This window comes from Petromyzon marinus, unplaced genomic scaffold (genome assembly GCF_048934315.1).
Source record: "Petromyzon marinus isolate PM22_M1 ecotype Great Lakes invasive population unplaced genomic scaffold, UKy_Petmar_22M1.pri1.0 PM_G_Scaffold_74, whole genome shotgun sequence".
NCBI classification, from domain to species: domain Eukaryota; kingdom Metazoa; phylum Chordata; class Hyperoartia; order Petromyzontiformes; family Petromyzontidae; genus Petromyzon; species Petromyzon marinus.
Window position 1 is genome coordinate 437547 of NW_027423029.1, and position 72089 is coordinate 509635.

General features: G+C 47.2%; 1 protein-coding gene across 1 annotated transcript; it reads right to left on the minus strand.

Annotated features, from left to right (window-relative positions):
* Positions 1–8825: 8825 nt before the first annotated feature.
* LOC142920757 (uncharacterized) lies at positions 8826–55400 on the minus strand. The gene is made up of 5 exons (XM_076062829.1): positions 55386–55400; positions 49991–51007; positions 42679–43599; positions 29439–30798; positions 8826–8851 (listed from the first exon to the last, which is right to left on the minus strand). Exons 1-5 carry the CDS (start codon positions 55398–55400, stop codon positions 8826–8828), a joined length of 3339 nt encoding a protein of 1112 aa, XP_075918944.1.
* Between the last annotated feature and the right edge of the window lie 16689 nt (positions 55401–72089).

The following is a 72089-nucleotide window of genomic DNA, read 5'->3' on the forward strand; positions in this document are numbered from 1 at the left end:
CACACGCATGTTCCTATTGAGTTGTTTTGTTCACATTAACATTGAGTCAGGATAATAATTTCTTACTGGTCAAGCTCGTAAGTGAGCAAGCTTTGGTTTCCCGCGCTTTAAAAACGATGCCTGTTATGAATAAAAAGCCTTTATTACCCTCTCCGGCAGTAATACTGGAGGTGTTGAGATATTCACACACCCAACAGACACACACCTCGTGCAGGGCATCATGGAGCGTCCACGTTATAACTACGTGTGTCACGCTTGCGGCAAAAAAACGTGGAAACAAAGATGCTTTGAAAACAATGTGCGGCGTTGTCCTTAGACAGCTGATTATCCGACACCCAGACACGGCAATCCTTCATTGCCCTGTCTCTGCACCGGTGTTAGGAGACCAGAAAACAACACCTTTACAAGGGCGAGCAGTCCAAGGGCAATGCAAATATCAGATCGTTAACATGGCTCGGGCTGAGCAGTCATATAATGTAATAATAGGGTTTTTCCCCTTTTTTTCTGGCAACAAAACTGAAACCTTTTTGCAAGGATTCATGTCTGCATTAACCACAATACCTGCAGTCAAAATGCAAACAAAAAACATACTATGATAATATATGCATTGTCCTTGAAACTGATTGGTCCACACCAAGGGACGGCTTTCTTTTGAGCCTTTTGATGTCATCTGGTCGAGCACCAATTGGGTCGAGGCTCAAAAGAAAGCCGTCCCTTGGTGTGGACCAATCAGTTTCAAGGACAATGCATCATATTATCATAGTATGTGTTTTGTTTGCATTTTGACTGCAAGTATTGTGGTTAATGCAGACATGAATCCTTGCAAAAACGTTTCAGTTTTGTTGCCAGAAAATAAGGGGAAAAACCCTATTATTACATTTTGGTACTGGCAAAGGAGGTCTAATGATACAGTCATATAATGTTGAACACGTAGGCTTTCGCGACCGATACCCATGAGGCTTTTTTGGGTTCGATCGCGTAAATATAAATGGGTCGTTAAACCCACCAATAATAGGTGGTGCATTTTCTGAGATTAACCAAATCTCATTGAAGCGTTAATGCCTACATCAACCCCCCTCTGGTCTTCGCATCGGATAGGCCCACAATAACACCATCACTCACCCAGGTTTAAAACCTCCTCAGTGTGCCGGGAAAGGTCCTAGCAAGGATTATTCAACATCGCCTTGCCAGGCACGCTGAGGAGAGGTTTGCGGAGCCCCAATGTAGTTTCAGGAAAGGGCGGTCCTGCACAGATGCCATATTTTCTATCCGTCTGCTACAGCAGAGGTGTAGGGAATTCAAAGAAGATCTACATCTCTGCTTTATTGACCTGGTCAAGGCCTATGATACCATCAGTAGGCCTGGGCTCTGGGTTGTTCTTTGTGCTTTCGAATTCCCTGGCCCTCTGCTCACGATCATTAAGGACCTTCATGATGGTGAGCGTGCCTGTTCAGTGTTGTATATGGGGGTGTTATGAAAATTGATGAAAATAATGAAAATTTAATGAAATTTGCGTAATTTATCCGAAATTATGTTAATTCGTGTAATTATGTGCATCAATTATGCTGATTCGAGAGATAATCGTATTACTTTATGCGAGTGGGTGTGGTTATAATGCAGGTCGTTATGATAATTAGGTCCAGCCTCCGTGACGAGGATTGTGTTATGAATTGGAATAACGCAATTAATCGCATGCAGTTCCGTAGGTGTTGTGAGCATGAATGAGAGAGTCGGTTCGACTCTACTATTTAATTCCGTATTATCGATAAGGATACGATTACTCTCGATTGAACATTATGAATTATGTGTTATGGATTATGTGCAGTGATAGGTCCCCTCAAGGTTCATAATCTCATTCGCAGAACAATTTTATGCAGAATTTCAGGAAGAATCACACACAACTTTTATGCTTTAATCAATTATATTTTCTAGCTAAACTTTAATTTTTTAATAATATGAGAACTCTCAAATATCGGGATTTCAACACAGCATTAACATGGTACACATCACGATTGCGTTGTTTCACTTCGATAACGGCACCTGTGGTTAATTCCCGACGCGTAACACAATCAATCGGTTGTTGAGAGAGAGATTAAAACATGCAAACTATTCTATCAAAACCTTAACCGTATAATATGTAAATTCGTGTTTAAACATTGCCCACACAGTACCACATCCATTCATCGACCTTCAAGTCAATTCTTATCACATTGTTAACAGTAGGACGATTGGTTATTAAGCAACTCAATGACAGCAGTATTTTTCGTTATGAATTGATTTTTAATGCACCACCTTGGAGTGGCAATCCTTCTTGATTATCCCGATATGCGTATCGTATGTCTTCTTTATCACTGGTTCAAATCTTTGCGTAAATGCCGAGGTTAGCATCTCTTGTGTCCAAAATGTGTTTCCTGTGTGTTGCGGCGCGGGAGTGAGGGGGAGAGTGTGGGGGAGGGGGGGGCATACGAACGGCTTTGTCACAGTTTCTGTCCACCGCTGGCTGGATGAGTCAGCACGACGCTCGCCGTCGTCGCACGATGATGGGTGTCGAGTGCGGGCCCGCTGCCATCTCAGCGCTGGTGCTGATGGCGCGCGCTCTCTCTCCTTGAAGATGCGCGAACGCGCCCGTGCTGGTTCGCTGACAGCCGTTCTCTCCACTGCTGGATGAGCTGCACCGGCGCGCGCTCTTTCTGTGGAGCTGCTGACACTTTGTTGGCGGCTGGCCAAGCTTTTTCTTCTGTTGAGTGAGTTGAGTCGCACTGCGTGTTTTTCAGCAACGCGCGCGACGTTTCGCCCCCAGGTGCTGAGGTCTTCTTCAGGAAATGTACGTGAAACATTTTCAGCACAAACTCAACGATACAGCGAAAACCTACACAGCGGTGTCAATTCCGAGGTCTTTTAAACAGCCTCCTGCCCTTTGGGAAATATGATCTATCTACTTTGCTGGCTACATCCGACGATTTGACAAATGAAGGGACAACCTTAATTGTCGCTTTTTTGCCTATTTTACAAGCAAAACATCGAATACGGCAAATGACACTGGCGTGCACAATGGCCCGCCCTTGTAAATTTATGTTACAAAGACTTTAATGCCAGTTGCAAATTTCCTAAAGAAATTACTGGGTGGTTTGTAAAATTGATCGGTCAACTCCACGCAAAACTGTTCCGGTGGTGAGCAAACTGACTGTTCAACCTGACCACAGAGCTATGTTAACCTGAGGAGGCTGCCCTTACTCGGTGCTTAATTTAGGCCTAGTTTTACCGAGTTTTTTTTATTCCAGTGGGTGCAGAACATTGATGCGGCTGGCTCCTACTCCGTGGATCCCGCCATACAACTCCTCCATTGCTTGAATGTTTTGGGTTTAGCAGAAATGCCTTTTGCCCAGCCATGCGAAGGCACGGTAATGAGAATTAATGAGGATTGAGACAGGGCCTGCGTTCATGTGTGCTGGGACTGCTAACCTGTGCAATATCCTGGGGGAATCCCAGTGTTATGACAGCCCGTGAATTATGGCGTGTCCTATAATGCGACCTGACGTTTGTATGGCCAGGACATATTAAATGCCTTGAAAACAGCTGATTCACAGATGCATTCTGCAGCGGTGCGCCAGTGATCGTGATTCTTATCTAAAAGTAAAAAAAAACGTAATCAAACCTCAACATATTTGTCATTAACATTGCTTTTGAAATAAAAAGTATATAATTGGTGATGTTTTTGGGCAATGTCCATTCTTTATAATACGTAAACAGAGAGGCCACACAGAGAGAGAGTGAATCAGGGTTGGAGACTACACTTGACACCATCGGGCCGAATGAGAATCAAATTTTAAAAAATCGTAAAACAATGTGGGAAGACTGTCATCCAACAGTCGATTGACAAAGGGGTGTACATTATTTTTTCATTAATAATGTATCGGCTTCACCGTGTCTCTTATTGATGACTGGTTTATTGTTTGTGGCCTCTGATTATATGACACAGTCCATACCAACCATTACGCTTAATTGTAAATCGTGTTTGCGTAGAAAGGAGGTTGCCTTTAGCAGAAAATCAGTCTCTTTCTCGAAGTAGATGTGGCATTTTCTTGTTATAACACTTAGATAAAAACTAAAATCTCCATCTCAATAAGATGAAAATTAAGATTATAGTCATTTACATTCAAAATGTGAACAAGGTGTCCACTATTGATATATAACGATGGAGAACCATTAATGATGTGAAATGCGAAAAAAAATGCTTGAATATTTTTTACAACACTGACCTTTCACCGTGCGATGATAAAGTCAATCCGTGATTAACAGAAAAAGTGGTGGTGGTGGCAGCAGGTTGTTTCATTGGGACATTGCTTTGCATTTGCCCAAGCACCGGATCGGCTACTAACTTGACATCTTGGGTTTGACTCTGACTGGCCAGATGAGATTAAAGTAAGTTGCCAAGGCTCGCGAGTTTGTTATTTCAGTTCTGTTACCAATGACTACAAAATCTAATTATGAAAAAAAATATCTTATCCATTTTAGTCTAAATGCAACCCATCGAGCTGCCCATTTCTGCCCATGATTAGAAGATCAAGGACTTAACAAACTGTGAATGTAGTGAGGTGCAAACAATATCACTGATGACTGCCCCAATACAACAATTGTATTCTGGTGGAACAAGCAGACTCCACACAGCTACCACCTCGGATGGAATGCCATGGCTTACAACGCTAAACATACATTTGTTGTCCTGTTGCTTTATTCTAACGCGAAATGAAAGAAGAATCCTGTGTATATGAACAGAGTCCATGTGAACCACTTGCTCATCTGCAAAGTGTCAAATTGCTGTCAGACAGATCCCTCAAATGTGTCAACGGATGTTTGTGTCACTTATGGACAATATTATGACATGAAATTTGATTTTAATGATGCAAGGCTGCAATAAACAAATACTGATTTGATACTTTTATGAAAATTAGGAAATTTATATTTTTTTACAAATGGCAAAAATTTAAAGGACAATGTACCAATTTACATTAAAAAAAAACTACAATTAATAAAAAGTCTGCCAGGGTAGCATTAACCCCCCCTCCCTCTCGTCATTGCACCTGATTGGCTCACAAGTGATGACATCACATCTATCCCCACCTCTATTTAAGACCGAAACAGGAGGAGGATTCCACCAACAACTCTCTGTTGTCACGTAAACAAAACGTGCCAATTAGTTACTGGTTCAGCACACCCAGTGTGTTGGAGAGTAAATCCGCAACGACGTTTACAAATTTGAGTACCGTGACGTTTCATCGGTAATTATATCAGCATCATAAGGCAACGGTCAGAGTTGTGGAGAAATCCTCCCGCCTCGGTCTTAAATAAAGGGGATAAATCTGATGGAGTCACTTGCGAGCCAATCACGTGCGAAGGTCATAAGGGGGGCGTGGTGGAGGGTTAATGCGTGCATATAAATTACAATGGGTATCCATTACCGATTGAGTTATTCATAGGGTAATCAACACACATTATCTACAATACAGGTTTTTTAACTTAGATAAAATTGGCACGTTCTGTTTACGTGACAAACCTTATAATTGGCCGTATCGGGTGGCGGCCGGTTTAACGACACCACATTTATATTTACGCGAACTAACCCAAACAACAAAAACACCTGTGCTATGGATGATATTGGTCATGAAAGCCTCCAACGCGTTAAACTAACGCACATCATGCCACGCACACCACGCCTGTATGACTAAACGAGCCCCTTCGTGCCGGGAGACGGCGGATGACCACCGCACCGGTACGGACCGTGTGCGCGCAAGATGATGTGTGTGTGCGTGGGTCGATGTGGACCGCGACAGGGGAGGAGGCCACGGAGGAGGGTGAGATTGCCAGGGTGGCGAGGGATTACTATGCTGGGCTTTTTAGCGAGGGCGTGGTAGATAACGAGGCTGTGCGGGATCTACTGGAAGGAGGCCCCGCTCTGGAGGTCTCGGATAGCGAGCGTCTAGACAGCCCCGTCGCTCTGACCGAGCTCACCAACGCAGAGAATGGCCTTGCGACTGGCAGGGCCCCGGGGTTGGATGGTTTGCCGGTAGAGTTTTATAAAGTCTTCTGGAATGAGATTGCCCCCCACCTGCTCGAGATGCTGGAAGAGAGCCTGCGAGAGGGAGAATTCCCGCTGAGCTGTAGGAGGGCCGTGATCACGCTGCTGCCCAAGAAGGGGGACTTGAGGCGCATTGAGAACTGGCGGCCCATCTCCCTTTTGTGCGTAGACTACAAGATCTTCGCCAAGGTCGCGGCGAATTGGCTCAAAGCGGTTGTGGGGAAACTGGTTGGCCCTGAACAGACGTATTGCATCCCTGGCCGGTGCATTTACGACAACATCAGCACGGTCAGGGATGTAATATCTCTCGCTGATTTTCATGGCAAGGAATCAGGCCTCCTCTTTATGGACTTAGAAAAGGCCTTTGATAGAGTTGACCGCACGTACCTGGGGAAGCTGCTCACCTCTCTGGGTTTCGGACAATTTTTTTGCGCATATGTGAAGCTCCTGTATGAGGGCACGTATAGTCTGGTAAAGACAAATCAGTGGCTCGGTCCCCCCTTCCCTGTGACGAGAGGGATCAGGCAGGGGTGCCCGCTCTCAGGGCTCCTCTACGCCCTGAGCGTTGAGCCGCTGGTGCGCAGGCTGAAGGAAGTTTTGCCTGGGCTCGAGGTTCCAGGCCCGGGGAACGTCGCTATAAAGGTGTCGGCCTATGCAGATGACGTGTGCGTGGTGGTCAGCGACGCACGAGACCTCTCAACGCTCTGCAGGGCTGTGGCGACATTCGAACGAGCGTCCGGCGCCAAAGTCAACTGGGAGAAAAGCGAGGCCCTCTGCCTGGGAGCGCGGGGCGTCGTGCGCTCTGTGCTCCTCCCAGGGGGAGTCACGTGGCAGGACGAGGGTGTGCGGTACCTGGGGGTTCACCTGGGCAGACCGCGGGCAGTTGAACGAAACTGGACTGAGTTGAAAGAAGCATTTGAGGCCAAGCTGTCGGCATGGACGAAGCTGACCCCACTACTGTCCTTCAGGGGGCGGGTGCTGGTGGGAAACAACCTGGCGGCGTCTGTTTTATGGCACCGGGCTAAAGTCCTTCAGCCCCCTGACTGGTTGCTCCGGGGGACGGGCCGCTCGCTCGTCCACTTCATCTGGTGCGGTAAGCACTGGATGAAGCCGGGCGTGCTGCCCGAGTACCATCGGAGCTTACTGGACGCGTGCCGGAGTCTTGCGTGGGACAGGGCGAAGCCGCGGGATGGCCTCGCATAGTTCCTGCGGGAGCCTCTGTTCTTTAATCGACTTTTTGCAGGGATTAGGGAGGAGAAGACGCTCGCCCTCTGCTTCACCGGGGCGGGGGTGCGGAGGGTGGGCGACCTCGTGAAGTGCCGCGACCGCCGCCCGGCGTGGAAAACCGCGGCGGAGGTGAGCGGTGCCGCGGGACTCCGCACCGTGCTCGCGGGGGAGAAGTTGCTGCGGGAGGCGCTCAAAGTAATGCGGGGGCTGTGCTTAGCGCTGGATGCGCCGGAAGACCGTGGCACCGAGGGACCCCCCACCCCGACCCCCCCCACCCACCCCCCCCACCCACCTCTACCCCCCCCACCCTCCCCCCCCCGCCCTTCCCGGGGCTCCTCCTCTCCTGCGCGCAGCCCCCCAGGCGCTGCGATGCCGGAAAGCTGCTGCGGCTCGATCAATGCAAGGACGTGGCCCTCGAGAGCGCTCGAAGAAGGTGCTCTATGAATGCTGTGTGAAAGCGCTCCACTGCACGGAGCTGGCGGATGCGCCGGACATCAAATGGAGGGCTCATTTTCCCTCCCATGACCGAGGCCCACCCCCAGTGGGAGTGTTTTTACAAGTCCCCCGTAACGAAGCGCTGCGGAGACCTCCAATGGAGGCTCGCGCACTGGACGCTGCCCTCTGCCACGTGGCTCAGCAAGGTCACCCCCGGGGCGTCGGACCTGTGTGAGTTCTGCGGCGCGGTCGAGGACCTGGCTCACCAATATCTGAAATGCCCACGGCTCGGCCCGCTGTTTCAGCTCCTGGGAACGTTTTTTGTGAAACTGGGGGTCCCCTTCTACAGGAGCCGTTTTGTCTGCGGGGTGCCTTACCTGACAAGCAGGCGGCACCACTTGGCGAGCTTTGCCATCGCGCAGGCGAAAATGGCTATCTACAAGACACGCAAAAAGAAATTGCAGGGTGTCGCCGACGGCAGCTGCTCCGCGGTGGCGGTGCTGCGTGGACTTCTTAAAGCGCGCATTCGGTTGGAGTATGAATATCACGACGCCTCCGCCGAGGGCGCGCTGGCCGGCTTCCTCGAGCGGTGGGGGGCTGGCCAGGCCCTGTGTACCGTCACGGACGGCACGCTGACTTTTACTTTTTGAACGCTCCTGGTGCCCGCCCGCACGTCGTGCGAGCCGAGGCTCCTTCTAGCGGCGTGGGGCGAGCGTGGACTTGCGAGGCGTTTTTTTTGAGGATTTTGTTTTTTTTATTTTCTGTTGCGTACGCGGGGATGAGCGGAGGTTCCGGTGCAACTCTCGCCTCATCCGCGCTATGAAGCCTGTGCTTGTGTGCACCAGTTGTGCCATCGGTCGTGCGCGCGTTGACGCGCTTGACCGGTGTCGTTGTCATTTTTGCTGTTTTTAGCTGGGATTACCCCCCCCCCCCCCCCCCCATAAGCCTGGCGCGGATGACGCCCGGTCGCGCGCGTCGTTTGAGAAGGGGTTTTTTTCCCGTGTACGGGATGCTGTAGGTGACGGCGTGTGTGCCGCCGCCCAGTGTCGTTTTTTTGTTTTTTTTCCCATCACCGTTGCTGCCTGGACTATGGTCCGATGCACTGTGGCTCCACTGCAATAGCAGGTGGAAGCCTGAATAAAGGCAGTCAAAAGTCAAGTCTCTCTCCACTCTCTCTCTCCACTCTCTCTCTCCACTCTCTCTCTCTCCACTCTCTCTCTCCACTCTCTCTCCACTCTCTCTCTCTCCACTCTCTCTCCACTCTCTCTCCACTCTCTCTCCACTCTCTCTCTCCACTCTCTCTCCACTCTCTCTCTCTCCACTCTCTCTCCACTCTCTCTCTCCACTCTCTCTCCACTCTCTCTCTCCACACTCTCTCTCCACTCTCTCTCTCCACTCTCTCTCCACTCTCTCTCTCCACTCTCTCTCCACTCTCTCTCTCCACACTCTCTCTCCACTCTCTCTCCACTCTCTCTCTCTCCACTCTCTCGGCCGAGTCTGTGCCACTTGTGGTTCTGAGTGTCACACGCTTGGGATCCTTCTTGCCCTCCTCTGCGGTTCTGTGTGTGACCGACGACGTGTGTGGAGAGCTGAAGGGTAGCGGTTAGCGCTACGCTGCACCACGATCCTGGCGACCCAAGTTCGATTCCCACTCACGTCCAACACCGGTGACGATTATCTGAACCGGTCCAGGGCCTCCCCTAGGTCCACTCCGCCTCAAATGAGTACCTGGTGCGGTGTGTAAACATCGCCACTAGGGAGACAAAGGCGGCTGGGCGTGGTGTTGGCCACCCACCCCCTTCGTGTACCGTGCCGGCCTTATAGGAGCTCGCTAACAGCACTTGCCCCTACAGTCTGTTAAGGCTACACTGAGGGATCTTTGTCTGTGCGCGGCACGGTGAGTGTGTGCAGCGAGTGTCTCTGCTGGGCGTATCAGAAGGCAACGAAAATAAGGACAACTTGGCAGTCACACAGACACAGTGACACACATGCAGAGACACAGACACACACGCAGAGACACAGACACACACGCAGAGACATAGACACACACGCAGAGACAGACACACAGACACACACGCAGAGACACATAGACACACACAGAGACACATAGACACAGAGACACATAGACACACACGTAGAGACATAGACACACACGCAACCACAGACACACATGCAGAGACAGACACACACAGAGACACATAGACACACACGCAGAGACAGACACACGCAGAGACATACACACACGCAGAGACAGACACACATGCAGAGACACAGACACACCGATACAGACACACACACACACACACGCCGAGACAGACAACAACAACCGCCATTGGCCACTAAGTGGCTTTGACGTCACCACGACGCTTGTGCCAGGCAATGTGCACCCTGAGGCCACGTGAAGTGTCGAACGCCCGCTGGCAGGAGGTCACGGGGCAGACCCAGGTGCCACAGGTCGACTGACTGAGATGACTGAGATGATTGGCTGATGCACCACCTGTGCCCCCTACTGTGGCAACCTGCTGTGCTTTAGCCACCCGGCGCTCCGCTCGTTGTTGTGAGCGTCGCTCCTCCGCCCTCCGTTGTTGAGTAGTGGTCTAGACACACAGACATCACACACAGACATCACACACACACACACAAGACACACACACAGACATCACACACACATTACACACACAGACATCGCACACACACACACAAGACACACACACAGACAACACACACACACAAGACACACACAAGACACACACAGATATCACACACAGACATCACACACAGACATCACACACACACAAGACACACAGACATCACACACAGACATCACACACAAGACACACACAGACATCACACACACACACACAAGACACACGCAGACATCACACACACACACAAGATACACACAGACATCACACACACACACAAGACACACAGACATCACACACAGACATCACACAAGACACACACAGACATCACACACAGACATCACACACACACAGACATCACAAACACACAAGACACACACAGACATCACACAGACATCACACACACACACAAGACACCACACACAAGACACACAGACATCACACACACACAGACATCACACACACACAAGACACACACACAGACATCACACACACACACAGACATCACACACACACACACAGACATCACACACACACAAGACACGACACACAAGACACACACACAGACATCACACACACACAGACATCACACACACACAAGACACCACACACAAGACACACACACACATCACACACACACAGACATCACACACACACACATCACACACACAAGACACACACACAGACATCACACACACACACAGACATCACACACACACACAAGACACACACACAGACATCACACACACAAGACACACTTGACACACACACAGACATCACACACAGACATCACACAGACACACAAGACACACACAGACATCACACACACACACAGACATCACACACATCACACACACAAGACACACACACAGACATCACACACACACACATGACACACACACAGACATCACACACACATGACACACACACAGACATCACACACACACAAGACACACACAGACATCACACACACACAAGACACACACAGACATCACACACACACAACGACCCCCCATACAGACTGTAGGGGGAGACCGCCTTTGTCTCCCCCAGTGGTGATGTTTACTACACACCACTACACCAGGTACTCATTTGAGGCTGAGTCGACCTAGGGGAGGCCCAGGACCGGTTCAGAGAATCGTCACCGGCGGTGGCTGTGGGAGGGAATAGAACTCAGACCGCCCGGTTCGTAGCACGGCGTAGCGCTAACCACTACACTACCGCTCCCCACATACACACACAGACACACACACATCACACACAGAGACACACATCACACACAGACACACACAGAGACACACACACAAAGACACAACACACATCACACACAGAGACACACACATCACACACAGAGAGACACACAGAGACACACACACATCACACATACAGACACAACAACAACCGCCATTCGCCACTAAGTGGCGGTGACGTCACCACGACGCTTGTGCCAGGCTATGTGCACCGTGAGGCCACGTGAAGTGTCGAACGCCCGCTGGCAGGAGGTCACTGGGCAGACCCAGGTGCCACGGGTCGACTGACTGAGATGACTGGCTGATGCACCACCTGTGCCCCCTACTGTGCCAACCTGCTGTGCTTTAGCCACCCGGCGCTCCGCTCGTTGTTGTGAGCGTCACTCCTCCGCCCTCCGTTGTTGTTGGAGGGCGCCTGCCTCCAACTGCCCAGTAGCATCCTTCACGAGCCTCCTCCACAGAGGCCGATCTTGACACCGCTGGTACCAGTCATCGGCAAGTCCACTCAGCTCCACGTCCTCCTGTACCACATCACTCCATCTCTTCTCTAGCCCGTGCCGCGCCCGCTTAGCCCCCTCAATCCGGCCAAACAAAAGCTGTTTCGGCATGCGGTGGCTGGGCATGCGGGCTACATGACCCAGCCATCGCAGCCTTGCCTGCCGGAGGAGCTCACCGATGGGACCCTGCCCAGATCTTTCAAGGATTTGTGAGCTCCTCACACAATCCAGTCTGGTTAAACCCAGGATGGATCGTAGGCAGGCCAGCCTAAATGTTTCTAACCGGCGAAGATGTTCCATTAGGGGGGTCCACGTTTCGCAAGCGTAGAGAAGGGAGGGAATGACCATGGCCGAGAAGACCTGAAGCTTAGTGCGGAGCGACAGACCAGGTAGCTTCCACACAGCGTTACGCAACCGATGAAAAGATATTGCCGCTCGACTGATTCGGAGTGAGACCTCTGCTGTTAAACTGGAGCCAGTCATAAGCACACTGCCCAGGTATGGGAAACTCTCCATCTCTCCACAACTGCCCCATCACCGATCGGGAGTTGTGGGGGTGGAGTGTCCGATGGTACAAAATACCCAGGCAGGTGCTTAGTTTTGGTGGGGCTGATGGTAAGGCCCCACCTCTTAGTGGCACGCTACAGTCTCAGCAGCAGCGTCTCCAACTCCTCCTCTGACTGAGCAGCTATTACCAAATCATCAGCATACATAACGTGGTTGAGCAATAGGGAGCCATCCCTTGACCGCACCCGGGCATCGATCAGCCTCCCATTATATCTGTACCATATGGAGATTCCCCCGGTACAGCTATTGAAGGCTTCACGAACTACGTGGTCAAAATAGATGTTAAATAATGTGGGAGCCAGAGGACATCCCTGTCGCACCCCAAGGTGTACAGGGAATGGTTCTGACTCCCGGCCACGTAGTTTTACCCGGGCCCGCTCACCATCATGAAGGTCCTTAATGATCGTGAGCAGAGGGTAAGGTACTCCAAAAGCACGAAGAACGACCCAGAGCCCAGGCCTACTGATGGTATCATAGGCCTTGACCAGGTCAATAAAGCAGAGATGTAGGTCTTGTTGGAATTCCCTACATCTCTGCTGTAGCAGACGGGCAGAAAATATGGCATCTGTGCAGGACCGCCCTATCCTGAAACCGCATTGGGGCTCCGCAAGCCTCTCCTCAGCGTGCCTGGCAAGGCGATGCTGAATAATCCTTGCCAGGACCTTTCCCGGCACACTGAGGAGTGAGATGCCCCTGTAGTTGTTACAGTCTGTGCAGTCCCCCTTCTTAAAAAGGGGGACCACCAGGGCATCCTTCCAATCCTGCGGAACCCGTCCAGTGGTCCAGACTGTTTTTATGATGTCATATAGGGCAGTCTGTGCACAAACGCCACCCTCCCTCAGCATTTCGCTTGGGAGATAATCTCTGCCCGCTGCCTTTCCTGGTCTCAGACTCCGGATCGCCTTCAGTACTTCCTCAACAGATGGCACCTCAGCCAGCCACTCACAGGGGGTGACTTCTTCCAATATTTGAGGCACTGCAGCCTCAGCAGGGTCATCCTCACTTTGTGCCACGGTGTTTTCCTGGCTGTGGGATTTTCCCTCCCCCAGGACCTCACAGAAATGCTCAGCAAATCTGCAAAGCTGTTCCTGGGGTCGGAGATTGGATCACCGTTTTTTCCCCTAATGATGGTAATAGGTGTGGCGCTGCAGGTTACTTTTTTGATGGAGTTAAATAGAGATTTGTGATCACGGGCCACTGAGGCAGACTCCATCTCCTCAGCAACCCGCGACCACCACCCATCCTTGCAGCGCCTCACGGCTCTCCGAACCTCCGAGCGAAGGCTGCGGTAAGCCTCCTCATTCTCTGACGTGGGATTCTGTAGCCGATGGCAGTGGGCCTGCCGCGTACCCAAAGCAGCCATTGCAGCTGCATGAGTCACAGTCCTAAACCTCGCCCATTTACCCTCGACATCAGGAGGAGTCGGGGATGATGCCAATCCCAGCCGCAAGCGATGATGAAATTCTCGCTTGCAACTTTCATCAGATAACTGAGACCAGGCCACTTTAGGTCGGAATGGGGTCCTGGGCATACACCCACCATCGGAGTGGAAGAATGGCAGGCGCATCTTACAGATGACTAGTCGATGGTCAGAGGGCAGATCAGCTCCACGGTAGGTCCTGGTGTCAAGGACATGGGCTCGCATCCGCTGGTTCGTCACTATGTAGTCCAGCAGATGTTCTTGCTTGGACCCGGCATGCATCCATGATGTTGTGTGGATGCGCCGATGCCGGAACAGCGTGTTGGTAATTACAAGCCCATGGGCTGCACAAAAATCTAGCAGCCTCCTACCGTTGTTATTGAGCTGATCTGGCCCATGCCCTCCAATCACTCCAGACCAGGTGCCAGTATCATGACCAACTCGGGCATTGAAGTCACCCAACATGATGACTCTATCCCGAGGGGCCACTTCAGCCAGCACCTGTGACAGGCGGTCATAGAAGGCATCTGACTCATCGGCTTTGCCTGCATCCCTCCACGGATGTTCATCTTCGGTGGGGGCATAAGTAACCACGACCACCATTCCTCGCCTCCGGTTGATGGGAAGGCGAGCCCAAAGTAGCCTGGGGCTTACAGCTTCCCACACCTCACCGCCACGCTCCCACGCCCCCTTCATTCTTTTGTTCAAAAGAAGAGCCACTCCCTGTTGTTTGGCAGTCTGCTGCCCCGAGTAGAGGACTGTCCACCCCTCATGGTGGCAGGAGCCAGAGCCGGTCCACCGGACCTCCTGAATGCCGCATAGATCCAGGCTGTACCGGTCCAGGTCCCGACAGAGGAGTGGCAGCCTCTCCTCCGCAGTGAGCGTTCGAACATTCCACGTGGCCACTCGTAGTGGCTTTTCGTTGTTTCTGGAGTTGCCCCGAGGGTAGGTATTCAATCTCCTGGCTCCGCCAATTGGGGTTTGGCCAGGAGACGTCATAGACGCCTGGCCCCCCGGGGCCTCCGGTACAAGCTTATTAGTTACATATTTCAGTTTAACTCGTGGTTTCGTGGTAATTAATTGAAGGTGGAGGGGTTACCAGCCCCTCGCACCCGTCCAGAGCCCCGTTTAGCCCCTGTGGTGGACACATATGCCATGAGGGGAGGAGCCAATCAAAATTGGATCTCCCCCCACAGCACTGTCCACGACAGAGTTGCCCGTCCGGCACCGCGAGGAGGTAGGGGGTTGTTTTGCCGGACACTGACACACACACACTCAGACAGACACTGACACACACACACACTGACAAAGCAAAAAACAAAGATCCCCCGTATAGCCTTAGCAGACTGTAGCGGCAAGTGCTGTTAGCGAGCACCTACACACACTGACACACACACTGACACACACCATGATACATACACTTACTGGAGGAGGTGGAGCGTGGTCAACACATCTACGCCTGAAACATTTTAGAAAGAAGCGGAGAATACGGAACAACCCACCTGTTGTCCATTTCGATTTCCGCGTTGCCTCTAATCTTCAGTCTTGCTGTGTATCCACCGTCTGCTGGAGCTCACCTTCTATAGCGAGGATATCAATCATCTCCAGTTTGTGTGTCTTTAATAAATTGTCTCGGATATTTCTTGCTGCCCTCTATGTCCTTCATACATGCTGCTGCATTGACATTAAGGTTTCCGCATGGCCCATGAATCATTTTTGCGGTCACTACTGCAAACAGATTTTGGGTCTTCCTCTGGATTTGGAAACTCGGCAGATATAACATCGATTTGGATTGGATGATATTTTTTTCTTTCAGCCAGATTAAAATATGAGCGTGGGGAAGTCATCTACATCATTAGACCTCCTTTGCCGGTACCAAAATATAATAATAGGGGTTTTTCCCCTTTTTTCTGGCAACAAAACTGAAACCTTTTTACAAGGATTCATGTCGCTGCATTAACCACAATACCTGCAGTCAAAATGCAAACAAAACACACGCACTATGATAATATATGATGCATTGTCCTTGAAACCGATTGGTCCACACCAAGGGACGGCTTTCTTTAGAGCCTCGACTCAATTGGTCCTCGAGCAGAGGACGCCAAAAGGTTTCAGTTTTGTTGCCAGACAAAAAGGGGAAGCCCCTATGATGTGGAAGTCCTCGTTTCTGCCACTCAGTTGAGTACATCCAGCATCTTGATTCTCCAAAAAACACGACTCTCAGTGAATGCTCTCGATGAATTTAACTTGCTTTTGTCTGAACACCCTGGCTGTGAAGTCGTATCGACGGCTGGGTGTCTGGCCGAATGAAAGTTTTTATTATTTTTGTTTTATCTCAGGCCAAGTTGGATTACATGTAAAGGTAATAAATAAGTCGGGGACATCCATACGCTCAAACGTATGACATGGCACCTTGAGCATATTCGTGCATGCGTCTAGGGCAGTGGTTCTTAACCTTGTTGGAGGTACCGAACCCCACCAGTTTCATATGCGCATTCACCGAACCCCTCTTTAGTGAAAAATAAAATGTGATTTTTTTCAAATTCAAGACATAGATATGTTTTTTACTGGTACACAAAATGAGCCGTGCATGAACATTACCTTGTTCAAAGAATAAAACCAACACAATGCATAAACTCACAACAAATTACATACCTGGAAATCAATGTGACTTCTGCTGTTGCCTTTGAGAGATCAGTTCAGATATGCGTGGCTTCACCTTGGCAAGTGCCACTCTCATGTCATTTTCACAGCAAAGTCTGTTCCTTTTCTTCGTTTTTATGTCCAGCATCCTCGAAAAGGATTGCTCACAAAGATATGTTGTAACAAATGGTATAACAAAAATCCAGGGCTTTCTTAGCAATAACTGGATACTTGTTCATTTGTCGACACCAAAACGTTGAGAGCGTTGTTGTTCTGAAGAGTTGCTGTTGAACCTGGCTCTGCTGAATTTCAATGATTTCGTCGAGGAATTCATCATTGACATCTGCTGTTTCAACAGCAAACGTGAACGGCTGTCTCACCCATGCTGGATATGACTCTCTTGTAGGGAAATATCTGTCGAGAGACTTTGCAAGCTCATCTAAGTGCGTGGCAATTGTTTGCTTCAGTTCCGTGGATACAGAAATATCTCCGATTCCAGACACATCTTCGATCTTACTTGCACAGTCGTCCAGAAGCGGGAAGTTTGCGAAGTTATTGTTCTCTGTTCGTCGTTTCCATAACGGTAGCTTTTTTTGAAAAGCCTTCAGGTGTTCTTCCGCTTCCATGATATTGACTCCACCACCCTGCATCTGCTGATTGAGATGATTGAGAGCTGCGAATATATCAGCCATGTACGCTAAAATGAGAATGAACTCAGGGTTTTTGAAGCAATCTGTATGGCAGTGTTGGTGCTCTTGCAAAAACAGGGCTAATTCCACACGCATGGCAAAAACACGATTCAGCACCTGTCCCCGGGATAACCACCGAATATTAGAATGGAGCAGAAGTACCTCAAATTCAGAGCCCATTTCTTTACACAGCTCACTGAAGATGCGGTGCCTCAGAGCACTTTTTCGCACATAGTTCACACATTCCACCACAGTTTTTAATACTTCTGCCATTTTTGGAGGTAAGGTTTTTGTTGCCAACGCATGCCTGTGCAGAATACAATGCGTCACAATGATGTGTGGTGCATCGGCCTTTACTAGCGCACCAAAACCAGACTTTCTTCCCAGCATGACTGGAGCTCCGTCCGTACAAACTGCAGAAACCATATCCCATGAAAGATTGTTGTCTCTGAAGAAGTCATCCACAAGCTTCTTCACATCGGCTGCCTTCGTTGTTGTTGTAAGAGACTTACAAAATAAAAACTCTTCTTTTATCATGTCGTCTTTCACATAGCGTACAAAAACAGCAAGCTGGCTTAGATCAGAAACGTCTGTGGTTTCGTCGAGTTGAAGGCTGAATTTTGCCGGGCTTGAAATCAGATCCGCGACTACTTGAGCCAAGATGTCTTTACTCATGTCTTCTATTCTGTCACTGACGGTGTCATTTGAAAGGGGAATTTGGGATAATTTACCTTCGGCCGCTGTTCCGAGTATCAGATTCGCCATCTTTAATGCAGCTGGTTTCACAAGTGTTTCACCAATGGTGTGTGGCTTGCCCTGCTTTGCGATCAGGTAAGCAACTTCGTACGATGCTGTCAGGATCGGTTTGTTAACAGGTACAAATCCAAGAGCAGGCAGAGTGGCCCTTTCATCGAATCTGGCTCTCTTCACCCTGAATTCAGCAAGTGTTGTGTTAGTATGGATAGTTAGTATGGATAAAATCACACGACGTACGACAACAGTCACACGTTGACTACTGAGTACGCACTAAATTCCCCGCAGCGCTGATTGGCCAAGCAGTGTAGCATGATCATCTGCAGCCAGTGATGGCCAAGCGGGCCGTGTGTGTCATCACAAATTTACACAATAATTCAAGTGTGTCCGGACCTCCGTGGCGGGGGCTCTGCCGAACCCCTGAGATCGACTCACCGAACCCCTGGGGTTCGATCGAACCCAGGTTAAGAACCACTGGTCTAGGGCTTCCTGTGAACGTAGCAGACGCCTAGATGTTACAAGGGGGGGGGATGATGTAGCGCCATTGTTGGGCTGTATGCGTATTACCACGGGAGCTGACCTGTAATAGCGGACATGCGTCAACAGGGGGTGGTGTACAGACCAGGTGGGACGAACAGGGCCCCCAGACCCCAAGAGGGGGGGGGGGGGGCTGGGGGATGTTCCAGGGCCCCCTAGAGAGTCCCAGAAGGCTTGGCCAGGGGCGGAGAGACCCTGGAACGGGGATAAAAGCCGGACCCCTGAACGGGTTTGGCGGTCCTCGTCCACCTGAAGCTCTGAAGAAGACTCTGAGCGCTACCCTGAAGACCCTGAAGCGAAGAGCCCAGTGACCCTGGCTAGGGTCGGGTTCAGACATAACCAGTGTAGGGTTAGCGCTAGAACCAGAGTAAGGGCACCTTAGTGTGGAGGGACTACCTCCTGAGGTTATCGGCTGTGAGGGGTCGTCACCCCTCTGTGTTGTGGTTCCCTTGTTGAATAAACGTGTTGCCTCCAGCGAACCGTCTCGCCTCATCTTGGACCCACTGCACGTGTAACCTGTGGTAATGAAACCTCTTGTCGCAAAAAATTAGCGGCGTGCGAACGTGAAAGGTGTTAACGAAGTACAAATAAATTTTGATTTTAAGCTTTCGTGACTGCTAGGAATTCATGTTCTTGGTTCTTTCGGTAAAGTCACCACGTAGAAGGGAAACAATAAATAATAAAAATATAAAACAATACAATTCTCACGATGTTTCAACTGCAACACAAGCAATCGTCGTCAGGTGTGAAAACCACAACAAGAAAAATAATAAAAATATAAAATAAAAATTCTCACGTTTCGACTGCAACACAAGCAATCATCATCAGGTGTGAAAACCACAGCAAGAAAATTTGAAAAAAGTGGCGTTTTTTTAACGTTAGCACCACGGAGAGCGATTTGACAGTCATTCAGATGGACGAGCCTATCTATGTTCGGGATAGAGGAGGGGGGAGACGAAAATAATGGATGCGGTCTGAAAGCCACCATAAGTGTGAACAATCATTTAAGACCCGAAATGGTTTATCAAATCCTTCCAATGATTGCTAAGCCAGAATTCCTTCCTCTCGGTTGAAATTGTCTCTGTGTATATGTGGATAGCCTCATGAACGAATCTCTCATGGTAGCCAGATGGATTGCAAAGAACACACACACACAAGACACACACACAAGACACACACAGACATCACACACAGACATCACACACAGACATCACACACACACAAGACACACAGACATCACACACAGACATCACACACAGACATCACACACAAGACACACACAGACATCACACACACACAAGACACACGCAGACATCACACACACACACAAGATACACACAGACATCACACACACACACAAGACACACAGACATCACACACAGACATCACACACACAGACATCACACACCACACAAGACACACACAGACATCACACACAGACATCACACACACACAGACATCACACACACACAAGACACACACAGACATCACACACACACAAGACACACACAGACATCACACACACACACACAGACATCACACACACAAGACACCACACACAAGACACACACACAGACATCACACACACACAAGACACACACACAGACATCACACACACACACAGACATCACACACACACACAGACATCACACACACACAAGACACCACACACAAGACACACACACAGACATCACACACACACAGACATCACACACACACAAGACACCACACACAAGACACACACAGACATCACACACACACAGACATCACACACACACACATCACACACACACAAGACACACACACAGACATCACACACACACACACAGACATCACACACACACACAAGACACACACACAGACATCACACACACAAGACACACACTTGACACACACACAGACAGCACACACAGACATCACACACAAACACAAGACACACACAGACATCACACACACACACATGACACACACACAGACATCACACACATCACACACACAAGACACACACACAGACATCACACACACACACATGACACACACACAGACATCACACACAGACATCACACACACATGACACACACACAGACATCACACACACACAAGACACACACAGACATCACACACACACAACGACCCCCCGTACAGACTGTAGGGGCGAGTGCTGTTAGCGAGTAGCAGCACCTATAAGGGCCGGCACGGCACACGAGGGGGTGGGTGGCCAACACCACGCCCGACCGCCTTTGTCTCCCCCAGTGGTGATGTTTACTACACACCACTACACCAGGTACTCATTTGAGGCTGAGTCGACCTAGGGGAGGCCCAGGACCGGTTCAGAGAATCGTCGCCGGCGGTGGCTGTGGGAGGGAATAGAACTCAGACCGCCCGGTTCGTAGCACGGCGTAGCGCTAACCACTACACTACCGCTCCCCACATACACACACAGACACACACACATCACACACAGAGACACACATCACACACAGACACACACACAGAGACACACAGAGACACACACACAGAGACACAACACACATCACACACAGAGACACACACATCACACACAGAGAGACACACAGAGACACACACACATCACACATACAGACACAACAACAACCGCCATTCGCCACTAAGTGGCGGTGACGTCACCACGACGCTTGTGCCAGGCTATGTGCACCGTGAGGCCACGTGAAGTGTCGAACGCCCGCTGGCAGGAGGTCACTGGGCAGACCCAGGTGCCACGGGTCGACTGACTGAGATGACTGGCTGATGCACCACCTGTGCCCCCTACTGTGCCAACCTGCTGTGCTTTAGCCACCCGGCGCTCCGCTCGTTGTTGTGAGCGTCACTCCTCCGCCCTCCGTTGTTGTTGGAGGGCGCCTGCCTCCAACTGCCCAGTAGCATCCTTCACGAGCCTCCTCCACAGAGGCCGATCTTGACACCGCTGGTACCAGTCATCGGCAAGTCCACTCAGCTCCACGTCCTCCTGTACCACATCACTCCATCTCTTCTCTAGCCCGTGCCGCGCCCGCTTAGCCCCCTCAATCCGGCCAAACAAAAGCTGTTTCGGCATGCGGTGGCTGGGCATGCGGGCTACATGACCCAGCCATCGCAGCCTTGCCTGCCGGAGGAGCTCACCGATGGGACCCTGCCCAGATCTTTCAAGGATTTGTGAGCTCCTCACACAATCCAGTCTGGTTAAACCCAGGATGGATCGTAGGCAGGCCAGCCTAAATGTTTCTAACCGGCGAAGATGTTCCATTAGGGGGGTCCACGTTTCGCAAGCGTAGAGAAGGGAGGGAATGACCGTGGCCGAGAAGACCTGAAGCTTAGTGCGGAGCGACAGACCAGGTAGCTTCCACACAGCGTTACGCAACCGATGAAAAGATATTGCCGCTCGACTGATTCGGAGTGAGACCTCTGCTGTTAAACTGGAGCCAGTCATAAGCACACTGCCCAGGTATGGGAAACTCTCCATCTCTCCACAACTGCCCCATCACCGATCGGGAGTTGTGGGGGTGGAGTGTCCGATGGTACAAAATACCCAGGCAGGTGCTTAGTTTTGGTGGGGCTGATGATAAGGCCCCACCTCTTAGTGGCACGCTACAGTCTCAGCAGCAGCGTCTCCAACTCCTCCTCTGACTGAGCAGCTATTACCAAATCATCAGCATACATAACGTGGTTGAGCAATAGGGAGCCATCCCTTGACCGCACCCGGGCATCGATCAGCCTCCCATTATATCTGTACCATATGGAGATTCCCCCGGTACAGCTATTGAAGGCTTCACGAACTACGTGGTCAAAATAGATGTTAAATAATGTGGGAGCCAGAGGACATCCCTGTCGCACCCCAAGGTGTACAGGGAATGGTTCTGACTCCCGGCCACGTAGTTTTACCCGGGCCCGCTCACCATCATGAAGGTCCTTAATGATCGTGAGCAGAGGGTAAGGTACTCCAAAAGCACGAAGAACGACCCAGAGCCCAGGCCTACTGATGGTATCATAGGCCTTGACCAGGTCAATAAAGCAGAGATGTAGGTCTTGTTGGAATTCCCTACATCTCTGCTGTAGCAGACGGGCAGAAAATATGGCATCTGTGCAGGACCGCCCTATCCTGAAACCGCATTGGGGCTCCGCAAGCCTCTCCTCAGCGTGCCTGGCAAGGCGATGCTGAATAATCCTTGCCAGGACCTTTCCCGGCACACTGAGGAGTGAGATGCCCCTGTAGTTGTTACAGTCTGTGCAGTCCCCCTTCTTAAAAAGGGGGACCACCAGGGCATCCTTCCAATCCTGTGGAACCCGTCCAGTGGTCCAGACTGTTGTTATGATGTCATATAGGGCAGTCTGTGCACAAACGCCACCCTCCCTCAGCATTTCGCTTGGGAGATAATCTCTGCCCGCTGCCTTTCCTGGTCTCAGACTCCGGATCGCCTTCAGTACTTCCTCAACAGATGGCACCTCAGCCAGCCACTCACAGGGGGTGACTTCTTCCAATATTTGAGGCACCGCAGCCTCAGCAGGGTCATCCTCACTTTGTGCCACGATGTTTTCCTGGCTGTGGGATTTTCCCTCCCCCAGGACCTCACAGAAATGCTCAGCAAATCTGCAAACCTGTTCCTGGGGTCGGAGATTGGATCACCGTTTTTTCCCCTAATGATGGTAATAGGTGTGGCGCTGCAGGTTACTTTTTTGATGGAGTTAAATAGAGATTTGTGATCACGGGCCACTGAGGCAGACTCCATCTCCTCAGCAACCCGCGACCACCACCCATCCTTGCAGCGCCTCACGGCTCTCCGAACCTCCGAGCGAAGGCTGCGGTAAGCCTCCTCATTCTCTGACGTGGGATTCTGTAGCCGATGGCAGTGGGCCTGCCGTGTACCCAAAGCAGCCATTGCAGCTGCATGAGTCACAGTCCTAAACCTCGCCCATTTACCCTCGACATCAGGAGGAGTCGGGGACGATGCCAATCTCAGCCGCAAGCGATGATGAAATTCTCGCTTGCAACTTTCATCAGATAACTGAGACCAGGCCACTTTAGGTCGGAATGGGGTCCTGGGCATACACCCACCACCGGAGTGGAAGAATGGCAGGCGCATCTTACAGATGACTAGTCGATGGTCAGAGGGCAGATCAGCTCCACGGTAGGTCCTGGTGTCAAGGACATGGGCTCGCATCCGCTGGTCTGTCACTATGTAGTCCGGCAGATGTTCTTGCTTGGACCTGGCATGCATCCATGATGTTGTGTGGATGCGCCGATGCCGGAACAGCATGTTGGTAATTACAAGCCCATGGGCTGCACAAAAATCTAGCAGCCTCCTACCGTTGTTATTGAGCTGATCTGGCCCATGCCCTCCAATCACTCCAGACCAGGTGCCAGTATCATGACCAACTCGGGCATTGAAGTCACCCAACATGATGACTCTATCCCGAGGGGCCACTTCAGCCAGCACCTGTGACAGGAGGTCATAGAAGGCATCTGACTCATCGGCTTTGCCTGCATCCCTCCACGGATGTTCATCTTCGGTGGGGGCATAAGTAACCACGACCACCATTCCTCGCCTCCGGTTGATGGGAAGGCGAGCCCAAAGTAGCCTGGGGCTTACAGCTTCCCACACCTCACCGCCACGCTCCCACGCCCCCTTCATTCTTTTGTTCAAAAGAAGAGCCACTCCCTGTTGTTTGGCAGTCTGCTGCCCCGAGTAGAGGACTGTCCACCCCTCATGGTGGCAGGAGCCAGAGCCGGTCCACCGGACCTCCTGAATGCCGCATAGATCCAGGCTGTACCGGTCCAGCTCCCGACAGAGGAGTGGCAGCCTCTCCTCCGCAGTGAGCGTTCGAACATTCCACGTGGCCACTCGTAGTGGCTTTTCGTTGTTTCTGGAGTTGCCCCGAGGGTAGGTATTCAATCTCCTGGCTCCGCCAATTGGGGTTTGGCCAGGAGACGTCATAGACGTCTGGCCCCCCGGGGCCTCCGGCACAAGCTTATTAGTTACATATTTCAGTTTAACTCGTGGTTTCGTGGTAATTAATTGAAGGTGGAGGGGTTACCAGCCCCTCTCACCCGTCCAGAGCCCCCGTTTAGCCCCTGTGATGGACACATATGCCATGAGGGGAGGAGCCAATCAAAATTGGATCTCCCCCCACAGCACTGTCCACGACAGAGTTGCCCGTCCGGCACCGCGAGGAGGTAGGGGGTTGTTTTGCCGGACACTGACACACACACACTCAGACAGACACTGACACACACACACACTGACAAAGCAAAAAACAAAGATCCCCCATATAGCCTTAGCAGACTGTAGGGGCAAGTGCTGTTAGCGAGCACCTACACACACTGACACACACACTGACACACACCATGATACATACACTAACTGGAGGAGGTGGAGCGTGGTCAACACATCTACGCCTGAAACATTTTAGAAAGAAGCGGAGAATACGGAACAACCCACCTGTTGTCCATTTCGATTTCCGCGTTGCCTCTAATCTTCAGTCTTGCTGTGTATCCACCGTCTGCTGGAGCTCACCTTCTATAGCGAGGATATCAATCATTTCCAGTTTGTGTGTCTTTAATAAATTGTCTCGGATATTTCTTGCTGCCCTCTATGTCCTTCATACATGCTGCTGCATTGACATTAAGGTTTCCGCATGGCCCATGAATCATTTTTGCGGTCACTACTGCAAAACGATTTTGGGTCTTCCTCTGGATTTGGAAACTCGGCAGATATAACATCGATTTGGATTGGATGATTTTTTTTCTTTCAGCCAGATTAAAATATGAGTGTGGGGAAGTCATCTACATCATTAGACCTCCTTTGCCGGTACCAAAATATAATAATAGGGGTTTTTCCCCATTTTTCTGGCAACAAAACTGAAACCTTTTTACAAGGATTCATGTCGCTGCATTAACCACAATACCTGCAGTCAAAATGCAAACAAAACACACGCACTATGATAATATATGATGCATTGTCCTTGAAACCGATTGGTCCACACCAAGGGACGGCTTTCTTTAGAGCCTCGACTCAATTGGTCCTCGAGCAGAGGACGCCAAAAGGTTTCAGTTTTGTTGCCAGACAAAAAGGGGAAGCCCCTATGATGTGGAAGTCCTCGTTTCTGCCACTCAGTTGAGTACATCCAGCATCTTGATTCTCCAAAAAACACGACTCTCAGTGAATGCTCTTGATGAATTTAACTTGCTTTTGTCTGAACACCCTGGCTGTGAAGTCGTATCGACGGCTGGGTGTCTGGCCGAATGAAAGTTTTTATTATTTTAGTTTTATCTCAGGCCAAGTTGGATTACATGTAAAGGTAATAAATAAGTCGGGGACATCCATACGCTCAAACGTATGACATGGCACCTTGAGCATATTCGTGCATGCGTCTAGGGCTTCCTGTGAACGTAGCAGACGCCTAGATGTTACAAGGGGGGGGGGGATGATGTAGCGCCATTGTTGGGCTGTATGCGTATTACCACGGGAGCTGACCTGTAATAGCGGACATGCGTCAACAGGGGGTGGTGTACAGACCAGGTGGGACGAACAGGGCCCCCAGACCCCAAGAGGGGGGGGGGGGCTGGGGGATGTTCCAGGGCCCCCTAGAGAGTCCCAGAAGGCTTGGCCAGGGGCGGAGAGACCCTGGAACGGGGATAAAAGCCGGACCCCTGAACGGGTTTGGCGGTCCTCGTCCACCTGAAGCTCTGAAGAAGACTCTGAGCGCTACCCTGAAGACCCTGAAGCGAAGAGCCCAGTGACCCTGGCTAGGGTCGGGTTCAGACATAACCAGTGTAGGGTTAGCGCTAGAACCAGAGTAAGGGCACCTTAGTGTGGAGGGACTACCTCCTGAGGTTATCGGCTGTGAGGGGTCGTCACCCCTCTGTGTTGTGGTTCCCTTGTTGAATAAACGTGTTGCCTCCAGCGAACCGTCTCGCCTCATCTTGGACCCACTGCACGTGTAACCTGTGGTAATGAAACCTCTTGTCGCAAAAAATTAGCGGCGTGCGAACGTGAAAGGTGTTAACGAAGTACAAATAAATTTTTATTTTAAGCTTTCGTGACTGCTAGGAATTCATGTTCTTGGTTCTTTCGGTAAAGTCACCACGTAGAAGGGAAACAATAAAATAATAAAAATATAAAACAATACAATTCTCACGACGTTTCAACTGCAACACAAGCAATCGTCGTCAGGTGTGAAAACCACAAGAAAAATAATAAAAATATAAAATAAAAATTCTCACGTTTCGACTGCAACACAAGCAATCATCATCAGGTGTGAAAACCACAGCAAGAAAATTTGAAAAAAGTGGCGTTTTTTTAACGTTAGCACCACGGAGAGCGATTTGACAGTCATTCAGATGGACGAGCCTATCTATGTTCGGGATAGAGGAGGGGGGAGACGAAAATAATGGATGCGGTCTGAAAGCCACCATAAGTGTGAACAATCATTTAAGACCCGAAATGGTTTATCAAATCCTTCCAATGATTGCTAAGCCAGAATTCCTTCCTCTCGGTTGAAATTGTCTCTGTGTATATGTGGATAGCCTCATGAACGAATCTCTCATGGTAGCCAGATGGATTGCAAAGAACCTCCGTCTTGGAGAAGTCAATGTCATGTGAGCCTACTGAATTATAACAGTGATCTGCCACGGCCGAGGTGTTGGTCCTACCGTTTTTTAGGTCTGCATTCTGTTCACGAATGAGGTCCGAGACATGTCATTTAGTTTCTCCAATGTAACTACTACCACAGAGGCAACTTAGTTTGTAGACGCCAGGGTACTGTATGTCCGGAATCACATCTTTTACAGACGGAACCAGATCACGGATTTTATGTAATGTGTTGAAACGGACCTGGATCTTGTCTTTAGTCAAGATTTTGGAGATCTCTTTTGTGATCCCCGCAATGTAGGGTAAAGTGATGGTTTTGAAAGTCTCCTCAAGAGGGTCCTTCTTCATGGTTGGAGTGATAGCTTTGCGGATTGTGTAGTCGGAGTAACCATTAGCCTTAAGAGCTTGGTGTACGTGCTTGAGTTCACTGGCTATGTGTTCCTGGTCGGATATGCATTGGGCTCTATGGTGCAGAGTCTTGATGAGGGAATTCTTCTGGGATGGATGGTGGTGGGAATCCGGTTTCAGGTAAGCATCCGTATGGGTAGCTTTCCCGTAGACAGAGTGGCTCATTGAACCATCATTTTTTTACCAATTCCACTTTACAGTAAAATTGTAGACACGGCACAATATATACTTCTGAATCTTTATTTTTACCAACATTTAAAAAAAATATTCTTCGTTAAGGCAAAATTCTGAAATATTGGATTTTTTACCAAGCCTTGTGAATTCACCTTGTATCTGAACAAGTTAAATTTGTGCAAATATTTGTTTTCAAACGTAAAAATAACAAAGACATTGCTTACAAATATCAGCTCTATGTTTTCAAGTAAATACATTTTGGGTAGTGAATAAATTATAGTCTAAATAAGCTACACATGACGAATTGTAGGCAATTATAGTTATAATCAAAGACATTTTTAAACAATCACGTGGTCCCTGTAGTCGCCGTTAGAGACAATCTGCTTGAAACAGTTTATCAACATATATACGAATACATTGATTCGAATAAGCAGAGTTAATTTCCTATTTATGGCATGCCAGTTATGTGTCAGTTTTCGATATCAACATCACCTTATAAAAGAATAACATTTAAAATACGCACAGACAAGTATTCATTCGTAATTATTGACAGGCATATTAACAAAATTGAATTACTGCAGTGAAATATACTGCATCAGGTTACATCGTATTAACAAGAAGCTATTTTAAAAATACGCACCGCCTGCTTAACAGTGTATGTACAACAAACTATTGTAGTGTCATTCAAAACGAGGAGGCCATTGCATGCTTGCATCTGGGTCAAAATGTAGCAAATTCTAAACATTGCCAACAAATAATAGATCACGGAGTTTAGATCGCAACACAAACAATCGTCATCAGGTGGGACAACCACAGCAGCAAGAAGACAAAACTGCTGAAGTAGGCGCCTACTTCAGCGTCTTCTTCTTGCTGTGGTTGTCCCACCTGATGACGATTGCTTGTGTTGTGAAATAAACGCCGTGATCTGTTATGTTTCTACCCACGTGGTGACTTTACCGAAATAACTAGAGAGTGTGGATTCCTGCAGTCACAAAAGCTTCTAATCAAGATTGCCGACAAACTACGCAACTGAGATGATGCATGAATCATCGCCCCCTACTGACAGGCTCTTGTCCACATGCAGGCCGGTGCAGGGCCACCACCTTGTGCCACACAGGGGCAGCTGCTACCTGGGCATGCTCTTCGAGCATCTCAGACGAGATACGAAACTCCGAGTTGCCGAGGCGATTAAGCAAGCACCATGTAAAAGCAATTATCATTAGAACATCGTGAATGCTTGGGAGCGTATTGGCTCTCGCTCCTGGTCAGAGATTGACCCAACCCACAGGTCCACAAAGACTGGCCGCTCGCTCTTACTCTGCAGGTTAAACCTCAGAATTGAGTGTTCAACTTCACATTCTTGTCATTAAAGGCCTGTGACAAAGGTGCATCTATTGTAGCGACATCGTCTCTGGCTTACACATCTACCGGGTCTCCACTTGACTTTGTATTGTCTAGGAAGTCCACCCACACCTCCACTTCCACAAACTGCTGAGAGTTGCCTCGCTCTGCCTCACAGTCAGAATTCTCCTCCTGCTTCACGTTGCCTCCATCGATGTGAAGGTCCCATTTTGGAGTTGAATCTTCATCTTCACATTTCACCTTCACTTTTTCACATTTCACCATCACTTCTTCACATTTCACCTTCACTTCTTCGCTCTTCACCATCACTTCTTCCCTCTTCACCATCACCTCTTCATATTTCACCTCGATACCTTTAAAAGTGTCCAATCTGGGATTTTCTTCCGGTTCTTGTTTAATGAGGGATGGGCTCATGGTGGCACTTTGACTTTCACAAGTGGATTTCAGACTCCACTCCTTGCAGATCTTCTGATGCTTCTGTGTTCTCTGGTGTACTTGAAGATTTGATGAATCTGCAAACGCCTTCCCACACACACTGCACTTGAAGGGTTTCTCTGCCGTGTGTGTTCTCTGGTGTACTACAAGAAGAGATGAACGTGCAAATGCCTTCACGCACACACTGCACTTGAAGGGTTTCTCTCCTGTGTGTGTTCTCTGGTGTTCTACAAGAAGAGATGAACGTGGAAACGCCTTCAAGCACACACTGCACTTGAAGGGTTTCTCTCCTGTGTGTGTCCTCTGGTGTATTACAAGAGCAGATGAATATGCAAACGCCTTTCCACACACACTGCACTTGAAGGGTTTCTCTCCTGTGTGTGTTCTCTGGTGTGCTACAAGAGTACATGAATGTGCAAACGCCTTCATACACACACTGCACTTGAAGGGTTTCTCTCCCGTGTGTGTTCTCTGGTGTGTTACAAGAGCAGATGACCATGAAAATGCCTTCCCACACACACTGCACTTGAAGGGTTTCTCTCCCGTGTGTGTTCTCTGGTGTTCTACAAGAAGAAATGAACGTGGAAACGCCTTCAAGCACACACTGCACTTGAAGGGTTTCTCTCCTGTGTGTGTCCTCTGGTGTATTACAAGAGCAGATGAATATGCAAACACCTTTCCACACACACTGCACTTGAAGGGTTTCTCTCCTGTGTGTGTTCTCTGGTGTGCTACAAGAGTACATGAATGTGCAAACGCCTTCATACACACACTGCACTTGAAGGGTTTCTCTCCCGTGTGTGTTCTCTGGTGTGTTACAAGAGCAGATGACCGTGAAAATGCCTTCCCACACACACTGCACTTGAAGGGTTTCTCTCCCGTGTGTGTTCTCTGGTGTGCTACAAGAGTAGATGAATCTGCAAACGCCTTCCCACACACACTGCACTTGAAGGGTTTCTCTCCTGTGTGAGTTCTCTCGTGCCGTGTCAAATCTCCAGTCCGATCCGTGCTGTATGCACACCGGTCGCATTGTTGCCTTGTCGTACCGAGCTGCGCTGAGTGCATTTGCTCCATCAGACCAATTCTGCAGAGGAAGCGTCAGAGGAAGCGTCAGCTGCAGACAGAAAAAAATAATATCCACACCATCTACACGTCAGTATCGATGCACAGAGGAAAGCATACATACACAGTAACACGTGTGTCTATACTTATTCATATATTCATGATATAGTGGAAAAGTGTCCCAAATTCATCACACGGGCTGTTATGGCACACAATGAGAGGGCAAATGGTTATAAACATGCCTGGAAGCCCTCGAATCTTCAAAATGAATGTTCACCAAAAACTCCGAGCACACAATTTCAGCTGTCTGGCTACAAAAGGAATATTTATGAGAGCTAAATTCAGCTGACATAGCAAAGGGTGTTGAAAACAATACTATTTGTGCTAGGCAGAAATTCATAAATTAATGTTCAATCACAACTTAGAGGTGTGAATCCAGGCTCAGATGTCCTTGAATGCTGGGATGAACAGTTCCGACTTCAGCTGCATGTGCGTGCTGTGTTCACCTCCTGTTTCCATTCTTACAAAGAGTTCCAGAGGAAAACAAAAGTAAACTATTGTTTTGATATAACCTCCGTGTTCAATAGAGTTGATAGACTTTACTGCAAACACAAACTTGACACTGTCACACACTGGCGGTGGCGTGTCCAGAATCATGCCTGGCCACCTTCATCTGCTCAGCATTAATGCTTCCTCACTACACCAAGTAATTAATCGAGGATCAACGAACATAGCCGAGGCTAACTGGAGTTTGCGTGTCTCTCTCCGTGGTGAGATGTTAACTACCTCACCTGGTGTACAGGAAGTCGTGGGTTTGATCCCTACCGTGACGCCTGCTGTATATTTGGAGTTTGCACGTCTCTCCGTATAGCGTCTTTGACCGATAGACATTGACACACGTATTCTTGTTTCTTTCAGCAAAGTTACGTAGACAGAAAATAACAATAACAGATAATACAATTACATTAAATAAAGACCACTTGTGTTGCGATCAAAACGACGTCAGTTTTTTTAGCTTTATTTACAATTTTTTAATTATTTTTATTATCTGTTATTTTCATTACATTTTCTATCTATGTGACTTTACCGAAAGAACCAAGAATATTAATTCCTGCAGTCACCAAAGTTTTAAGTCAAAACATTCACACACGTTGACAAAGCCTCACCTTGTGTTGTTGTGGGCAGGTCGCTTCTGATAACAAGAGCGGTATAGCAGCTCAAGCGGGCTTGGCCTTGTGAAAAAAATAAAAACTGCGTGAATATTTACAATAAAACAAAGCTACAAAGTGGCGAGCCGGGTGAAGACAAATTAAACTTAAGCGAGATAATTAAAGTGAATGCAATCAGGCGAGGGCAGGAGGCAAGGCCCCGCGTGGCTAGGCCCCACGTTGTAAAGTTCCAACCTGGACATCGATTCCCATGCTCGCTGCTACTCAACTGACATCCCTACGAGAGAGAGGCTCTACTTTGGTAAACAACAACAACAACCACCACAACAACCACAATGAGAATTTCTCACCTCGGATTTCAGTGCAGGAAGCGATAGCTTCCTGTTTAGATCGTGACGTCACGCGGTAGCAGGTGACGTGACGTCACGTCCGGAGTACGAGATACGCTCCTCCCACAATGAGCGGCTCCGTAACTAAATTAGAGAATGAATAAATTATGTTAATGTTACTCGTCCCATGTGTCGTGGGCAATGAACTCGTCGCAATAAACTCGCGAGGGCTTTAACGAGTACATTATGTTAATGAGCCGCCAGTGACTGGGCGTAGCTTTGCCCAAATAAGGATTGGCACTGGAACGCAATCGGCAGTGACCCAAGCGCAAGGTGACGTCACGTGGCGTAGCCCAGTCTCTCCATTGGATGACTCCTGTTAACCTCACACAGAGTAGTACTCAATTTATTGAGCTCTGATGCCCAAACTGTATTTTGAAATTGCAACCTTTAAAACTGCGAGACAAACGTTTTAACCACATCACTTTCCAGCCAGATATCTCTGCCCAAGTTGGAGCACTCTACCAATGAATCCAGTCATCTGAAATTAACGTGATTGTAACATGCATTCGGAATTCCTTTGGTCCCCCAAATGAGCCTCCGCACCTTGGCATGGATAGCGAGTCCTGCACTCACGTCAGATGCAATAACGTCCAGCTATTTTATTTCAGCATGGCAGATTTTAAGCCATGTTGACTTGGAATAAACCTCCCCAGGTACTTGGTCCGTTTGAAACTGTAAAAATAAAATTGTACCCTTAGGGGTTAGCCTGAATTGAACCCATGAGATCGGATCCAAGCGTAATGCATCAAAGCAGCACTCCCATCTCACTGGGTTTGTACAAAATATCTGTGCTATACACCATACTACTTTACAGTAATATACTACTATACTTTAGCTGGAATGTAGCATGTTTATGGTAGAGTGGATTATTTGTAAATTTTGATTGAAAATCCGAAGTGTCTTCAGTTATAAGACTCCGTCATTCTTTAAGCTGCATACCAATGTTGAACAAACATTTACATTGCTAAAGGACATTTGCAGATGATACATTATTAATGTTTGAGACAGAGGGACATGCCAATGCACGTGAATGTTTTTTCAACAAAACATATCAAAACTATACAGTTGCAATGATATTAAAATTAAATCCAAGCAACATTACCATTTTCCCTGCTCCTTGAGTTTGTGCTCAATACTTTAACGTGTACAGGGCCATGGCGGTGTGGGGGCCGACGTCCACCCCACCGCCCTCGCTGGGCAGGTGGGGCGCGACGTCCGCCCCTTCCGCCGCCTCCTCCACCGCGTCGGTCGGCTCCCGCCGGGCCCCCGCCGACCGAGCGATCGGGGCCCCCCGCGCTAGCGCCCTCTCCGAGGGACAGACTCGTGCTGCTGGCTCACGACCGCACGGAGTAAACCCACGCACCCCCGCGCGCACCGCGGCTATCGCTAACGCAGCAGACAGCGGCACGCTAGCGCCTGCACCGGCGAGCGATTACCTCCACGAGCATCCGCGCGCACCGCAGCCGTCGTTAACACGGGGCCCGAACGGTCTCGCACCTGCGGGCGATTATCTCAACGCGCGTCCGTGCACGCCGCGCGCCCACTACGGCTGAGGCTGACGCAGCACGCGGCGGCCCACTCGCGTCCACGCCGACGGGCGATGATCTCAACGCGCGAGCTCCGGCCGCGGCTCCGCCCTCGCGCTCGCCGCGCATCCGCCCACGGAGCCGCTCCGCACGGGAATCACACGCGCACCACACCGATGCTCTCTGCTAACTTTTATTCGTGGCGCAAACCCCGCACCGCCCGGAGGGAATATTCTACGAGCCGACCCTAGGCCTACCGCTACCCAAGTCCGCAAATGCTCGCACGCCCCATCACGTACCTCGCGGCCGTGCTCACGGCGTCGCGCGGACGCCGTGAGAGTCGGAGGGACGAAGACGAAAGGGAACTTTGCCTATCGCCGCCTCGTAGCGGCGCTCGCCGGCGTCGCACGGATTCCGCGAGCGGCTCGAGACGGCGGGGAGCGTCGCGTGCGACTCGTCGCCGCCGACCCGGCGAAACTTCGCGCGCCAAAACAATTTGAAGCCAACTCAGGGGCGCCACAATGTGACTCGCTCCGCGAGGGTCGGCCATTCTCCTGGCGCCGGGAAACCGTGGGACTTTCATCCCAGAGACCCTTCGGATGAAAACCCGTCGTGACGGGCAATCCCCCGCCAGGACGCTACGTGTGCGCGCTGCAGGTGCGTGCTCGGTGTGGGGGGCCACGGGGGGAGTCGAGGCGATGGCAGAGTTGGTCCGAGACCGTGGCACCACAACGGATCGGGAATTGCGTTGAAATCCGGCTCACGCAAAAGCACAAAAGGGGCGACGCATCGGGACCCGAAATAACGTCGATTCGCCGAGTCGACGAATGTGCATATTGCCCCGGGGATGGCAACTTACAGTCGAGTACGGAAAATCGTGATGTGCACCGATTCTGTTTATGTGCGACACAACTTCACGCCACATGGTCCCACGGGGAAAGACGGTGGCGTAAGTAAATACAAAAACGAACCAGTATACCATTGGTGATTGATCAATGCAATGAAGGCGATGATCCAGGAAAATTATATTATGATGCTGTGGTAAAAGGTAATAAGTTACTTTAAAGTGCCTGGCCATGGGAACGTTGGTAATGATCAGGAAAAAGTCTGAAATATGTTGACGTGTAAATCAGCAAATCAAATTTAATCCACAGAGGAGGGAAAGAAGGATCCCAAGCATGCGACACTCAGAACCAAAAGTGGCAGAGACTCGGCCGAGAAAGTGGAGAGAGAGAGGAAGAGACTTTTCAGGACTTTATTTCCACTAAAAAATTTACAAAAAAACATTCCAGGAAAAAAACACCTAAATTGAAAATCAATAAAACATCAAACTCTTAACAGCGGTATGTGCATGAAATACAAATGGCACCAGGAAAGTTATTCAAGGGTTTTTAAATTTTATAAAGAATCAAATGTTTTGACATCAGAATGCGATGTGAACAAAATATATTTTTCTCGTGAGAATAGGTTTTACCCTTTTAACTGGCACAAAACTGACACCTTTATTCAAGGCATCATGTTTGCAATAACCACAACACAAGCAGTCAAAATGTAAACAAAAAAGACAACTCTGATAATAATATGCACTGTCCTTGAATTTGATTGGTCCACACCCGAGACAGCTTTTCTTAGAGCCTAGTCTCCATTGGTGTTGGACCAGAAGACGCCAAAAGGCGTACAACTCAAAAACAGCGCACTATCAGAGTATTGAGGGCTCGGGGTGAGCATTAACATTATGAGACCTCCTTTGCCAGAAACAAGATATGAGAATAGGTTTTACCCTTTTAACTGGCACAAAACTGACACCTTTATTCAAGGCATCATGTTTGCAATAACCACAACACAAGCAGTCAAAATGCAAACAAAAAAGACAACTCTGATAATAATATGCACTGTCCTTGAATTTGATTGGTCCACACCCGAGACAGCTTTTCTTAGAGCCTAGTCTCCATTGGTGTTGGACCAGAAGACGCCAAAAGGCGTACAACTCAAAAACAGCGCACTATCAGAGTATTGAGGGCTCGGGGTGAGCATTAACATTATGAGACCTCCTTTGCCAGAAACAAGATATGAGAATAGGTTTTACCCTTTTAACTGGCACAAAACTGACACCTTTATTCAAGGCATCATGTTTGCAATAACCACAACACAAGCAGTCAAAATGCAAACAAAAAAGACAACTCTGATAATAATATGCACTGTCCTTGAATTTGATTGGTCCACACCCGAGACAGCTTTTCTTAGAGCCTAGTCTCCATTGGTGTTGGACCAGAAGACGCCAAAAGGCGTACAACTCAAAAACAGCGCACTATCAGAGTATTGAGGGCTCGGGGTGAGCATTAACATTATGAGACCTCCTTTGCCAGAAACAAGATATGAGAATAGGTTTTACCCTTTTAACTGGCACAAAATATATTTTTCTCCCCTACATTTTCAAAACGAAATGGCGTTGACATGTCAAACACCTGAATTCGTTTTTTCTTCAAGGATTCTGTTGTCGTAGCTACGTATGCAGTCTGCAAGTTTTTTTTACGTGGGGACGTGCAAATATTGTCTGGGTACGTGAAAATATTTCTTTGAAAATGTGTCCTAGACACTATATTTGTAAGTTAATCAAAGTAGCATTGAAACGTTAGCACAATGTAGATTTGTATATTGTAGGGTAGAAATATATTTATCATAGCGATGATCTAATATTGGTTTAATACAATTTATATTTTTACTTAGAATACTTTAGCCATGCAATAGACTAAATATAATGCTCGTGTTTTCAAAGAAAATAATATATTTACCAGGATTAAAGTTGTGCGAAATATGTTATAAAATCTGAGGCTTGGAGAATTGCATGCTGGGAATAAAATTGAGACAGAAAGGGGTTAATGCATGGCTTGCGGAGCAGGCGCACGTTACAGAGATTATTGACAAAACAGAATGCGATGTGAACAAAATATATTTTTCTCTGCTACATTTTCAAAACGAAATGGCGTTGACATGTCAAACACCTGAATTCGTTTTTTCTTCAAGGATTCTGTTGTCGGTTTTCATTAAAGTGCAATGACAGGGTGACACCTGCTGACATCACAGGGTGACACCTGCTGACAGGGTGACACCTGCTGACATCACAGGGTGACACCTGCTGACATCACAGGGTGACAACTGCTGACATCACAGGGTGACACCTGCTGACATGACAGGGTGACACCTGCTGACATGACAGGGTGACACCTGCTGCATGACAGGGTGACACCTGGTGACATCACAGGGTGACACCTGCTGACATCACAGGGTGACACCTGCTGACATGACAGGGTGACACCCGCTGGCCTGGGAAGGGCTTCACGGGTACGGCCACAGAGGTAACAACCAATCAGGGAAGGAGGCGCATCTGGGGCAAAGGAAACAGGTGGGGCTAGCCGAGCTACTCCGGTCACCTGCTCGAAAGGTTCCACGAGAGGGCGTGGCCGGAGGCGGGGCCTAGCCACGCCTCCGGCCACGCCCTCTCGTGTAACCTGCTGGAAGGTTCCACGAGAGGGCATGGCCGGAGGCGGGGCCTAGCCACGCCTCTGGCTACGCCCTCTCGTGTAATCTGCTCCAAGGTTCCACGAGAGGGCGTGGCCGGAGGCGAGGCCTAGCCACGCCTGGGGGGATATAAGGGGGAGCAGACCCGGAGCTCGGGGCTCGTGTGTGGGGTCCCGGGTCCTGGCGTGTCGCCGTTCGCCGACATCTCTCTCCGTCGTCGTCACACTGCCAGCCGGAATCGTGGCCAAGAAGGGCCGGCACAGTCACGAGACGTAACGTGGAGAGTCATTTGGTGAGACGTGCGTAGCGAGCGAGGTAGCGGCGCGTGGTCCAGTGAGAAGGAGCGAACAAGGACGCGTGCGGGGCGACGAGTCAAATGAGAGAGGCGCACCTCCTCCTCCACCACCACCACCTCCTACTCTCTCTCTCCCCGCACCCCCTCCTCCACCACCACCACCAACTCCTCCGCTCTCTCTCCCCGCACCTCCTGAGACCTTTCCCTGGCCCCTGCTCTCAACTCGCCCCTCCCACGCCTCCTTTCCTCACCCACCAACCCCTGCCGCCCACGGATACGACGGCTCCTCTATCTCACGCCGTTGTTGCCGAGGGTCGCTTTATAACGACGACGAGGACGTTATAAAGGGAATGGGCGATGTCTAATTAACATGCTAAGAGATGTCAGCATGGGCATTCAAAACACAAACACGTTTCAACTCTGGATTATACGAGCCCAGATATCCTCCCTGAATGCCCCCCCAAAACAAGAACCGTTTAAGCCAGGAAAACAACGTGGCACAAAGTGGGGATGACCCTGCTGAGGCTGCGGTGCCTCAAATATTGGAAGAAGTCACCCCCTGTGGTGGCTGGCTGAGGTGCCATCTGTTGAGGAAGTACTGAAGGCGATCCGGAGTCTGAGACCAGGAAAGGCAGCGGGCAGAGATGATCTCCCAAGCAAAATGCTGAGGGAGGGCGGCGTTTGTGCACAGACTGCCCTATATGACATCATAACAACAGTCTGGACCACTGGACGGGTTCCGCAGAATTGGAAGGATGCCCTGGCACACACTGTAACAACTACAGGGGCATCTCACTCCCCAGTGTGCCGGGAAAGGTCCTGGCAAGGATTATTCAGCATCGCCTTGCCAGGCACGCTGAGGAGAGGCTTGCGGAGCCCCAATGCGGTTTCAGGAAAGGGCGGTCCTGCACAGATGCCATGTTTTCTGTCCGTCTGCTACAGCAGAGGTGTAGGGAATTCCAACAAGACCTACATCTCTGCTTTATTGACCAGGTCAAGGCCTATGATACCATCAGTAGGCATGGGCTCTAGGTTGTTCTTCGTGCTTTTGGACTACCTGACCCTCTGCTCACGATCATTAAGGACCTTCATGATGGTGAGTGGGCCCGGGTAAAACTATGTGGCCGGGAGTCAGAGACATTCCCTGTACACCTTGGGGTGCGACAGGGATGTCCTCTAGCTCCCACATTATTTAACATCTATTTTGACGACGTAGTTTGTGAAGCCTTCAATAGCTGTACCGGGGGAATCTCCATATGGTACAGATATAATGGGAGGCTGATCGATGCCCGGGTGCAGTCAAGGGATGGCTCCCTATTGCTCAACCACGTTATATATGCTAATGATTTGGTAATAGCTGCTCATTCAGAGGAGGAGTTGGAGACGCTGCTGCTGAGACTGGAGCGTGCCACTAAGAGGTGGGGCCTTACCATCAGCCCCACCAAAACTAAGCACCTGCCTGGGTATTTTGTACCATCGGACACTCCACCTCCACAACTCCCAATCGGTGATGGGGCAGTTGTGGAGAGAGTGGAGAGTTTCCCATACCTGGGCAGTGTGCTTATCACCGGCTCCAGTTTAACTGCAGAGGTCTCACTCCGAATCAGTCGAGCGGCAATATCTTTTCATCGGTTGCGTAACGCTATCTGGAAGCTACCTGGTCTGTCGCTCCGCACTAAGCTTCAGGTCTTCTCGGCCACGGTCATTCCCTCCCTTTTCTACGCTTGCGAAACGTGGACCCCCCTAATGGAACATCTTCGCCGGTTAGAAACATTTAGGCTGGCCTGCCTACGATCCATCCTGGGTTTAACCAGACTCGATTGTGTGAGGAGCTCACAAATCCTTGAAAGATCTGGGCAAGGTCCCATCGGTGAGCTCCTCCGGCGGGGAAGGCTGCGATGGCTGGGTCATGTAGCCCGCATGCCCAGCCACCGCATGCCGAAACAGCTTTTGTTCGGCCGGATTGAGGGGGCTAAGCGGGCGCGGCACGGGCTAGAGAAGAGATGGAGTGATGTGGTACAGGAGGACGTGGAGCTGAGTGGACTTGCCGATGACTGGTACCAGCGGTGTCAAGATCGGCCTCTGTGGAGGAGGCTCGTGAAGGACGCTACTGGCCAGTTGGAGGTAGTCGCCCTCCAACAACAACGGAGGGCAGAGGAGCGACGCTCAGAACAACGAGCGGAGCGCCGGGTGGCTGAAGCACAGCGGGTTGGCACAGTAGGGGGCACAGGTGGTGCATCAGCCAGTCGACCCGTGGCACCTGGGTCTGCCCCGTGACCTCCTGCCAGCGGGCGTTCGACACTTCACGTGGCCTCAGGGTGTACATAGCCTGGCACAAGCGTCGTGGTGACGTCACCGCCACTTAGTGGCGAATGGCGGTTGTTGTTGTTGTACAGTGTATATATTCTGTATGTACACTGTGTGTACAATGTGTGTGTGTACACTGTGTATACCCTGTGTGTACACTGTTTGTGTACACTATGTGTATACAATGTGTGTGTACACTGTGTGTGTACACTGTGTGTGTACATTGTGTGTGTACACTGTATATACACTGTGTGTACACTGTGTGTGTGTATACTGTGTGTGTACACTGTGTGTACACTGTTTGTGTGTATACACTATGTGTATACTGTGTATACACTGTATGTCACTGTGTGTGTGTCACTGTGTGTGTATACACTGTATGTCACTGTGTGTCGCTGTGTGGGTCACTGTGTGTTTCACTGTGTGTGTCACTGTGTGTACACTGTGTACACTGTATGTACACTGTAAGTGTGTACACTGTGTGTGTACACTGTGTGTATACCCTGTGTGTGTACACTGTGTATTCACTGTGTTTGTACACTGTGTGTGTACACTGTGTGTGTGTACACCGTGTGTGTACACTGTGTATTCACTGTGTATACAGTATGTGTGTACAGTGTGTGTACAGTGTGTGTACACTGTATCACTGTGTGTGTACACTGTGTGTGTACACTATGTGTGTCACTGTGTGTGTGTGTCACTGTGTGTGTGTCACTGTGTTACTGTGCGTACACTGCGCGTGCACACTATGTGTGTAAACTGTGTGTGTACACTGTGTGTGTACACTGTGTGTGTCACTGTGTGTGTGTGTTACTGTGTTACTGTGCGTACACTGCGCGTGCACACTATGTGTGTAAACTGTGTGTGTACACTGTGTGTGTACACTGTGTGTGTACATTGTGTGTGTACACTGTGTGTACACTGTATGTGTGTACACTGTGTGTGTACACTATGTGTGTACACTGTGTGTGTGTGTACACTACGTGTATAGTGTGTGTGTACACTGTGTACACTGTGTGTGTACACTGTGTGTGTGTACACTGTGTGTGTGTGTGTGTACACTGTGTGTACACACACTGTGTGTGTACACTGCGTGTGTGTACACTATGTGTATAGTGTGTGTGTACACTGTGTGTGTACACTGTGTGTGTACACTGTGTGTGTACAGTGTGTGTACACACACTGTGTGTGTACACTGCGTGTGTGTACACTATGTGTATAGTGTGTGTGTACACTGTGTGTGTACACTGTGTGTGTACACTGTGTGTGTACAGTGTGTGTACACTGTGTGTGTACATTGTGTGTACACTGTGTATAAACGGTGTGTGTACACTGTGCGTGTGTACACTGTGTGTATACACTGTGTGTATACACACAATGTGTGTGTACACTGTGTGTACACTGTGTATAAACTGTGTGTGTACACTGTGTGTGTACACTGTGTGTGTGTGTACAATGTGTGTACATTGTGTGTACATTGTGTGTACACGGTGTGTGTGTACACTGTGTATACACTGTGTATCTGTACACTGTGTGTGTACACTGTGTGTGTGTACTGTGTGTGTGTACACTGTGTATGTACACTGTGTGTGTACACTGTGTGCGTACACTGTTTGTGTCCGCATTGAACCGAACCCCCGGCAAGGCCATCTACTTAATGACGAGAGAAAATTCACACGAAATGTACAGGTTACTTCCAAAACACACACACACACTTTGTCCTAACATCACATATTCAATGTGTGACCCTCAGACAAAATGTTACATGTACGCGCACAGTCAGACAAGTATTCATTCTAAGTTATTGACGGGCATATTAACAAAATTGAATTACTGCAGCGAAATTGACGGCATCACGTTACATCGTATTAACAAGAAGTTATTTTACAAATACGCACCGTCTGCTTAACAGTGTATGTACAACGTACAATTGTTGCGTCATTCAAAACGAGTAGGCCGTTGCATGCTGGCGTCTGGGTCAAAATGAAGCAAATTCCAAACATTACGCTACAAATAATAGATCACGGCGTTTCGATGGCAACACAAGCAATCGTCATCAGGTGGGACAAGCACAGCAGCAAGAAGAAGAAACTGCTGGAGTAGGCGCCTACTACTTCAGCAGTTTCTCTTGCTGTGGTTGTCCCACCTGATGACGATTGCTTGTGTTGTGATCTAAATGCCGTGATCTGTTATGTTTCTACCCACTTGGTGACTTTACCGAAAGAACTCAAGAGTGTGGATTCCTGCAGTCACGAAAGCTTCGAATCAAGATTGCCTACAAACTACACAACTGAGATGACGGATCAATCTTCGCCCCCTACTGACAGGCTCTTGTCCACATGCAGGCCGGTGCAGGGCCACCACCTTGTGCCACACAGGGGCAGCTGCTACTTGGGGATGCTCTTCGAGTGTTTCAGACGAGGTACGACACAAAACTCCGAGTTGCCGAGGCGATAGAGCAAGCACCATGTAAAAGCAATTATTATAACATAGTGAATGCTTGGGGGCTTGTCTCTCGCTCCTGGTTAGAGATCTACCCAACCCACAGGTCCACAAAGACTGGCCACCCTTACTCTGCAGGTTGAACCTAGGAGCTGAGTGTTCAACTTCACGTTCTTGTCATTAAAGGCCTGTGACAAAGGTGTATCTATTGTAGCGACATCGTCTCTGGCTTACACATCTACCGGGTCTCCACTTGACTTTGTATTGTCTCGGAGGAAGTCCACCCACACCTCCACTTCCACAAACTGCTGGGAGTTGCCTCGCTCTGCCTCACAGTCAGAATTCTCCTCCTGCTTTACGTTGCCTCCATCGATGTGAAGGTCCCATTTTGGAGTTGAATCTTCATCTTCACATTTTATCTTCACTTCTTCGCTCTTCACCATCACTTCTTCGCTCTTCACCATCACTTCTTCCCTCTTCACCATCACTTCTTCACATTTCACCATCACCTCTTCACATTTCACCTCGATACCTTTAAAAGTGTCCAAGCTGGGATTTTCTTCCGGTTCGTGTTTCATGAGGGATGGGCTCATTGCGGCACTTTGACTTTCACAAGCTGATTTCAGACTCTGACTCCGCTCCTTGTGGATCTTCTGATGCTTTTGTGTTCTCTGGTGTACTTGAAGATTTGATGACTGTGAAAATGCCTTCCCACACACACTGCACCTGAAGGGTTTCTCTCCCGTGTGTGTTCTCTGGTGTTTTTTAAGAGTAGATGAATCTGAAAATGTCTTCCCACACACACTGCACCCGAAGGGTTTCTCTCCCGTGTGTGTTCTCTGGTGTGGTTTAAGAGCAGATGAATCAGAAAATGTCTTCCCACACACACTGCACAAGAAGGGTTTCTCTCCCGTGTGTGTTCTCTGGTGTGTTTTAAGAGCAGATGACCGTGAAAATGCCTTTCTACACACAGTGCACTTGAAGGGTTTCTCTCCTGTGTGTGTTCTCTGGTGTATTGTAAGAGCAGATGACCGTGAAAATGCCTTCCCACACACACTGCACTTGAAGGGTTTCTCTCCTGTGCGAGTTCTCTGGTGCTGTGTCAAATTTCCAGTCCGATCCGTGCTGTATGCACGCTGGTCGCATTGTTGACTTGTCGTACCGAGCTGCTGTGCTGACTGCCTTTGCTCCATCAGACCAGCGTCAGCTGCAGACAGAAAATAAGAATATCCACACCATCTACACGTCAGTATCGAGCCATGGAGGAATGAATATATACAGTCACACGTGACTTACACGTCTATATTCATTCATATATTCACGACTAGCTGTACTACCCGGCTTCGGCCGGGACTTGGATCCACCACGTCGGGTCGCCTTTGTCTCCCCAGTGGCGATGTTCACACCACAGCAGTTAATCGTTTGAGGCTGAGTCGACCTAGGGGAGGCCCAGAAGCGGTTCAAATAATCGTCGCCGGTGGTGGCCATGAGTGGGAATCGAACTCGGGTCGCCGGGTTTGTAGCGTAGCGTAGCGCTAACCGCTACACTACAATGCGTTACGCTTCCACACACACAGACACACAGACACACACACAGACACACACAGACACACACACAGAGACACACACACACAGACACACATACAGACACACACACACAGACACACACACAAATACACAGACACACACAGACACACACACACAGACACACACAGACACACACACACAGACACACACAGACACAGACAGACAACGCTAACCGCTACACTACAATGCGTGATCCTTCCACATGCGAGGGTCACGTGACAGATTTGACGTCACAGCTCACTTGCCGTGCAAAAAATCTATACATTTATTGAGCTCCTCTCCCCCCTTAAAAAAACACAAAAGTGTATTTGTATAATGTTTGCACAGTGTACAGTCTGCAAAGTACCCACATGGCAAATTTCCAGTTTGTTGCATGTCGGGAAGTACGCTAAACATTTTGAAGAGACACAATCACAACTTTGCCTTTTATATATATTTGGAGATGCAGTGAAAAAGCTTTCCCAAATTCATCACGCGGTTTCAGTTGTTAGATTTTCAGTTTTATTTATTTTGGAATAGTCCCGTGAGCCATTCGGCTCTTGAATCGGGTGCAACCACAACAAGCAAAAAAACAAAAACACGACCAAGAAAAACATCTTACAGTGACTATGTGTGACTGTGCAAACAGCACTGTCATGGCACGCAATGAGAGGGCAAATGTCATAAATATTCCTGTAAGCCCTCGCATCTTCAACATTAATGTTGCCATAGAAACGTTGTGGGGTGTTTTGCTTCATTTAAAGAAAGAAAAATTATTATCTGTTATTTTAATTTTATTTTCCATCTACGTGACTTTACCGAAAGAACCAAGAATATTAATTCCTGCAGTCACCAAAGTTTTAAGTCAAAACATTCACACACGTTGACAAAGCCTCACCTTGTGTTGTTGTGGGCAGGTCGCTTCTGATAACAAGAGCGGTATAGCAGCTCAAGCGGGCTTGGCCTGGTAACAAAAGAAAATAAAAACTGCGTGAATATTTACAATAAAACAAAGTTACAAAGTGGCGAGCCGGGTGAAGACAAATTAAACTTAAGCGAGATAATTAAAGTGAACGCAATCAGGCGAGGGCAGGAGGCAAGGCCCCGCGTGGCTAGGCCCCGCGTTGTAAAGTTCCAACCTGGACATCGATTCCCATGCTCGCTGCTACTCAACTGACATCCCTACGAGAGAGAGAGGCTCTACCTTGGTAAACAACAACAACAACCACCACCGCGACCACCACCACCACAACGATGAGAATTTCTCACCTCGGATTTCAGTGCAAGCGCGCACACGGCAGCTTCCTGTTACCTTGCGACAGCAGGAAGTAGCATGACGTCAGTGCCCTTCCACGAGCAGCTCTCTAACTGAATAAATTATGTTAATCAGGCCGGCCCACACGTAGAGGGACGGGGGCGTGGGCGCTGAACCCGTCGCAACAAACTCGCGACGGCTTTAACGGTCACATTATGTTAATGAGCCACCGGTCACTGGGCGTAGCTTTGCCCAAATAAGGATTGCCACTGGACCGATATCGGCGGTAACCCGATCGGAGGTGACGTCACGCTCAAGAGCGCGGTGGACGGGGGGAGGGGTGAATACCTTGGTGACATAACGTCACTAGCGAGGTACACCTCACCCTGGCGTTTCACGCCGATGAGGTAATTAAGAGTGGTGACGTTACAGAGTTGGAGTTTAAGTTGATTTAGATTCATTTTCCATTGCTCCCTCCCTTGGGTGTGTGAGCTCAGCAACAACGTGGACATTATTGTGTATACACTGTGTGTGTGTACACTGTGTGTACACTGTGTGTGTACACTATGTGTGTACACTGTGTATACACTGTGTGTGTACAATGTGTGTGTACATTGTGTGTACACTGTGTGTATACACTGTGTATGCTGTGTGTGTACACTGTGTGTGTACACTGTGTGTATGTGTGTACACTGTGTGTGTACACTGTGTGTATACACTGTGTGTGTGCACTGTGTGTGTGTACACTGTGTGTGTACATTGTGTGTGTACACTGTGTGTGTACACTGTGTGTGTGTACACTGTGTGTGTACATTGTGTGTGTGTGTACACTGTTTGTGTCCGCATTGAACCGAACCATCTACTTAATGACGAGAGAAAATTCACACGAAATGTCCTTTTCAATGAAGTCTTCCAGATGTAAATTGATATAAGCTTTTAATGAAGAAATAAAATCATCTAACTCAAAACACAACACAATTCAAAGATGTTTCATTTTAAAACTTCAAAACGGAGCATGGGGTACTTGCGTGAATGCGTCCTTCGTGTGCAAATGTTGTGACTTTCCTGGCCTGAGGGCCATCAATGTGTTGGACCCTTATTGGTGCACAGCGACTCAACAACAGCAGTGGGGTTTGCTTCAACCGATGGTTACGAACATCCAGACGTGAATCAGCAAGGAGCATTTCTAGTCCTTGTTAGACAAAATCTACGTCAACACGTAAGACAAAACTACAATTCGTGTTGTATAGAATGTACCTCCTCCTATACGTGTAACTTTCAAGTGGTATGCCTTGTAACTGATGAATGATCCGAGCGTGCTCCCTATTTCAAAGACAATGAGTTGCTCCAGATGCTTCATGGAACACAAAAACACCGTTTGACCTGTATCACAAGAACAACGGGTCTCACCTGAGTTCTCTGTACAGGTTACTTTCAAATACACACACACACACACACTTTGTCCTAACATCACTTGTTCAATGTTTGACCCTTACAGATCAAATGTTAGAAGTATGCACAAAACCAGACAAGTATTAATTCTAAATTATTGACAGGCATATTAACAAAATTGGATTAAATTTCGATTTAAAGCTTTCGTGACTGCAATGATTCATCTTCTTTGGTTCTTTCGGTAAAGTCATGTAGAATGAGAATAAAATAATAAATTGATAAAATAAAATAATACAATAATATTCTCACGACGTTTCGGCCACAACACAAGCGGCCTTCATCAGGTGAAGGGACGAGACTGTCTGGTAGGACAGCGCAGGAGTGAAAGAGCCATGTTCAGATCACGACCTTTAAGCTGTGTGAGAGGAAACAAAGCGCCTTGTCAAAGGAATTAGCATATAATTTAGCATTGAAATGGCTGAGTGATTAGCTTGTGACAGGTCACAGAAATAGCTATGTTAAAAGTTAAAGCATACACATCCGCAGAGGCACCCCTTGACAATGGAATTAGCATAAAATTTTGCATTGAAATAGCTAAGTTAAAGCATACACATCCGCAGAGGCACCCTTGACAAAGGAATTAGCATGGAATTTAGCATTGAAATAGCTGAGTGATTAGCTTGTGACTGGTCACAGAAATAGCTATGTTAAAGTCAGAGCATACACATTCACCGAGGCACTTAGTACAAATCAAACAGAATTTAGCATTGAAATAACTAGGCCAATTTAGCATTGAAATAACTGAGTGATTAGCTAGTGACTGGTCACAGAAATGACTATGTTGAAGTCAAGGCCTACACATGAGCTATTCACAGTACTATATAGTGAACCAATAAAAAACTAAAATATAAATTACCTTAATGTTATCAATAAACTCTATATTCTCCAATCAGCTAAGCTACCAACAATAAGTTGTTATATATCACAATGCTATATGGCGAAAAAAATGGGTGGATTCTTACCCTCAACTTTAGCACCACGGATAGCTACGGGCCCCGTTCAGACGGACGAGTTCATCCATGGTCGGAACAGAGGAGGGGGAGAGAGACAACTGCGAGGCGCTATTATACTCCATGTTGTAAACCATTTCTGTTCTTAATTAATTGTATTTTACGATGACCTTCAGACCGCAGCTCTTTCGCCAGCATTGACTCTTAATACCTCTCACACCACGGTTAATGGTATGGTTTACAACATGGAGTATAATAGCGCCTCGCAGCTGTCTCTCTCCCCCTCCTCTGTTCCGACCATGGATGAACTCGTCCGTCTGAACGGGGCCCGTAGCTATCCGTGGTGCTAAAGTTGAGGGTAAGAATCCACCCATTTTTTTCGCCATATAGCATTGTGATATATAACGACTTATTGTTGGTAGCTTAGCTGATTGGAGAATATAGAGTTTATTGATAACATTAAGGTCATTTATATTTTAGTTTTTCATTGGTTCACTATATAGTACTGTGAATAGCTCAGATGTGTAGGCCTTGACTTCAACATAGTAATTTCTGTGACCAGTCACTAGCTAATCACTCAGTTATTTCAATGCTAAATTCGCTTAGTTATTTCAATGCTAAATTCTCCTGTTTGATTTGTACTAAGTGCCTCGGTGAATGTGTATGCTCTGACTTCAACGTAGCTATTTCTGTGACCAGTTACAAGCTAATCACTCAGCTATTTCAATGCTAAATTCTATGCTAATTCCTTTGTCAAGGGTGCCTCTGCGGATGTGTATGCTTTAACTTAGCTATTTCAATGCTAAATTTTATGCTAATTCCATTGTCAAGGGGTGCCTCTGCAGATGTGTATGCTTTAACTTTTAACAGCTATTTCTGTGACCAGTCACAAGCTAATCACTCAGCCATTTCAATGCTAAATTATATTCGAATTCTTTTGTCAAGGCGCTTTGTTTCCTCTCACACAGCTTAAAGGTCGTGATCTGAACGTGGCTCTTTCACTCCAGCGCTGTCCTACCAGTCTCGTCCCTTCACCTGATGAAGGCCGCTTGTGTTGTGGCCGAAACGTCGTGAGAATATTATTGTGTTATTTTATTTTATCAATTTATTATTTTATTCTCATTCTACATGACTTTACCGAAAGAACAAAAGAAAAATTGGATTACTGCAGTGAAATATACTGCATCACGTTACATCGTATTAACAAGAAGCTTTTAAAAAAAAGTTGCACAGTCTGCTTCACAGTGTATGTAAAACATACTATTGTGTCATTCAAAACGAGTAGGCCATTGCATGCTGGCGTCTGAGTGAAAATGTAGCAAATTCTAAACATTACGTACAAACTACACAACTGAGATGACGCATCAATCATCGCCCCCTATTGACAGGCTCTTTTTTCGATTTAAAGCTTTCGTGACTGCAATGATTCATCTTCTTTGGTTCTTTCGGTAAAGTCACGTAGAATGAGAATAAAATAATAAATTGATAAAATAAAATAACACAATAATATTCTCACGACGTTTCGGCCACAACACAAGCGGCCTTCATGAAGGCCGCTATTTTATTTTATCAATTTATTATTTTATTCTCATTCTACGTGACTTTACCGAAAGAACCAAAGAGGCTCTTTTTTTCGATTTAAAGCTTTCGTGACTGCAAGGATTCATCTTCTTTGGTTCTTTCGGTAAAGTCACGTAGAATCTTAGCAGCGTTCATTGCAGCTCTGTCGTCCCGACAGGTTTGTTCCTTTCACCTGAAGGCCACTTGTGTTGTGGCCGAAACGTCGTGATAATTTTTTGTGTTATTTTATTGTTTTATTTTATTATTTTATTCTCATTCTACGTGACTTTACCGAAAGAACCAAAGAAGATGACAGGCTCTTGTCCACATGCAGGCCGGTGCAGGGCCACCACCTTGTACCACACAGGGGCAGCTGCTACTTGGGGATGCTCTTCGAGCGTTTGAGATGAGATACAAAACTCCGAGTTGCTGATACGATTAAGCAAGCACCATGTAAAAGCAATTATTCTGATAACAGTGAATGCTTGGGAGCTTATTCGCTCTTGCTCCTGGTTAGAGATCTACCCAACCCACGGGCCCACAAAGACTGGCCGCTCTTACTCTGCAGGATGAACCTAGAAACTGATGTTCAACTTCACGTTCTTGTCATTAAAGGCCTGTGACAAAGGTGTATCTATTGTAGCGACATCGTCTCGGGCTTACACATCTACCGGGTCTCCACTTGACTTTGTATTGTCTAGGAGCAAGTCCACCCACACCTCCACTTCCACAAACTGCTGGGAGTTGCCTCACTCTGACTCAGTCAGAATTCTCCTCCTGCTTCACGATGTGAAGGTCCCATTTTGGAGTTGAATCTTCATCTTCACATTTTACCTTCACTTCTTCGCTCATCACTTCTTCACATTTCACCTTCACCTCTTCATATTTCACCTCGATACCTTTAAAAGTGTCCAAGCTGGGATTTTCTTCCGGTTCTTGTTTCATGAGGGATGGGCTCATTGCGGCACTTTGACTTTCACAAGCTGATTTCATACTCCGACTCCGCTCCTTGTGGATCTTCCGATGCTTTTGTGTTCTCTGGTGTTTTCGAAGATTTGATGAATCTGCAAACGGCTTCCTGCACAGAGTGCACCTGAAGGGTTTCTCTCCTGTGTGTGTTCTCTGGTGTTTTACAAGATCAGATGAATGTGCAAACGCCTTCACGCACACACTGCACTTGAAGGGTTTCTCTCCCGTGTGTGTTCTCTGGTGTGTTACAAGATTACCTGACTGTGTAAACGCCATCCCGCACATCGTGCACCTGAATGGTTTCTCTCCCGTGTGTGTTCTCTGGTGTGTTACAAGATTACATGAATCTGAAAATGTCTTCCCACACACACTGCACTTGAAGGGTTTCTCTCCCGTGTGTGTTCTCTGGTGTACTTTAAGATGTGGTGACTGTGCAAACGCCTTCCCGCACACAGTGCACTTGAAGGGTTTCTCTCCCGTGTGTGTTCTCTGGTGTGTTTTAAGAGTAGATGAATCTGAAAATGTCTTCCCACACACACTGCACTTGAAGGGTTTCTCTCCCGTATGTGTTCTCTGGTGTGTTTTAAGAGTAGATGAATCTGAAAATGTCTTCCCACACACACTGCACCTGAAGGGTTTCTCTCCTGTGTGTGTTCTCTGGTGTGTTTTAAGAGTAGATGACCATGAAAATGCCTTCCCACACACAGTGCACTTGAAGGGTTTCTCTCCTGTGTGTGTTCTCTGGTGGGTCTCAAGAACTGATGACCATGCAAATGCCTTCCCACACACAGTACATTTGAAGGGTTTCTCTCCTGTTTGAGTTCTCTGTTGCCGTGTTTAGTTTCCAGTCCGGTCCGTGCTGTATGCACGCTGGTTTCATTGTTGACTTGTCGTACGGAGCTGCTGCCTTTGCTCCATGAAACCAATTCTGCATAGGAAGCGTCAGAGGAAGCGTCAGCTGTAGACAGAAAATAAGAATATCAGTTTCGAGGCACAGAGGAATGCATATATACACAGTGACTTACACGTCTATACTTATTACTATATTCATGATGTAGTGAAAACGTTTCCCAAATTCATCACGAGAGGGGAAATGTCATAAATATGCCTGGAAGCCCTCATATCTGCAAAATGAATGTTAACCCAAAACTCCGAGCACACAATTTCGGCTGTCTGACTACAAAGGAATATTTATGAAAGCTAAATTCGGCTGACATAGCAAAGGGTGTTGAAAAAATACTATTTCTGTTGTGCAAAAATGCATTAATTAACGTTCAATTGCAACTCAGGTGTGAATTCAGGCTCATATGTCCTTGAATGCTGGGGATGAACAGTTCCGACTTCAGCTGCATGTGTGTGCTGTATTCACCTCCTGTTTCCATTCTTATAAAGAGTTCCAGCGGAAAACAAAAATAAACTATTGTTTTGATATAACCTCCGTGTTCAATAGAGTTAATAGACTTTACTGCAAACACAAACTTGACACTGTCACACACTGCCATGAGTAAACAGGTGGCGGTGTGACCAGCACCATGCCTGGCCACCTTCATCTGCTCAACATTAATTCTTCCTCACTCCACCAAGTAATGAATCGAGGATCAATCAACATAGCCGAGGCTATCAGTGTCTCTGTCTCTCTCTCTCCCCGTGGTGAAGGTGTTCCCCTCCACACATTCAGAGTCAACAGCGGCACGCGCTTAGCGTCTTTGACCGATAGATACATTAACACACGTATTGTTGGTTCTTTCAGTAAAGTCACGTAGATAGAAAATAAAAATAACAGATTAAATTCAATAAGATAAAGACCACTTGTGTTGCGATCGAAACGTCGTGGGTTTTTTGCTTTATTTTCAATTTTTTTATTTTTCATTTAATTTATAATCTGTTATTTTCATTTAATTTTCTATCTATGTGACTTTACCGAAAGAACCAAAAATATTAATTCCTGCAGTCACCAAAGTTTTAAGTCAAAACATTCACACACGTTGACAAAGCCTCACCTTGTGTTGTTGTGGGCAGGTCGCTTCTGATAACAAGAGCGGTATAGCAGCTCAAGCGGGCTTGGCCTGCTAACAAAAGAAAATAAAAACTGCGTGAATATTTACAATAAAACAAAGTTACAAAGTGGCGAGCCGGGTGAAGACAAATTAAACTTAAGCGAGATAATTAAAGTGAATGCAATCAGGCGAGGGCAGGAGGCAAGGCCCCGCGTGGCTAGGCCCCGCGCTGTAAAGTTCCAACCTGGACATCGATTCCCATGCTCGCTGCTACTCAACTGACATCCCTACGAGAGAGAGGCTCTACCTTGGTAAACAACAACAACCACCACAACGATGAGAATTTCTCACCTCGGATTTCAGTGCAAGCGCGCACACGGCAGCTTCCTGTTGCCTCGCAACTGCAGGAACTAGTATGACGTCACTTCCCTCCCAAGAGCGGCTGTTACTGTATAAATTATGTTAATGAGGCCGGCCCATATGTCGAGAGATGGGGGCGTGGGCGCTGAACCTGTCGCAATAAACTCGCGACGGCTTTAACGGACACATTATGTTAATGAGCCACCAGTCACTGGGCGCAGCTGTGCCCAAATAAGGATTGCCACTGGAACGATATCGGCAGTGACCTGAGCGGAGGTGACGTCACGCTCAAGTGCGCGGTGGACGGGGGAGGGCTGAATAACCTGGTGACATGACGTCACTAACGAGGTACACCTCACCCTGGCGTTTCACACCGATGAGGTAATGCAGAGTGGTGACGTCACAGAGTTGGAGTTTAAGTTGATTTAGATTGGGTGTGTGAGCTCAACAACAACGTGGACATTATTGTGTATACACTGTGTGTGTGTACACTGTGTGTGTGTACACTATGTGTATACACTGTGTCACTGTGTCGCTGTGTCACTGTGTGTGTACACTGTGTGTATATACTGTGTGTGTACTCTGTGTGTGTACACTGTGTATATACTATATGTACACTGTGTGTACACTGTGTGTACTATTTGTGTACACTGTGTATACACTGTGTGTTCAATGTGTGTGTACATTGTGTGTACACTGTGTATATACACTGTGTGTACACTGTGTGTATACACTGTGTATACTGTGTGTGTACACTGTTTGTGTACACTGTGTGTACATGTGTGTGTGTACTGTGTGTGTACACTGTGTGTGTACACTGTGTACAGTGTGTACACTGTGTACACTGTTTGTACAGTGTGTGTGTACACTGTGTGTACATTGTGGGTGTACACTGTGTGTACACTGTGTGTGTGTACATTGTGTGTGTACACTGTATGTACACTGTGTGTGTGTACACTGTTTGTGTCCGCATTGAACCGAACCCCCGGCAAGGCCATCTGCTTAATGACGAGAGAAAATTCACGCGAAATGTCCTTTTCAATGAAGTCTTCCAGATGTAAATTGATACAAGCTTTTAATGAAGAAATAAAATCATCTAATGCAAAACACAACACAATTCAAAGATGTTTCATTTTAAAACTTCAAAACGGAGCATGGAGTACTTGCGTGAATGCGTCCTTCGTGTGCAAATGTTGTGACTTTCCTGGCCTGAAGGCCGTAAATGTGTTGGACCCTTATTGGTGCACAGCGTCTCAACAACAGCAGTGGGGTTTGCTTCAACAGATAGGTAACGAACATCCAGACGTGAATCAGCAAGGAGCATTTCTAGTCCCAGTTAGACAAAATCTACGTCAACACGTAAGACAAAACTACAATTCGTGTTGTAGAGAATGTACCTCCTCCTATACGTGTAACTTTCAAGTGGTATGCCTTGTAACTGGTGAATGATCCGAGCGTGCTCCCTATTTCAAAGATAATGAGTTGCTCCAGAGGCAGACGCTTCGTGAAACACGAAAGTACCCTTTGACCTGTATCACAAGAACAACGGGTCTCACCTGAGTCCTCTGTACAGGTTACTTCCAAACACACACACACTTTGTCCTAACATCACTTATTCAATGTGTGACCCTCAGATAAAATGTTAAATGCACAATCAGACAAGTATTCATTATAAATCATTGACGGGCATATTAGCAACATTTAATTACTGCAGCGAAATTGACTGCATCACGTTACATCGTATTAACAAGAAGTTATTTTACAAATACGCACTGTCTTCTTAACCGTGTATGTACAACGTACTATTGTTGTGTCATTCAAAACGAGTAGGCCGTTGCATGCTGGCGTCTGGGTCAAAATGTATCAAATTCTAAACATTACGCTACAAATAATAGATCACGGCGTTTCGATGGCAACACAAGCAATCGTCATCAGGTGGGACAAGCACAGCAGCAATAAGAGGAAACTGCTGGAGTAGGCGCCTACTACTTCAGCAGTTTCTCTTGCTGTGGTTGTCCCACCTGATGACGATTGCTCGTGTTGTGATCTAAACGCCGTCATCTGTTATGTTTCTACCCACGTGGTGACTTTACCGAAATAACTCAAGAGTGTGGATTCCTGCAGTCAGGAAAGCTATGAATCAAGATTACCTACAAACTACACAACTGAAATTACGCATCAATCATCGCCCCCTGACAGGCTCTTGTCCACATGCAGGCTGGTGTAGGACCACCACCTTGTGCCACACAGGTGCAGCTGCTACTTGGGGATGCTCTTCGAGTGCTTCAGACGAGATACAAAACTCCGAGTTGCTGAGGCGGTTAAGCAAGCACCGTGTAACTGCAATTATTATAACATAGTGAATGCTTGGGGGCTTATTGTCTCTCGCTCCTGGTGAGAGATCTACCCAACCCACGGGCCCACAAAGACTGGCCGCTCTTACTCTGCAGGTTGAACCTAGGAACTGAGTGTCCAACTTCACGTTCTTGTCATTAAAGGCCTGTGACAAAGGTGCATCTATTGTAGCGACATCGTCTCTGGCTTACACATCTACCGGGTCTCCACTTGACTTTGTATTGTCTAGGAAGTCCACCCACACCTCCACTTCCACAAACTGCTGGGAGTTGCCTCGCTCTGCCTCAGTCAGAATTCTCCTCCTGCTTTACGATGTGAAGGTCCCATTTTGGAGTTGAATCTTCATCTTCACATTTTACCTTCACTTCTTCGCTCATCACTTCTTCCCTCTTCACCATCACTTCTTCACATTTCACCTTCACCTCTTCATATTTCACCTCGATACCTTTAAAAGTGTCCAAGCTGGGATATTCGTCCGGTTCGTGATTCACGAGGGATGGGTTCATTGCGGCACTTTGACTTTCACAAGCTGATTTCAGACTCCACTCCTTGTGGATCTTCTGATGCTTCTGTGTTCTCTGGTGTACTTGAAGATTTGATGAACGTGCAAATGCCTTCCCACACACACTGCACAAGAAGGATTTCTCTTCTGTATGTGTTCTCTGGTGTTTTAAAACCAGATGAATCTGAAACTGTCTTCCCACACACACTGCACTTGAAGGGTTTCTCTTCTGTGTGTGTTCTCTGGTGTTTTTTAAGAGCAGATGACCGTGAAAATGCCTTCCCACAAACACTGCACTTGAAGGGTTTCTCTCCCGTGTGTGTTCTCTGGTGTAATACGAGATTATATGACTGTGTAAACGCCATCCCGCACATCGTGCACCTGAAGGGTTTCTCTCCCGTGTGTGTTGTGTTCTCTGGTGTTTTACAAGATCAGATGACTGTGCAAATGCCTTCACGCACACACTGCACTTGAAGGGTTTCTCTCCTGTGTGTGTTCTCTGGTGTTTTTTAAGAGCAAATGACCGTGTAACCGCCATCCCGCACACACTGCACTTGAAGGGTTTCTCTCCCGTGTGTATTCTCTGGTGTTTTCTAAGAGTAGATAAATCTGAAAATGCCTTCCCACAAACACTGCACTTGAAGGGTTTCTCTCCCGTGTGTGTTCTCTGGTGGTTCTTAAAAACTGATGGCCATGCAAATGCCTTGTTACACACAGTACATTTGAAGGGTTTCTCTCCTGTGCGAGTTCTCTGGTGCCGTGTCAAATTTCCAGTCCGGTCCGTGCTGTATGCACGCTGGTCGCATTGTTGACTTGTCGTACCGAGCTGCGCTGAGTGCCTTTGCTCCATCAGACCAATTCTGCAGAAGAAGCGTCAGCTGCAGACAGAAAAAAAGAATATCCACACCATCTACACGTCAGGCACAGAGGAATGCACACGTGACTTACACGTCTATACTTATTAATATATTCATGATGTAGTGAAAAAGTTTCCCAAATTCATCAGATTTGATGAATCTGCAAACGCCTTCACGCACAGAGTGCACCTGAAGGGTTTCTCTCCACGGGCTGCTATGGCACACAATGAGAGGGAAAATGTCATTAATATGCCTGGAAGCCCTCATATCTTCCAGATGAATGTTAACTCAAAACTCTAAGCACACAATTTCGGCTGTCTGACTACAAAAGGAATATTTATGAAAGCTAAATTCAGCTGACATAGCAAAGGGTGTTGAAAACAATACTATTTGTGTTATGCAGAAATGCATAAATTAACGTTCAATCGCAACTTAGAGGTGTGAATCCAGGCTCGGATGTCCTTGAATGCTGGGATGAACAGTTCTGACTTCAGCTGCATGTGTGTGGTGTGTTCACCTCCTGTTTCCATTCTTATAAAGAGTTCCAGATGAAAACAAAAATAAACAATTTTTTTGATACAACCTCCGTGTTCAACAGAGTTAATAGACGTTACTGCAAACACAAACTTGACACTGTCACACACTGCCATGAGTAAACAGGTGGTGGTGTGACCAGAACAATGCCTGGCCACCTTCATCTGCTCAGCATTAATTCTTCCTCACTCCACCAAGTAATGAATCGAGGATCAATCAACATAGCCGAGGCTATCCGTGTCTCTGTCTCTCTCCCCGTGGTGAAGGTGTTCCCCTCCACACATTCAGAGTCAACAGCAGCACGAGCTTAGCGTCTTTGACCGATAGATACATTGACGCACGTATTGTTGGTTCTTTCAGAAAAGTCACATAGATAGAAAATAAAAATAACAGATTAAATTTAATAAGATAAAGACCACTTGTGTTGCGATCGAAACGTCGTGGGTTTTTTGCTTTATTTAAAAAAGATATTTTTCATTTAATTTGATTGCTATTTTTATTTTATTTCATATCTACGTGACTTTACCGAAATAACCAAGAAAATTCATTCCTGCAGTCACCAAAGTTTAAAGTCAAAACATTCACACACGTTGACAAAGCCTCACCTTGTGTTGTTGTGGGCAGGTCGCTTCTGATAACAAGAGCGGTATAGCAGCTCAAGCGGGCTTGGCCTGGTGAAAACAAAAGAAAATAAAAACTGCGTGAATATTGACAATAAAACAAAGTTACAAAGTGGCGAGCCGGGTGAAGACAAATTAAACTTAAGCGAGATAATTAAAGTGAATGCAATCAGGCGAGGGCAGGAGGCAAGGCCCCGCGTGGCTAGGCCCTGCGTTGTAAAGTTCCAACCTGGACATCGATTCCCATGCTCGCTGCTACTCAACTGACATCCCTACGAGAGAGAGGCTCTACCTTGGTAAACAACAACAACCACCACCACAACAACAACCACCACCACCACAACGATGAGAATTTCTCACCTCGGATTTCAGTGCAAGCGCGCACACGGCAGCTTCCTGTTACCTCGCGACAGCAGGAAGTAGTATGACGTCACTTCCCTCCCACGAGCGGCTCTCTAACTGAATAAATTATGTTAATGACGCCGGCCCATATTTCGAGGGATGGGGGCGTGGGCGCTGAACCCGTCGCAATAAACTCGCGACGGCTTTAACGGGCACATTATGTTAATGCGCCACCAGTCACTGGGCGTAGCTTTGCCCAAATAAGGATTGCCACTGGAACGATATCGCCAGTGATCCAAGCGGAGGTGACGTCACGCTGAAGAGCGCGGTGGACAGGGGAGGGATGAATACCTTGGTGACATGACGTCACTAGCGAGGTACACCTCACCCTGGCGTTTCATGCCGATGAGGTAATGCTGAGTGGTGACGTCACAGAGTTGGAGTTTAAGTTTATTTAGATTAATTTTCCATTGCTCCCTCCCTTGGGTATGGGAGCTCAGCAACAATGTGGACATACACTGTGTATACACTGTGTGCGTGTGTACACTATGTGTATACACTGTGTCACTGCGTGTCGCTGTGTCACTGAGTACCTGGTGCGGTGTGTAAATATCGCCACTAGGGAGACAAAGGCGGTCGGGCGTGGTGCTGGCCACCCACCCCCTCGTGTACCGTTCCGGCCTTCATAGGTGCTCACTAACAGCACTTGCCCCTACGGTCTGTTAAGGCTACACGGGGGATCTTTGTCTTTGTGTGTCACTGTGCCTGGCACAAGCGTCGTGGTGACGTCACCGTCACTTAGTGGCGAATGGCGGTTGTTGTTGTCACTGTGTCACTGTGTGTGTGTCACTGTGTGTGTGTATATACAGTGTGTGTACCCTGTGTGTACACTATGTGTATACACTGTGTGTGTGTACACTGTGTGTACACTGTGTGTCACTGTGTGTGTGTACATTGTGTATACACTGTGTGTACAGTGTGTGTACACTCTGCACAAAGAGGGTACACTGTGTGTGCACTGTGTGTACATTGTGTACACTTTGTGTGCACACTGTGTGTACACTGTGTGTGTACACTGTGTGTGTACATTGTGTGTGTACACTGTGTGTGTGTACACTGTGTGTGTCCGAACCCCCGGCAAGGCCATCTACTTAATGACGAGAGAAAATTCACACGAAATGTCCTTTTCAATGAAGTCTTCCAGATGTAAATTGATACAAGCTTTTAATGAGGAAATAAAATAATCTCATTCAAAACACAACACAATTCAAAGATGTTTCATTTTAAAACTTCAAAACGGAGCATGGGGTACTTGCGTGGATGCGTCCTTCGTGTGCAAATGTTGTGACTTTCCTGGCCTGAAGGCCGTCAATGTGTTGGACCCTTATTGGTGCACAGCGTCTCAACAACAGCAGTGGGGTTTGCTTCAACCGATAGGTAACGAACATCCAGACGTTAATCAGCAAGGTGCATTTCTAGTCCCAGTTAGACAAAACCTACGTCAACACGTAAGACAAAACTACAATTCGTGTTGTAGAGAATGTACCTCCTCCTATACGTGTAACGTTCAAGTGGTATGCCTTGTAACTGATGAATGATCCGAGTTTGCTTCCTATTTCAAAGACAATGAGTTGCTCCAGATGCTTCGTGGAACACAAAAACACCATTTGACCTGTATCACAAGAACAACGGGTCCCACCTGAGTTCTCTGTACAGGTTACTTCCAAACAGACACGCACACTTTGTCCTAACATCACTTATTCAATGTTTGACCCTTACAGATCAAATGTTACTTGTATGCACAAAATCAAACAAGAATTCATTCTAAATTATTGACAGGCATATTAACAAAATTGGATTACTTCAGTGAAATATACTGTATCACGTTACATCGTATTAACAAGAAGCTTTTAAAAAAAAGTTGCAGTCTGCTTCACAGTGTATGTAAAACATACTATTGTCATTCAAAACGAGTAGGCCATTGCATGCTGGCGTCTGAGTGAAAATGTAGCAAATTCTAAACATTACCTACAAACTACACAACTGAGATGACACATCAATCATCGCCCCCTACTGACAGGCTCTTGTCCACATGCAGGCCGGTGCAGGGCCACCACCTTGTGCCACACAGGGGCAGCTGTTACTTGGGGATGCTCAAGCGTTTGAGATACAAAACTCCGAGTTGCTGAGGCGATTAAGCAAGCACCATGTAAAAGCAATTATTATAACATAGTGAATGCTTGGGAACTTATTGGCTCTTGCTCCTGGTTAGAGATCTACCCAACCCACGGGCCCACAAAGTGTTCAACTTCACATTCCTGTCATTAAAGGCCTGTGACAAAGGTGCATCTATTGGAGCAACATCATATCAAGCTTACACATCTACCGAGTCTCCACTTGACTTTGTATTGTCTAGGAGCAAGTCCACCCACACCTCCACTTCCACAAACTGCTGGGAGTTGCCTCGCTCTGCCTCAGTCAGAATTCTCCTCCTGCTTTACAATGTGAAGGTCCCATTTTGGAGTTGAACCTTCATCTTCACATTTTACCATCACTTCTTCGCTCATCACTTCTTCACATTTCACCATCACCTCTTCACATTTCACCATCACCTCTTCATATTTCACCTCGATACCTTTAAAAGTGTCCAAGCTGGGATTTTCTTCCGGTTCGTGTTTCATGAGGGATGGGCTTATTGTGGCACTTTGACTTTCACAAGCTGATTTCAGACTACACTCCTTGTGGATCTTCTGATGCTGTGTTCTCTGGTGTACTTGAAGAGTTGATGAACGTGCAAATGCCTTCCCGCACACACTGCACTTGAAGGGTTTCTCTCCTGTGTGTGTTCTCTGGTGTACTTCAAGATTTGATGAACGTGCAAACGCCTTCCCGCACAGAGTGCACCTGAAAGGTTTCTCTCCCGTGTGTGTTCTCTGGTGTGTTTTAAGAGTAGATGACCATGAAAACGCCTTCCCACAAACACTGCACTTGAAGGGTTTCTCTCCCGTGTGTGTTCTCTGGTGTATTACGAGATTATATGACTGTGTAAACGCCATCCCGCACATTGTGCACCGGAAGGGTTTCTCTCCCGTGTGTGTTCTCTGGTGTTTTACAAGCGCAGATGAATGTGCAAATGCCTTCACGCACACACTGCACTTGAAGGGTTTCTCTCCCGTGTGTGTTCTCTGGTGTTCTACAAGAGCAGATGACTGTGCAAATGCTTTCCCACACACACTGCACTTGAAGGGTTTCTTTCCCGTGTGTGTTCTCTGGTGTGTTACAAGATGACATGAATCTGAAAACGCCTTGCCGCACAGAGTACACTTGAAGGGTTTCTCTCCTGTGTGTGTTCTCTGGTGTTTTTTAAGAGCAGATGACCATGAAAATGCCTTCCCACACACACTGCACTTGAAGGGTTTCTCTCCCGTGTGTGTTCTCTGGTGTTTTACAAGATTACATGACTGTGTAAACGCCATCCCGCACATCGTGCACCTGAAGGGTTTCTCTCCCGTGTGTGTACTCTGGTGGTTCTGAAAAACTGATGGCCATGCAAATGCCTTGTTACACACAGTACATTTGAAGGGTTTCTCTCCTGTGTGACTTCTCTGGTGCCGTGTCAAATTTCCAGTCCGGTCCGTGCTGTATGCACGCTGGTCGCATTGTTGACTTGTCGTACCGAGCTGCGCTGAGTGGCTTTGCTCCATCAGACCAATTCTGCAGAGGAAGCGTCAGCTGCAGACATAAAAAAAAGAATATCCACACCATCTACACGTCAGTATCGATGCACAGAGGAAAGCATATATACACAGTAGCACGTGACTTACACGTCTATACTTATTCATATATTCATGATATAGTGGAAAAGTGTCCCAAATTCATCACACGGGCTGTTATGGCACACACTGAGAGGGCAAATGGTCATAAACATGCCTGGAAGCCCTCGAATCTTCAAAATGAATGTTCACCCAAAACTCCGAGCACACAATTTCGGCTGTCTGGCTACAAAAGGAATATTTATGAGAGCTAAATTCAGCTGACATAGCAAAGGGTGTTGAAAACAATACTATTTGTGTTAGGCAGAAATGCATAAATTAACGTTCAATCGCAACTTAGAGGTGTGAATCCAGGCTCAGATGTCCTTAAATGCTGGGATGAACAGTTCCGACTTCAGCTGCATGTGTGTGCTGTGTTAACTTCCTGTTTACATTCATATAAAGAGTTCCAGAGGAAAACAAAAGTAAACAATTGTCATGATATAACCTCCGTGTTCAACAGAGTTAATAGATGTTACTGCAAACACAAACTGTACACTGTCACTGAGTAAACAGGCGGTGACGTGTCTAGAATCATGCCTGGCCACCTTCATCTGCTCGGCATGAATGCTTTCTCACTCCACCAAGTAATTAATTGAGGATCAACGAACATAGCCGTGGCTAACTGGAGTTTGCGTGTCTCTCTCCGTGGTGAGATGTTAACTACCTCACCTGGTATACAGGAAGTCATGGGTTCGATCCCAACCGTGACGCCTGCTGTATATTTGGAGTTTGCGCGTCTCTCCGTATAGCGTCTTTGACCGATAGACATTGACACACGTATTCTTGTTTCTTTCGGTAAAGTTACGTAGATAAAAAATAACAATAACAGATAATACAATTACATTAAATAAAGGCCACTTGTGTTGCGATCAAAACGACGTGAGTTGTTTTGCTTTAGTTACAATTTATTTTTTATTTATTTTCATTGTTATTTTTATTAATTTTCTATCTACATGACTTTACCGAAAAAACCAAGAATAATAATTCCTGCAGTCACCAAAGTTTTAAGTCAAAACATTCACACACGTTGACAAAGCCTCACCTTGTGTTGTTGTGGGCAGGTCGCTTCTGATAACAAGAGCGGTATAGCAGCTCAAGCGGGCTTGGCCTGCTAACAAAAAAACGAAAATAAAAACTGCGTGAATATTTACAATAAAACAAAGTTACAAAGTGGCGAGCCGGGTGAAGACAAATTAAACTTAAGCGAGATAATTAAAGCGAACGCAATCAGGTGAGGGCAGGAGGCAAGGCCCCGCGTGGCTAGGCCCCGCGTTGTAAAGTTCCAACCTGGACATCGATTCCCATGCTCGCTGCTACTCAACTGACATCCCTACGAGAGAGAGGCTCTACCTTGGTAAACAACAACAACCACCACAACGATGAGAATTTCTCATCTCGGATTTCAGTGCAAGCGCGGATCGGCAGCCTCCTGTTACCTCGCGACGTCACACGGGTAAGCAGGTAACATGACGTCACTGCCGGGATAAGAGACACGCCCCTCCCACAAAGAGCGGCTCTGTAACTGAATAAATTATGTTAATGAGCCCGGGCCATACGTCGAGGAATGGGGTGTGGCTGCTGAACCTGTCGCAATAAACACTCGACGGCTTCAACGGATACATTATGTTAATGAACCGCCAGTCACTGGGCGTACCTTTGCCCAAATAAGGATTGCCACTGGATTGATATCGGCAGTGACCCAAGCGGAGGTGACGTCACGATCAAGAGCACTGTGGACGGGGTTGGGGGAGTGTGAATACCTTGGTGACATGACGTCACTAGCGAGATACACCTCCCGCTGGCACTTTATGCCGATGAGGTCATGCTGAGTGGTGACGTCACAGAGCGGGGATGGAGTCTAAGTTGATTTAGCTTCATTTTCCATTGCCCCCTCCCTTGGGTGTGTGAACTCAGCAACAACGTGGACATTATTGCGTATGCAGTGTGTGTGTACACTGTGTGTACACACACACTGTATACAAACACACAGTGTGTGTGTGTACACACTCTGTGTGCGTACACGTGCACACACAGTGTGTGTACATGTACACAGTGTGTGTACATGTACACACACTGTGTGTGTGTAGTGGGGGGCAAAGGCGATGCATCGGCCAGTCATCTGAGTCAGTCGACCCATGGCATCTTATAATCAATTATTTTTTTTAATGTATTATTTTTATTTGTTATTTGTATTTTTTCATTTTTTTATCTTTTATTTTGTTTATTTTTTGTTTTCTATCTACGTGACTTTGCCGAAAGAACCAGGAATATGGTAGCGCATTCTTTATTTGTTGCAGAGATTCAAAGTTCAAATCCGACAGGCACACCTGGCAACCCCAGTAACATTCACCACATTATGCGCTGTTCTGCTTCACGGCGGATGTAAAACAGAGTATTGTGTCACTCACAACGCACAGATCATTGCATGTTGGTGTCACGGTCAAAATTGTGGTAATTCCAAAACATTATCCGGAAACTCCACAACGTAGATGACGTGTCAATGATCGCCCCCTACCGACAGACTCATGCCACGTGCAGGCCGGTGGAGGGCCACCTTGTGCCACACAGGGGCCGCTGCCACTTAGGGGCGCCCTTCGATTGTTTGAGATGAGATTCGATACGAAACACCAAGTTGCTGAGGCAATTAGGCAAGTGACTTATGAGTGTAAATATGTTGTGTATAACGTAGTGAATGCTTGGGAGCTTAATTGTCTCTCGCTCCTGCTCACAGATTTACCCAGCCCACAGATCTTACATATGAAAAGCTAATGGTCAGTGAGGTCAGCAGCACTGTAGACATGGGCCTGCATTCGCTGGTCCACTGCTATATAGTCCAGCGGATGTTCTTGCTTGGACCCGGCGTGAATCCATGATGTTGTCTGGATGCACAGATGCCAGAACAGCGTGTTGGCAATGACAAGCCCACAGGCTGCACAGAAGTCTAACAGCCTCCTACCATTGTTATTGAGTTGATCTGGCCCATGCCTTCCAATCGCTCCAGACCAGGTGCCAGCATCATGACCAACTCGGGCATTGAAGTCACCCAACAGGATGACTCTATCCCGAGGGGCCACTTTTAGCTAACACCTGTCACAGGAGGTTATAGAAGGAATCTGAATCCACGGGCTTGCCTGCATCCCTCCACTGATGTTCATCTTCGGTGGGGGCGTAAGCAGCCACCACCACCACCATTCTCTGCCTCCTGTTGATGGGGAGGCGAGCCCAAAGTAGCCTGGGGCTTACAGCTTCCCACACCTCGCCGCCACCTTCCCACGCCGCCTTCATTCTTTTATTCAGAATAAGAGCCACTCCTTGTTGTTTGGCAGTCTCCTGCCCCGAGTGGAGGACTCTGCACCCTCATGAGGAACCCCAAGGGTAAGGATTCAGGCATTGCTCCTCACAATGTTATCGTCTGGCATCACAACCACCAGCAACACACCTGTATTTGAATTGCAAGTAACTTTAAAGAACACAACGCAACCCAAACAACCGTTCGTTTGAAAAACATATCCTAAAGAATCGTCACTGGGTGTTGGCTGTGAGCGAGAATCAAACTCGGGTCGTCATGTTTGTAGAGCAGCGCACTAACCGCTAGACTACTGCCACACACGTTACACACGGTACACACACACACAGTGTACACACACACACACAGTACACACACACACGCATGGTACACACACACACGCATGGTACACACACATGCACAGTACACACGCACACGCACAGTACACACACACACGCACGGTACACACACATGCACAGTACACACGCACAGTATACACACGCACAGTACACACACACGGTACACACGCACACGCACAGTACACACACACGCACAGTACACACGCACAGTACACACGCACAGTACACACACACGCACGGTACATGCACGGTACACACACACAGTACACACGCACAGTACACACACACGCACAGTACAAACACACACGGTACACACACACACACAGTACACGACACACACGCACGGCACGCCCACACTCCTTCAGTCACGTGACTAAGGTTGACGCGCCGCCCCATCTAACGAGGTGACCTCTTGGCTCTCTCGTCTCGCCTCGACACGTAGATTAATTTCTTACTCTTACCTAGAAACGTCATTGTCTGTCTGTCTGTCTCTGTGGACGCAACTTGCGAGGAATTTAACTCACACACTGTGGGGTTTACGTTTCAAATAAAGTGCCCAGATACCATGCGACAAGCCCCGTGGTGAGCCAGTGCTATTCCTATTTCCAATCAGTCAGCTTGAAAGTAGTTAAATTAACAATTTATTACCAATCTCCATATATATCAAAGGCAAAGTTGTGAATGTGTGCGTCTGTTCAAAATGTTTAGCGTACTTCCCGACACGCACCAAGCTTTAAATTTGCCATGTGGGTAATTTCCAGACTGTACACCGTGCAAACATTATAAAAATAGACTTTTGTATATTTTTGGGGGGGGGCACGCAATAATGGATATGCATGAAAACACCACGATACATAGGACTTACTTTGATTAGAATCTTGGAATTGATTGTGTACATGTTGAAATTGTTAAATGAGCATTTTGAGCACACTGCTGTTTTAATAAATGTTCATGATTCTGAGAATATAACTAATTCTGAGCATCATAATGACCATATTGGAATTGTCATCATGAATGGGGGTACAATGATTTTTTATAACAATAGGAATGCGGTTTTGAGCATGACTATTGATATTTCGGACTCATTTATGACAATAGATTCACGATTAAATTGCGATTTTGTTTAGCTCATCAATCAGGATACTGTTAATAATGCGCATGCCCATAAATTGTTGAAATGACTAGAAATGCAAGTTGTGTATACTCTCCAACCCCATTCCTCTACCTACCCATTCCCTTGACGGGCTCCGTGCCCACTTAAACCCATGACGATGGCGGTGATGATTCCACCTCTCGCTGTAACAATCAAAGCACCTCCAACTTCTGAATGCAAAGGTGCTGGTTGGTGTAACGCCAAAACACATCGTCAACGCCGCTCCCAAGCCCGCCCTACGTTAATTCAATCGTTAGAATCAACAAAATAAAAAGTTCCACAGAGGAAACTAAAATGACATTACGCAATCCCCAAAGTGGCACGCGGTAGGCTACACGACTCGGAGAACAACGTCAGACTTCAAGACTTGCATCGCCATCATCAGCATCATTCTTCCTCTCCACAAGTCATCGCACGTCAATATTCAACAAGCTGCACACACGTGCAAGTAACCTCTCGACCCGCCACCTGCACAGTTAACGCGATCAGACCCGGGGGTCAAATTAAAATTGTGTCTTTGGTGACGTATTGCAATCGGTGTAATTTTAATGATGTACGTACAGCAACTGCTGCAACTGCTGTACGTACATCGAATTATATCATTGACAACGGGGTCCGCTTTTGCGGTATCTGCGTGCGGTCTTATAATTATATAGATACGTAGTCAGTTCATTAGTATGGGGTTCCTCTATAAGGAATTGTAAAATGTATTACTTAATACGCTTCCAGGCCGCACTTAGCTTGTAGCAGTCAGAGCAGTTAAAATGACTGTACATGTGTAGGTATGAAATAAAATAAATTTAATTAAAAGAAAATAAATTTTAGTTATTAAAACATTTAACTTAACGTAGGTATAAAATAAATGTAATTTAAATAAAATAAATGTAATTTATTTTAAAAAATGTATTTAAATAAAATAAGATAATTTATAAAAAATGTAATTTAACGTAGGTATAAAATTAATTTAAATAAAATAATGTAATTTATTTTAAAAATTAAATTAAACGTAGGTATTAAATGAAATAAATGTAATTTAAATAAAATAAATTTAATTTATTAAAACATTTAATTTAACGTAGGTATAAGATAAAATAAATGTAAAAAGAATAATTTATAAAAAAAAATTACGTAGGTATAAAATAAATGTAATTAAAATAAATTTAATTTATAAAAAATTGATTTAACGTAGGTATAAAATAAAATTCATTGAAATAAATGTAATTAATACAAATTTTCAATTAAATTTTACGTAGGTATGAAATAAAATAAATTAAAAATTTTAATTTATTACAAAATTAAATTAAACGTAGATATAACAAAATAAATTTAATTTAAATTATAAAAAATATTCATTCATAAAAAAATACATAGGTATAAAATGAATTTTAATTTACTTCATTAAAATTTTAAATTAAATTTAACGTAGGTATAAAATAAAATGTAATTAAATTAAATAATAAATACATTTTATTTTCTACCTCCGTGACTTTACCGAAAGACGCAAAGAGTGTGGACCCACGTGACATCAAGGCTGTCCTAGTCTTAGTCTAGGCAAGGCCTCAGGGTGTACCGGGCCTTTCACAACAACCGCAGCCGCAGCAACAACGGTTCTCTTGAGAAAATGCTTTAAAAAAGTCAACGTAGCTTACCTTGACACTCGCGAACTTTAATGATTAAAATAATTAAAACAAAAACTAAACATTCACACGCACATGGGCGCGCGGCGTTCAGCGTGTAGGGCATTAAAAACGGTAGCGTCCTCCCGCGATCTTATTGGTCGCCGTGTGCCAAAGTGGGGAGGGGGGAGGGCCAGCGATCCGATTGGTCGAGAGGCAAACCTGGGCGCGTCTCCGGCGATGGTGCGCAGCGATTGGTCAACGGTTGTCCTATGCTAATTTTGGTATGCTAATTAATTTTAATATGTATGCTAATACAGTATATTTATTAATACTCATTAAGTTTAATGTTTATCCTAAATTAGTTAAAAATTTATGCTCGTTTAGTTAACATTCTATGATAGTATCGTTATATTTTTTTATGCTATGATTACAGCAGTACATACTAACCGTAGTGGTACATGCTATGATTACAGCAGGTATACTGACTGTGGTGGTACCTGATATGATTACAGCAGGTATAGTGACTGTGGTGGTACCTGCTATGATAGCAGGCATACTGACTAGTGGTACCTGCTATAATTACATCAGTGCATACTGACTGTGGTGGTACCTGCTATGATTACAGCAGGCATACTGACTGTGGTGGTACCTGCTAAGGTTACAGCAGTGCATACTGTGGTGGTACCTGCTATGATAACAGCAGGCATACTGACTAGTGGTACCTGCTATAATTACATCAGTGCATACTGTGGTGGTACCTGATTTCACTACAGCAGTGCATACTGACTGTGGTGGGTACCTGCTAAGGTTACAGCAGTGCATACTGTGGTGGTACCTGCTATGATAACAGCAGGCATACTGACTAGTGGTACCTGCTATAATTACATCAGTGCATGCTGTGGTGGTACCTGATTTCACTACAGCAGTGCATACTGACTGTGGTGGGTATCTGCTAAGGTTACAGCAGTGCATACTGCTTATATGCTTTATCACGTGTCGTGAATGTGATAGTTTCATCCCAGAAATGGTGCCCTTGACCGGCCCAGAGCAGACATTTCACTTTGCCTTAGAACCTGAGGTGGCACAGCATTAGCAATTCCAAGTTCTTTATGTGACCAATAGCAACGAATTATGTGGCAAGCATTTGAAATGAGTGGGTTATGACGTACTGTACTTCACTCTTATCGACCATTAACATAAGTCTGTGTTACTGGCGTTGTGCTGCCTTGGCCGGTACCAACTTCTTCTTTGACCACGTGGACCACGCGGATGAATGGTCTACGCGAGTCGAGCGACCGATGGAGAAGACCTATGGGGGCACGCGGCGGGAGACTCTCAGGCGAAATCGTGGAAGCCGCGTGACAGAAGCCACGAGTGGAGGATAGACGCATGCTGGCGAGACGTCGTCTTCAGTTTAATTTGTTTCACGTGTCAGGTGTAGAGTCCTGTGAGCCGTGCGGCCCTTGACTCGGGTGCAACCGCAACAAACAAAAGCGTGAACATACTCATGTTGTGGGTCACTGTTGACGATGTGGGTCCCTTCTGACGAGGTGAGTGTCCATATTCATGTTGTGGGTCACTGTTGACGATCTGGGTCCCTACTGACGAGGTGAGTGTGCATATTCATGTTGTGGGTCACTGTTGACGATGTGGGTCCCTACTGACGAGGTGAGTGTCCATATTCATGTTGTGGGTCACTGTTGACGATGTGGGTCCTGATTGAAGATATGGGTCCGGATTAAAGAGGTGAGCGTCCCTTTTGATGTGGGTCTCTATTGACGCGGCGAGCATCCCTGTTGACGATGTTGGTCGCTGATGACGATCTGGGTCCGTGTTACCGATGTTAGCACTGAATTGGTCCTCGTCTAATATCATATATGTTCTACCATATGTATACTGTTGTATATGTAGGTGTTATGAAAATTGATGAAAATAATGAAAATTAAATGAAATTTGAAATTAGCATAATTTATCCGAAATTATGTTAATTAGTGTAATTATGTGCATAAATTATGCGGATTCAAGAGATAATCGTATTAATTTATGCGAGTGGGCGTGGTTAGGATAATGCAGGTCGTTATGGATTATCAGGTCGAGCCTCAGTGACGAGGATTGTGTTATGAATTGGAATAACGCAATTAATCGTATGCAGTGACGCATGCGTTGTGAGCGTGAATGAGAGAGAGTCGATTCGACTCTGCTCTTTAATTCCGTATTATCGATAAGAATACGATTACTCTCGATTGAACATTACGGATTATGTGTGTTATGGATCATGTGGTGATAGTGTGCTTATGATAGGTCCCCAGGATTCAGATCTCATACGCAGAACAATATTATGCAGAATTTCAGGAAGAATCACACACAAACCTTCTGCTTTAATCAATTTTATTTCTAGCTAACTTTAATTTTTGGATAATATGAAAACTCAATCTCGGGATTTTGGAATTTCAACACAGCGTGAACATGATACCATCACGATTGCGTTGTTTCACCTCGATAGCGGCACCTGTGGTTAATTCCCGACGCGTAACGCAATTGATCGGTTGTTGAGAGAGAGATTAAAAACATGCGAACTATTCTATCAAACCTTAACTTTATAATATGCAAACTCGTATGCTTGAATTGTTACACAACACGGCACTTGGTCTTTGATTCGTATCCAATCCTTAATACATCCTGATATGCGAAGCTATTATGCTTGAAATCGTCAGCACAGTACCACGTTGATGTTCGTTCATTGATTCATAATGATTATGCATTTAAAGCGTTCGACTGAAATACTTCGAATTGCCTTATCAACACCACTCGTTGGCCACAATGCTTCGTTACTTGAATTGTCAGACAAAACAGCATTCGGTCATTGATCATGCGCGGCCCTTAATGCAATTATTGTCACGTTGTTAACAATAGGATGACTGATTATTATGCAACGCTACTCGTTGACAGGGCACTCCAACCAGTATTATTCTTGGAGGCACAAATATGCGTTTGAATTCGTTATTTCATTCGTGGATACCGGCAAGATTATGCAGAAAGACAAATATTAACGAACGACTCAAGTATTCCTAATCAACTTCTCAACGCGACTCAATGGGTGGCGATGTTTCCTTTTGAGATCCTTATCTCGGGCCAATCTTTTAATTGATTGTGGCCAGACCCCTGGCAGGGAACCGGTTGAACCCGCTCTTCAACCCCGCGAGCGGCGCTCCGTGGTGAGGTGCCAAGAACGAATCCTTGTTAATGGGTCAGTTGGTAATTTATGCGGTTAGAAGTACAGCCCCAGCACAACATTACAGAGAAAATTATGAACACTCTTAAAAACGATAGATTATTCACTCGGTCGTTGCGATGTTTCCACAATCACGGATGGTTCAATGGCTTGAGGTTTTTAGGCTTTGTTAATGACCCGTGTGTGTGTGTGTTGAATGGTGTGAGTGGTGAAAGAGTAGGCCAATGTTCGGAATCGATTCTTTGCGTCAAGCAGACGTCTGGTTTGTGTGTAGTGGGGGGCAGTGTATCATACGTATCAGTTGATTCTTCTTTCAGTAGTTGGTTCGGACTCGACGGACGTTGGTGAACGAGTAGATGCGTTGTTGTAGCTGAGATGACCGTCTGGTAGACGGCGTTAGAAGCACGCCCGCAGCGGCACGCTGGTGCTCCGTCGTCGGCGGTTGTAGATTGCAGGCTCACGATTCGCTCGTGGTGGCGCTGGTGCTGGTTCTGGTGGCACGCTGGTGGCGCGCTGTTGGCACGCTCTGGTGCTGATGCTGGTGCTGATGGCACGCTGGTGGCGCGCGCTCCCTCTCCTTGAAGATGCGCGAACGCGCCCGTGCTGGTTCGCTGATAGCAGTTTCTCTCCACTGCTGGCTGAGCTGCTGCACGCTCTTGCTTGGCGTTGCTGGCCGCGCTCTTTCTCCTTGAAGATGCGCGAAAGCGCCCGTGCTGGTTCGCTGACAGCAGTTTCCTCCACTGCTGGATGAGCTACGCCGGCGCGCGCTCTTTCCGCTGCTGTAGTATCTGACGCTGCTGTAGTATCTGACGCTGCGCTCGCGAGCGACAGGTCAAGTTTTTCTTCTGCTGAGTTGAGTTGAGATGAGTCTTCTTC

Bases quoted from the DNA above. Each gene is read 5' to 3' on its own strand.
- LOC142920757 (XM_076062829.1), bottom strand. The intron at 30,799-42,678 runs GACCCGGTAGAT...CTCTGCAGAATT, and splicing joins ACAATACAAAGTCAAGTGGA to GGTCTGATGGAGCAAATGCA. The intron at 8,852-29,438 runs GTGAGGCAGAGC...CTGCTATTGCAG, and splicing joins GCAGGAGGAGAATTCTGACT to TGGAGCCACAGTGCATCGGA.